This window comes from Euprymna scolopes, chromosome 45 (assembly GCF_053919585.1).
Source record: "Euprymna scolopes isolate OS-2025 chromosome 45, ASM5391958v1, whole genome shotgun sequence".
NCBI lineage: Eukaryota > Metazoa > Mollusca > Cephalopoda > Sepiida > Sepiolidae > Euprymna > Euprymna scolopes.
Genome location: NC_136526.1, coordinates 54,216,561 through 54,274,323, shown reverse-complemented (window position 1 = coordinate 54,274,323; position 57,763 = coordinate 54,216,561). Strand labels below are relative to the sequence as shown.

The 57,763-nt window shown below is 34.8% G+C and overlaps 1 protein-coding gene and 1 long non-coding RNA gene across 2 annotated transcripts; one reads left to right on the top strand and one right to left on the bottom strand.

Annotated features, from left to right (window-relative positions):
* Nucleotides 1-21,126: 21,126 nt before the first annotated feature.
* Nucleotides 21,127-28,243, top strand: LOC145269670 (uncharacterized). Its single transcript, XR_013865168.1, has 2 exons — nucleotides 21,127-21,251; nucleotides 27,634-28,243. It is a non-coding gene; the product is annotated as an uncharacterized LOC145269670 (long non-coding RNA).
* Nucleotides 28,244-47,345: 19,102 nt separating this feature from the next.
* On the bottom strand, nucleotides 47,346-52,895 carry LOC145269669 (uncharacterized). Its single transcript, XM_080125379.1, has one exon. The coding sequence runs from the start codon at nucleotides 52,353-52,355 to the stop codon at nucleotides 50,904-50,906; it is 1,452 nt and encodes a 483-aa protein (XP_079981505.1). The 5' UTR covers nucleotides 52,356-52,895; the 3' UTR covers nucleotides 47,346-50,903.
* Nucleotides 52,896-57,763: the final 4,868 nt, after the last annotated feature.

The window sequence follows — 57,763 nt, the reverse complement described above, 5'->3', positions numbered from 1 at the left end:
TAAAGAGAGAAAGAAAGAAAGTCAATCCAGTTTGGTGTGTGTGTCTCGCTGTTAGCTGGTGAGGAGGAAAGTCTATTGTAGTATAGAGAGAGAGAGAAAATGAGAAAAAGTCAATCCAGGCCATGGAGATAGAAAACGTGTAAGGTGTACGTACTGTTTGTTAGCTTTTTGCCCAACATAGTAGCGAGTGGCGTGAGGCACGCGCGTGCACGCGCCTGCCGAAAAGGCACACTGTCGGTCCGTAGACCGCCCAGCTCGGAAGCTGGTCTGAAAAGGAAGATGCTGCTTATTGCTCTTGCTTTTATACTTGTTTCCGGTGGTCTTTTGCGCATGTGCGGATTTCCTTTGAAAGGGGAAGTGACGTTGCCCATGTATGCTTACGTGTGCGCGTATGTGAGTACATGTGTGTACGTTAGCGTGTGTGTATATACATGTGAATGTGCGTGTATATACGCGAACGTGAATATATGTACGTGTGTGGACGTGCGTGCGTATGTTTGTGTGCGCGTATGTATATGACAAGTAATATAGCTTGAGATGTGAACGCGTGTTTTTGTGACTAGGAAAGGCTCCCACAAGATACTCTTCTACCTAACTGGAAAAGATTTTAATGTTTTTACTCACCTCAAAACGTTTAATTGGTTAAAAAATCATACATTATTTATCAATACATTTTAAAAAAGAAAAATGGCGGCATGCTCGCTGTTGAACACGATAAGTTTGTGAAAATGAGTTTAAACAAATAAATTATACAAAATAGTGTTAGAAACCCCATCTAATATATGTCCGCCTATGTCACGGTAATATATATTGAGTGAGTTTCTAACAGTATTTTGTATAATTTGTTTGTTTAAACTCATTTTCCCAAACTTACAGTGTTCAACAACGAGCATGCCGCCATTTTTCTTTTTTAAAATATATCGATAAACACTGTGATTTTCAAACCGATTACAAGTTTTAAAGTGAATAAAAACACTAAAAACTTTTTCAGATAGGTAGAAGAGTAACTTATCTTGCCTTTGGTAACATTTATTTGTTATATATTTGGTTTTTGACCACTTTTTCGGATCTATGTGTCTAGAAAAACAAACCCCACAAATTATATATATATATATATATATATATATGTTTATTTTTGTTTTAAATTCTGTCTGCTACAAATTGTTTAAACTTGGTTACTTTTGCTTACGTCACGTGACCCAATATGCCCAACCCAGCAGTCCAGCACACAATTTTATTGAGCTGTTTTCCGCCTTATAGGATTTGTTTTTCATGAATAATTATTTTTCTCTATCTTATCGATTTTCATAATTTTTGGATATGTTACTAATTGATATTTGCCAATTACATATTACATATTTTAATTATGCTGTACAGGTATATGTTCTTGAAGAATAATATTAGTAACATATTAGTGACAACATCAAGGGAACAGAGACATAGGTTTTAAACGAAACAAGAATTTTATTAACACTGAAAAAGAAAGTAGTTTTTACTACTAAGAAATACTGTAAGAAATTCTGCAGAAATAAGCAGGCTCCTCATTGGTCAGTTTGTCCACCCGCGATTTTGTTTGAACCTATCAGATTGTTTGTTCTTACTAACTGCCGAGGCTATTCTTGGCACTAAATTTATCTTTTTAGCCTGGCAGTTTTTACAGAGACAACAGGTCGGAATGGATGTACGAAAACTCACTGTGGGGTGAAATGTTATTATCATTTGCAAACAACAATGCCCTTAGGTTGGGCAAAATATTATATTCATCACACACTATTGTGCTCTGTGAACTTTGACTTTCATCATTACTCATAATGTCTCTCAGAGACGACATTTAGGTCAACATTTTGACCTGTCCTTTGTCTGCCATACGGGCAGTTATGCACAGTGAACTCCATGAGGACTGCTGGACTAGCAGCATTCATCTTTGGAAGACATCACTTAATTCATCGACCTGTTGCAGCTTTTCTTTGACAGCGGAGAATTGTATCCAGTTTTACGCAAAGATAAACCACGAACTACTACCCTTCCCGGGTGTTACCAGTCCTGCTCGGCAGAAAGCTAAATATGACACATCTTTTGCAGTTTGGATTTTTTTACTTTGATAAAATTTACGCTGAAGTTTAAAGGTGAGCCTGTTGTGATTTCTGATTATTTTCTTTCATTCTGCCAAGAGCAAAACCGAGGTGAGAGAATATCTCACAAAACTATGTGGCTTTGGTGGGAGGCTGCAGGCAAAGGTGATAGTGGAAGTGATCATAACCAAAGGGAAGTAACTGGTATTTACTTGATGTATACAACATCTCGAGGTTTTTATTGGAAATGAAAACTTTATTTTTATTTTCTCATTTATCACGTGCCGTAAAATGTGTTGGTGGTATTAGAAAGTAAAATCCAAAGAAAGAATTTCCAACCGTTATGCTTTCCTTCTCACAATTCTCAGTATCAAAACTTACTTCTGCCAAAGAGACACTCCCTCTCTCTCCCCCCTCTCTCTCTCTCTTCTCTCTCTCTCTCTCTTCTCTCTCTCAGTATCAAAACTTACTTCTACCAAAGAGACACTCCCCCTCCCCTCCCTCTCTCTCTCTCTTCTATCTTCTCTTTCTCTTCTCTTTCTCTCAGTATCAAAACTTACTTCTGCCAAAGAGACACCCCCTCTTCCTCTCTCCCCCTCTCACCCCCTCTCTCTCTCTTCTCTTTCTCTTCTCTCTCTCTCAGTATCAAAACTTACTTCTGCCAAAGAGACACTCCCCTTCTCTCTCTCTTCTCTCCCTTCTCTCTCTTTCTCACAATTCTCAGTATCAAAACTTACTTCTGCCAAAGGTACACTCTCCCTGTCCCCCCTCTCTCTCACTTCTCTCTCTCTTTCTTTCTCTCTCAGTATCAAAACTTACTTCTGCCAAAGAGACACTCCCCCTCTTCCTCTCTCACCCTCTCTGCAGTCACCTCGATTTTGTCCACCAGCACATCATCGATGTAAGAGCAGGTACTTCTCTTCACTGCATCATCTTTGGCCAAAAGAAATGCCATCATTATTATCAGTGAGGAATCCAGTCATAAACCTAATCTGGTCAAACAATAAACTTGACCTTTATACTCTACCAATACCAATTTATACTGCCATAACTTTTTGTCTACATGAATTTGAAGGTAGGCCGACTTTATGTCCATGATTTTAATTATCCATTTCATTCTCCTCCAGTCTCTCATGACTTCTTCACAAATGACAATTCCATCTTTTGTGCGACTAGCTACATACTTGTTTTACTCCCAGAAATCCAACACTGGCCTAACTTTCTTCTTAATAGGTTGAACCATGGCCATGAGTGGCAAAATTCCTACAACCTTCCCTGACCACGGTATCAATATTCCTTTGTCTAACCACCTTTTCAATTCCTTCTCAAACTGCGACCCTATATCTCCTGTTAGTGTGCTTATGTAGCAGCTAATCTGATTTGTCAACACAGGTGGTTCTGTGGTTCATCGTCACGCTACCGTCCATTTATCATCATTAAAGTAGGCTCAAAAGTCCTCATCCTGGCCTGGGTTTTTACAGTTGGATGGTATTGTTACTGGTTGCACTTTTTGTCATCTTTGGTGCACTCTGATCGACAAACTTCACCTGACCTTAAGCAATGATAGCTCCTCCCAATCAGTCTATCACATCCAGGCCCAGTTCAACCACCAAAGAAACTCATTATGAATTTGGGACTTGAAAAAGGGATGTAGGATAATTTGACTTACCTCCCTTTCACTGTTAAATGGTCATGAATGATAGTTTCCACAGACCCTGTACTAATCTTTGACATCTTGGGCTATTTGGCAAATAGTAATGCGCCGATCTTCGAAAATGGCAGCCTCAACTTGACGGACAGATGCCTCATCAATGCCAGGAGGGGGGCGACCAGGTCTGGGAACTGTTTCCACAGACTTCCGGCCATGTTCGAATTCACGATGCCAGCATTTTACAAGGTCATATGATGGGGCATTATCACCATAAGTTTCTTTCATTTCATCAAAAGTCTCCTGTGGTGTGCGTCCTTTCAAATACAAAAACCGGATCACTGCTCGACATTCAACAGGCTCCATTTCACGCCTGACTCAGTTCAAATACCTGTAAAACAGAAACCACAATTATTTCAGAGCTGTAATTTGCCACATAACCCGTAGGGATATAAATCATTGCACATGGAAAATTTCAGCTAGATCAGACAACTGGAAGTGGGTCAGAGGCATTACTTACTGCACGCCCCTCTTATATATATATATATATATATATATATATATATATATATATATATATATATATACACAGATATGTATATATCATAATTATTTACTATAATAATTATTAAATACCTACAGACATTAGTGTTTCATCATTTCAGGAATCATCAGTGTAGGGTGTCACGATTACTGCCAGTCAGGAAATTCGAACCCGACCATGAAGCCATCTTTGACTCCATTAGCAAGGGACTAACCACACAGCCAATCTCAACCACGATAAATATTGTTGAAATTCAAACATCTATGTTTTAAATATCATAACATCCGTCCATGGTGATCTAATGATTATAACATTATAATCTGCACATGTAAGCTTAAGTGACTGACTTTCATTTCAACTTTGAAGTGCTCAACAATAAGAACCGAGTTCTTAAAGGGGCTGACATAATTATTACTATGATTATTTTTAATACCTATAGACACTAGTGTTTCATTCTTTCGGGAATCATCAGTGCAGGGTGTCACGATTACCGCTGGTATATATATATATATATATATATATATATATATATATATATATATATATATATATATATATGATGGCAGCAAATTCGTTCTCGAATATTGCCATTACTTAATATAGAGATAGAAAAGTAAAGAATAAAGACTGCTCAGCAGTGAGGCATACGAAAGTGGCTTTTAAGCCATGTCAAACACAGCATAAATAGTGCAGACATAAGCACCACTAGTAGCATATGCTAGACGGTCACTTTTATGAACATACATATGCCGTTTCAAATCGCCTACAGTCTTGCACGTCTTCCCACAGTTGACACAAGTTAGTTCTGGCAACATAGGATTGTTTTATGGCTCATTGCGCTGATGGGCAGTCTGGTGGCTTATCAGCCCAGCTCTGCTCAGACATAATCTTCCGCACACCTCACATTCCAGACCAATTTAGCACCCTTGCCCATTCCTTTTTTGAATATCACGCTTCAGCCATTCATGCTGGGTTCGGTCAGCTTCAAACTTGCCCATATCTCCCTGCAAGGCCCTTCTCCACTCTCCATGATCCAAAGTCAGGCTCTCCCAGGTTTCCTCAGCCATCTCACATTTTTTCAAGGTGGACCTCAAACAATCCTTTACCCACGTTTTAGACTTTTGAACTAGATGCCTTTCCTCGGCAAGCTCGCTATAAAGGAGTTGTTTGGGAAGTCAGCTGTCTGGCATATATATATATATATATATATATATATATATATAAATAAAATGAACTCATTTTTTCCCGTCTGATTTTGACATTAATAGGATTAAAAATCAAGATATTTCATGCAAATATAATATGCACAAACGGCAGAACAATATCTGAGGTGTGTTATAGGCTTATTATTTCTCAAATTCCTCGATAATCTTAGATTTCTATACTTTTTCTGCTGAGAAGTCACGGCCAAAATCGGTTAAGATCAATGGAAGTGGTAAAATATTTTCTCTCTAATAAATTCCTCCTCCCCCTGCCACCACTTAACACCGTTTGGGGATCGTTCACAAGGAACAGTTGAGAAGAGAACACCGGTTTGGCTTCGTAGTTCTTTCATGTGAAGTTATTTAAAATCCCTAAACTAAGCTGCAGTGCTCTGTGGCGTAGTGGTTAGCGTGCTGGACAATTCACATTATATTTTCACGTTCGTGCCGACCTACCGTAGTCGTTTTTTTTTTTTTTTTTTTTCCTAAACAACTGGAATGGACTTTTCTTGGTGGCCGAACTGTTAACGTTGCAGATGTTTGTTTGTTTTTTTTACACTTTATTTTCCTACTTTTACTCATGACTCCGGGTTTGATCCTTCCTACTTACCTACCATAACATTTTTTAAAATTCCCACCCCCCGTCCCGGAAACAAACACTCGGGCAACGCCGGGTACCCCCACTAGTATTGTAATAAATAGTGATATTTACATCTTGAAATGTAACCTCTGACCTTCTTCAGGTGTATCTTTTTCTTTTTTTTTTTTTTTTTTTTTTTTACAATTTCCAAAAATCAAATCCCTAAGGAGGCTTTTCCTCTTCACGGTCAGAAAAAAACAAAAAAGAAAAAAATCGCTTCCCGTTTATCTTTATTCTTTTCTTTCGTTTTCTGCACTGTTCAAACAACTCTTAGCCTCTTCCGCATATCTCCTCCAAATTCCCACATGAAAATCCCAAGAAACAAAACAAACATTAACTCCAGAACTCCAGCTCCTAATGTGGACTCCTACTACTAGGTCTCTTTCTCCAACATCAGGATCTGCGTTCCAACCTTGCAGAGGTTAAAATCCAATTACAGGAGACCAAACCTATTATTCCTGTATGAAACTGGCACCAGACCGACTGTTTCTCAAGATGAGTTCGTAATTAAAGGATACTTAAACTTGACACCAAAATCTGATCTGTAAAATCACCATAGGCATGGAATATGTGCAAGCATTAGAGATGGCTTTCCATGTGGTAGTGATAAGTGGGCACTTGTACAGTTTAATCAAGACATTAAAAAATGAAAATATAAAAAAAAAAAAAAGGTTATGTTGTACGTATCTGTTTTGAGCTGAAGAGCTCGGAAAAAGAATTTCACTTCATTTGATTGAGTACGTTTTTTTTCTTTTTTTTTTTTTACAGCGGAAAAAAACATGTTTTTATGACAGCGCGTTGAAAGTAGACATCTTGGAACTTTTTGAACATGCCACGGGAGATAACTCAATCTAAAGCGCCGACACTTCCTCCACATCTTTAATACTAGCTTTTCTTCCTAAAAATCAAACCTTTTGCTCGGTATCATAACAAATTGTTTTTTTTTTTTTTTCGCTGTAAAAAAAACAAAAAAAAAACTACTTGATGAAATTAAGTGAAATTATTTTTCGGAGAAGTTCTTTCCATAACAGATACAAACATTTTAAACGTTTTTTCGATATGTTCATTTTTTAATGTCTTGATTAAACTGTACAAGTACCTGGACATCTCCAGAGAAGACCCAAAATTGCTCTATATGTGCTTCTGAGTAGCACTAGGTGTAATTTTTGTAGGAATTTTTGACACCCCTAACACGAAACTGCAAATAAAATATAAAAAAACTCGTAATTTCTCTTTTAAAGGTGGGTTGTTTATTTTCTTTATGGATTATATTTCCAACATAAACTATTAAAGCTGTTTTTTATACTTCCAAAATAAACTATTACAGTTGTATAAAAAGTAATAGAAATATTTTTTTAAAAATAGTAATGAAATTAATTGAATGTTACGAGTTCAGTATTTTTCAATTTTTAAACTTTAAAAATCTATCAAAATTTTTCTATTGATTCTATTTTACGATATTTTCAGGATCAATGTGAAATGTTATGCTCTTTCCAATAAACCGAATATAATATTTTAGACAAACGTTGTTTTTTTTTTAATTCACGCCCCCCCCCCATTTTGAAATGTCTATTAAAAAGTAAAGAATTAATTTACTCACCAAAGTTTTATATATCACAAATTGAAGATAAAAGATCAATAAATAATATATTCAAATTAAAAACAAAAAAAGTAGTGTTTTTTAGAAATTTACCTGTAAAGTCCGAAGTTTAAAACCTTTTTTTTTTTTTAAACCCACGTTGTTTGTTTTTGTGTTTGTTTTTAATGAAACCTTGGTCCTTGCTCCTTTAATTGAAAAAAAAAAAATAGTGCTTGATTCAAGCTTGAATGACATTTTTCGAGGAGTTATAAGCTTCGAAAGATGGCGGGTGGAATTATTCAATATTTTCACGAAATTTCTTACACTAGTAGCACTTGCTCATAACACTGCGTTCATATTTACCTTCTATCAACCCTACACCAACAGAGTTACTATCACTGAGAGTATCTCTGAGAAAATTGAACACGCCCTGTCTGCTCATCCCTTGGGTAACATTCATGTCTGTAGAGACTTCAATGTTCACAATATTGAATGGTTAGCCCACTTAAACAAGACAGATGTTGAGGGAAGGTTCTGTTATGATTTTTCCATTGCACATGACCTAATACAGATTGTTTATAAACAATGAGCCCAACAGCCCCACTGACGGTCAGTATGCAAGTCTTCTAGACCTTTTTCTTACAACATGTTCAAAACTGTAACTGTGCTCCTCATCCTCCATTCTGTCCCCCACTGGGATATTCCGATCACTTGGTTGTCTCAGTTAAAATAAATATAAAATACAATAAGTCTTCAGATGTGTAGAGGTGTATCAGAATTTTTGTAGGAATTTTTGACACCCCTATCATGAAACTGCAAATAAAATATAAAAAAAACTCGTAATTTCTCTTTTAAAAATGGGTTGTTTATTTTTTTTTATGGGTTATACTTCCAAAATAAACTATTACAGTTGTATAAAAAGTAATAGAACTATTTTTTTTTTAAACAGTAATAAAATTAATTGGAGGTTACGAGTTCAGTATTTTTCAATTTTTAAACTTTAAAAATCTATCAATTTTTCTATTGGTTCAATTTTTACGATATTTTCAGGGTCAATGTGAAATTTTATGCTCTTTCCAATAAACCGAATATAATATTTTAGACAAACGTTTTTTTTTTAAATTCACGCCCCCCCCCCCATTTTCAAATGTCTATTAAAAAGTAAATTAATTTATGTACCAAAGTTTTATATATCACAAATTGAAGATAAAAGATCAATAAATAATATATTCAAATTTAAAAAAAAAAAAAGTAGTGTTTTTTAGAAATTTACCTGTAAAGTCCGAAGTTTAAAACCTTTTTTTTTTCTTTTTTTAAACACGTTTGTTTTTTTGTTTTTTTATGAAACCTTGCTCCTTGCTCCTTTTAATTGAAAAAAAAAATAGGGCTTGAATTACATTTTTCGAGGAGTTATAAGCTTCGAAAGATAGCGGGTGGAATTATTCAATAGTTTTCACGAAATTTCTGACACTGCTAGTGCTGCTGCTCCATCGTACTGTACACTTATACCTTATAGCTGAGTAGAATAGCTTCTAATCATTTACATCAGATATTCTTGCGTTCTATATTTAAAATGAATGTGTTCTCTATTGTATCAGACCTGACTGATTCGTTAACTGTCAGTATAGACTGCTTCATACACTCCAAGATATTCCAGCGAAAACCTAACAGCCAGCTGTGGCTCACTCCAGAATGTACCGCTGCAATGCTGCAACTGTGCACAGAAACTACTATTTTCATTGATTTCAACGCTATAGATGTCCTAAATTTAAAGTTGCCTTTAGGACTGCCAGTAACTACTGCGAACATGTAATAAAGAACGCAAGAGAGTCATATGCTCAGTCCATCAAGTCTAAAGTAGCTAAGCTGTGGTTCAGTTCCCATAAGTTTTGAGGAATAACAAACAGGGTTCTAATCAGAAGTGTGTTCTCTATTTCAACTATAATTAAAAAACCTCAGGTAATTTTGATAGCATCTGACAAAGCCAAACTCTTTGCCAAGAACTTTGCAGCAAATTTTACCCTTTGCAATCAGGGCCGCCTACCTCTCGTATTTCCTTCTGTGACTGTAAACATGCTATGCAACATACAAATATTTGTTGCTAAAATTTTCAGAAATCGTTATTCCAGCAAAGCATCATATTGCTCCAAAAATTTCAACAGGAACTAACTCCATACTTACAAAACTTTTAAACATTGCCTTAAGGAGAAATCCTTCCAGCACTGTGGAAAAGTTTATCAGTCTGCCCCATATTTAAAAATTCTGGGAATAGGTCTTCTGCCTCTCAGTCCAGACCAATTCGTCTACTATGCATCATGAGTAAGATTTGTTGTTTATAGCGAAGACACCACAATCTATGACAAGACTTCAAAGGTCGGCAATGACTAAGATCTCTCAGATTCTCTTATTTCTGACCTTGAACACATGGTGCAATGGGGAAAAGGGTGGCTGGATAATTTTAATGCATCTAAAACCGAGCTTCTCTATTTCCATTATCCACCTGGCCTCAATGCAATTAAATGTCTCATCTTAAGAAACTTTGACAAGCTTTTAGGACTGACCCTCATTCCTGATCCGAAACATACATAAATCTGTTGCCAAGATTGATGGAAAAACGGTTGGATCATTCTACCATTTTGGTAGATATCTTACTGCCAATGCAGATATAAGAGCCAAGGATGGAGTACTCTTGCTACATCTGGCCATAACCTGCTCAGTGGGACTTATCCTGCCTTGACAGAGTTCAAAGTCATTCAAAACCTAATAGGAAATGCCCTTTTCTCTTCCCTCTAACCTCTTTCCCACGAGGTGTTACGATCCACTCTTTACTCCATCATTATTTTTATGCCAGGTGCTCGCCTGAGCTTCAATCTATGATCCCTCCTGCCAGACTTTCATAAAAGTACTCGTCTAGCTGCAGCAACTATTAACTCTCTTCTTTTTCTTGTATCATGGCATGTTCATGCTGTAGATGAAATCATGTTTATTCTTCTCCATAGGTTTTGGTCGGATTCCTCTGAAGAGATCACATGATCTTGAACTTGGCAGAATACATGAGGTGGGTTGCCATTATCTTTCCCAGTGCAATGGCGTCTGACTCGCCTGTTTGCACCTATTTATTGCCCTTAGATCATCCGCAATCGAATAACGTAACTCTTAATACCATAGAACTGTTGATTTGCTAGGGATTCATCCACCTCCACGGCCATCCAATATCCTGCTGCAAACTATTTTCTTTTATAAATGATAAAATAATATTCTACGGAAAGAATAATCGATCTAAAATATGCATTCATCATCATCGTCATCATCATCATCATCATCATCATCATCATCATCATCATCATCGTCATCGTCATCACTGTCATCATCATCATCATCATCATCATAATCATCATCATCATCATTGTCGTTGTCATCGTCATCATTATTGTTGTCATCATCATCATCATCATTGTTCTTACTACGAGTTCTCACCCAGATTGCTCACTGACAACAATCGGTGGTGTTCTCTGGTGTCTAGGTGACAACAAGTCTCCCAGATTATTCTCCGCTCTTTTGATAATCTTTGCAAATAAATTTGCATTATTGCAATAGCCGCTTTTCATTAACTTCTTGCTGGTTATCATTCAAATTTGGGTGGCAATAAGCTTCTCCAAGTTCTCAGTTCTCATAGCACTCATCTTCTGGAAGTCTGGTTGGTGCTTTCTCTCCTCCGTGTTTCCATCCTACTAGAGCATTCTCGTATGGTTTCAATTGATGATGGCGTCACACTTTTTTGACGGCTGAGGTAATTTACAATTATACAGTTTCAGTTTTCTTGGTTCTCTGTGCTGTCCATCCAATTAAGTTCAATTCCTGCTTCCGTACAGTTGTGCATTACCCTCAGCATCCAATCTTTAACCCCCCCCCGGCCTGATTTTCGCAGAAAACACTCGTCTAGCTGAAACCGCTACAAGACCACCATTCACCCATATATGGAGTACTGTTGTCACATTTGGGCTAGTGCATCTGCTACTAGTCTCTCGTTCCTGGACACAGTCCAAAAAAGAGTCGCCAACCTGATAGGTTGGGCAACTGTCATCTAAGCTTCCACCTCTCGACGAAATGTTGCATCCCTCTGCCTGTTCTACAAGTATTTTAATGATGAATGCTCCGACATACTACAAACCCTTGTACCCCTTCGACATAAATACCCCCGACAAACCCGACAATCAGCAAAATCCCACCCCTGCACAGTAGAGATCCTTAGATGTGAGAAAACTTTCTACTCCTATAGTTTCTTCCCCAGAACTGCTAAACTTTGGAACTCCTTTCCGGGTTCCTGCCTTCCCAATGAATGCTCCGACGTACTACAAACCCTTGTACCCCTTCGACATAAATACCCCCGACAAACCCGACAATCAGCAAAATCCCACCCCTGCACAGTAGAGATCCTTAGATGTGAGAAAACTTTCTACTCCTATAGTTTCTTCCCCAGAACTGCTAAACTTTGGAACTCCTTTCCGGGTTCCTGCCTTCCCAATGAATGCTCCGACGTACTACAAACCCTTGTACCCCTTCGACATAAATACCCCCGACAAACCCGACAATCAGCAAAATCCCACCCCTGCACAGTAGAGATCCTTAGATGTGAGAAAACTTTCTACTCCTATAGTTTCTTCCCCAGAACTGCTAAACTTTGGAACTCCTTTCCGGGTTCCTGCCTTCCCAATGAATGCTCCGACGTACTACAAACCCTTGTACCCCTTCGACATAAATACCCCCGACAAACCCGACAATCAGCAAAATCCCACCCCTGCACAGTAGAGATCCTTAGATGTGAGAAAACTTTCTACTCCTATAGTTTCTTCCCCAGAACTGCTAAACTTTGGAACTCCTTTCCGGGTTCCTGCCTTCCCAATGAATGCTCCGACGTACTACAAACCCTTGTACCCCTTCGACATAAATACCCCCGACAAACCCGACAATCAGCAAAATCCCACCCCTGCACAGTAGAGATCCTTAGATGTGAGAAAACTTTCTACTCCTATAGTTTCTTCCCCAGAACTGCTAAACTTTGGAACTCCTTTCCGGGTTCCTGCCTTCCCAAGGAATGCTCCGACGTACTACAAACCCTTGTACCCCTTCGACATAAATACCCCCGACAAACCCGACAATCAGCAAAATCCCACCCCTGCACAGTAGAGATCCTTAGATGTGAGAAAACTTTCTACTCCTATAGTTTCTTCCCCAGAACTGCTAAACTTTGGAACTCCTTTCCGGGTTCCTGCCTTCCCAATGAATGCTCCGACGTACTACAAACCCTTGTACCCCTTCGACATAAATACCCCCGACAAACCCGACAATCAGCAAAATCCCACCCCTGCACAGTAGAGATCCTTAGATGTGAGAAAACTTTCTACTCCTATAGTTTCTTCCCCAGAACTGCTAAACTTTGGAACTCCTTTCCGGGTTCCTGCCTTCCCAATGAATGCTCCGACGTACTACAAACCCTTGTACCCCTTCGACATAAATACCCCCGACAAACCCGACAATCAGCAAAATCCCACCCCTGCACAGTAGAGATCCTTAGATGTGAGAAAACTTTCTACTCCTATAGTTTCTTCCCCAGAACTGCTAAACTTTGGAACTCCTTTCCGGGTTCCTGCCTTCCCAATGAATGCTCCGACGTACTACAAACCCTTGTACCCCTTCGACATAAATACCCCCGACAAACCCGACAATCAGCAAAATCCCACCCCTGCACAGTAGAGATCCTTAGATGTGAGAAAACTTTCTACTCCTATAGTTTCTTCCCCAGAACTGCTAAACTTTGGAACTCCTTTCCGGGTTCCTGCCTTCCCAATGAATGCTCCGACGTACTACAAACCCTTGTACCCCTTCGACATAAATACCCCCGACAAACCCGACAATCAGCAAAATCCCACCCCTGCACAGTAGAGATCCTTAGATGTGAGAAAACTTTCTACTCCTATAGTTTCTTCCCCAGAACTGCTAAACTTTGGAACTCCTTTCCGGGTTCCTGCCTTCCCAATGAATGCTCCGACGTACTACAAACCCTTGTACCCCTTCGACATAAATACCCCCGACAAACCCGACAATCAGCAAAATCCCACCCCTGCACAGTAGAGATCCTTAGATGTGAGAAAACTTTCTACTCCTATAGTTTCTTCCCCAGAACTGCTAAACTTTGGAACTCCTTTCCGGGTTCCTGCCTTCCCAATGAATGCTCCGACATACTACAAACCCTTGTACCCCTTCGACATAAATACCCCCGACAAACCCGACAATCAGCAAAATCCCACCCCTGCACAGTAGAGATCCTTAGATGTGAGAAAACTTTCTACTCCTATAGTTTCTTCCCCAGAACTGCTAAACTTTGGAACTCCTTTCCGGGTTCCTGCCTTCCCAATGAATGCTCCGACGTACTACAAACCCTTGTACCCCTTCGACATAAATACCCCCGACAAACCCGACAATCAGCAAAATCCCACCCCTGCACAGTAGAGATCCTTAGATGTGAGAAAACTTTCTACTCCTATAGTTTCTTCCCCAGAACTGCTAAACTTTGGAACTCCTTTCCGGGTTCCTGCCTTCCCAATGAATGCTCCGACATACTACAAACCCTTGTACCCCTTCGACATAAATACCCCCGACAAACCCGACAATCAGCAAAATCCCACCCCTGCACAGTAGAGATCCTTAGATGTGAGAAAACTTTCTACTCCTATAGTTTCTTCCCCAGAACTGCTAAACTTTGGAACTCCTTTCCGGGTTCCTGCCTTCCCAATGAATGCTCCGACATACTACAAACCCTTGTACCCCTTCGACATAAATACCCCCGACAAACCCGACAATCAGCAAAATCCCACCCCTGCACAGTAGAGATCCTTAGATGTGAGAAAACTTTCTACTCCTATAGTTTCTTCCCCAGAACTGCTAAACTTTGGAACTCCTTTCCGGGTTCCTGCCTTCCCAATGAATGCTCCGACGTACTACAAACCCTTGTACCCCTTCGACATAAATACCCCCGACAAACCCGACAATCAGCAAAATCCCACCCCTGCACAGTAGAGATCCTTAGATGTGAGAAAACTTTCTACTCCTATAGTTTCTTCCCCAGAACTGCTAAACTTTGGAACTCCTTTCCGGGTTCCTGCCTTCCCAATGAATGCTCCGACGTACTACAAACCCTTGTACCCCTTCGACATAAATACCCCCGACAAACCCGACAATCAGCAAAATCCCACCCCTGCACAGTAGAGATCCTTAGATGTGAGAAAACTTTCTACTCCAATAGTTTCTTCCCCAGAACTGCTAAGCTTTGGAACTCCTTTCCGGGTTCCTGCCTTCCCAATGAATGCTCCGACGTACTACAAACCCTTGTACCCCTTCGACATAAATACCCCCGACAAACCCGACAATCAGCAAAATCCCACCCCTGCACAGTAGAGATCCTTAGATGTGAGAAAACTTTCTACTCCTATAGTTTCTTCCCCAGAACTGCTAAACTTTGGAACTCCTTTCCGGGTTCCTGCCTTCCCAATGAATGCTCCGACATACTACAAACCCTTGTACCCCTTCGACATAAATACCCCCGACAAACCCGACAATCAGCAAAATCCCACCCCTGCACAGTAGAGATCCTTAGATGTGAGAAAACTTTCTACTCCAATAGTTTCTTCCCCACAACTGCTAAACTTTGGAACTCCTTTCCGGGTTCTTGCCTTCCCAACTGTACCAACATACAGAAGTTTAAGTGTAATTTAAACAGATATCTTGCTGCTCAACTCCCTACATAGTATCCCTGCAACTTATGTCCCCTATAGTAGCCCCTTACATCAAAGTGGCACTGTGCCTTGTTTGGGGTGAAACAACTATCAATAATTTCCCCCACTCTTTATCTGTGCTGAAACCTAAACGTAGATTCCATGAACAAAGTTTGTTTCTTAAACATACAACAACTACTACAGATGTGAGAAAATAACACACAAGACATACAGCAACTGCTAAAGGTGTAAAACACAAAGGGACATCACATGGAATCATAAAAACTGAAACTGTATAATTGTTACTTACCCCCCCCCCCTCCTCATTATTTTTTGTTTTTATCTCGTGTAATCATAACTGGCACCACACCAAATAACTGAGGAGGGTCAAGGAGGATGGAAAGACCGGGAAGTGAAAGCACTAGCCAGACCTCTCCTGGTTGAGTGCAAAGAGGACTGGCTTTTTGCCACTCAAATTCCAGTGGAAACCAATGGTCGCTGCCAATGAGAAATCAATGATAAATGGCTGTTGTGATAATGCAAATTCATCTGCAAGCTTATCAAAAGAGTTGGAGGGTACTGGAAATCTGGAGAGACTTATTGTCACTCAGGTTCTAGCGAACACCACAAGTTGTTCTCAAAGAGAAATTTTGACTACTCCTAGTGAGTATCAAAGATTCTCTTTGAGAAAAACCTGTGATGTTCTCTGGAGTTTGAGTGACAACACGTCTCCCCTGATTTCAAGTACTCTCAACCTCTTTTGATAACTTTTGCAGATGAATTTGCATTATCGCAACAGCCGTTTATCATTGATTTCTCATTGGCAGCGACCATTAGTCTTCATTGGGATTTAGGTGGCAATAAGCCTCCCCAAGGTCTTAGTGCTCTTCAAACTCATCCAGTAGAGGTCTGTCTAGTGCTTTCCATCCTCCTCAACACTCTTCAGTTCTTAGGTATGGTGGCAATCTCCTCCCTCTGTTTTTTTGTTTTGACGTGGGTGGGTGGGTATTGAGTTAATTTTAAATTATAGTTTCAGTTTTCTTAATTCCATGTGATGTTTGTGTTTTACCTCTGTAGCAGTTTCTATATGTCTGCCTTACACACGTGCCTCATGTGTATCAGTTTCGTGTTCAAAGGGTTTCCTTAATATTTCAGCCATTTTCATAATTCATATCCATTGTATCTTCTCATCCCTCTGATGCCAATCTTTCCCATTCTTTTTTAAAAGTTTTGTTGGTATTGTTCCTAGTACTCCTACTATTATTGGTGTTGTCTTAACTTTCTTCATCTTCCATATCCTTTCAGTTCTCTGATCAGTTTTGCATATTTACTCCGCTTCTCTGTCTCCTTAATCTTCACTCTGTAGACTGCTGGAACGGCAAAATCTACAATCTGGCAGGACTTTTCTATATTGTTAACTATTATGACATCCGGTCTTCTTGCTTGGATGGGTTTATCCGTTTGTATATCGATGTCTCATAAGATTTTGCGATTTTCATTTTCAAGTGTTACTGCCGGTTTGTACTTGCACCATTTGTCTGAGTGTTCAAAATTCAATTATTTGCATAATTCTAAGTGTATTGCCTTCCCCACTTATTCATGTCTATTTTTATATTTTTGAGGGGCTAGTTTGCTGCATTCACTTATTATATGGTTTATTGTTTCATCTCTTTGTCCACAGAGTCTGCATTTACTGTTTTCTTGTGTCTTGTTGATCCTTGCTTTGATCTTTTGTGGCTATTGTTAGCGATTCAGTTTCTCTGTCTAGGTGTCCTTTTCATAGCCATGTCCAAGTGTTTTCGTTAGTCTCATCTTTTGTCATCCTTATGACTCGTCTGTGCAGCTGTTTCTTCTTCCATCTTTTTCTTTTCTCGTCTCATCCTTTGCTTCACTTTTTTCTGTATTGTTCGTTTTTCAGTGTCTCTTGCTGCAGAAATTAGTCTTTCAGTGTTCTGCATTTTGTATTTTTCTAAATCTTTGTGTCATTTACACAATCTTCATCTTTCCTTTTCACATAGACTCAGTCAGTATCATCGTTTGAGTTTAATGCACTGTGTATCGTCATGAGTTTCCTGGTCTTCTGGTCGAGATACCTAAGTTGTTTTTTTTGTCCAGCTTATAAACGGTCAAGAGTATCTTACTAGTTACATGTTTATTCCTGTAACTAGGTTTCTACTATAAAGTTTAGTTTTGAGGAGTTTCCTTGTTCTTCTAAGGTATTCCTTTACAATTTTCTGTTTTATTTCTATTGCTTTGATGGTGTCTGCTTTCAGAACTCCCAAATGTTTGTGGCTATCTTGGTCATCTACTACCCTCATCTCCGTTTGATTGGGTAGTTCCATTGCTTCTAGTTTTCCCCTTCTCAGGATCGTCTATGTGCACGTTTCCATACTGAATTCCATTTGGATATCCTGGCTTAAGATTCTGGTTGTGTTTATTAGCGTCTCAGGTTCCTTCTTTGTTTTTGCAAACAGTTTCAGGTCATCCATGTACATTAGGTGGTTCATTCTTTCATCTGTATTAGTGAAATTGTATCCGACTTGGCATTTCCTCCTCCTCCTCCTTCTTCTTCTTCTTCTTCTTCTTCTTCTTCTTCTTATTATTATTATTATTATTATTATTATTATTATTATTTGTACTCACTAGAAGTTTTCACACAGGTCATCATCAAAGATTGCTCACTGACAACAACCGGTGGTGTTCCCTAGAGTCTGGATGACAACAAGTCTCTCCAATTTTACAGTATTCATTGCCTCTTTTGATAAGTTTTGCATTATCACAACAGCTGCTTGTTATTGACGTATTATGTGCAATGACCATTGGTCATCACTGGAATTTAGGGAGCAATAAGCCTCCTCAAGTCCCAGTCCTCTTCGCACTCAGTCAGCGTTTGTAGCTCATCTGTACTAGTTTCCACATTCAAGGGTTTCCTTTAATATTTCAGCTTTTTTTCATTATTGTTATCCATTCAGTCATCCCCCAAAATCCAATTATTATTATTATCATTATAATTATTATTATTATAATTATTATTATTATTATAATTATTATTATTATTATTATTATTATTATTATTATTATACATCAATCATCATCATCATCATCATCATCTATATATTAATACGATAGCATGTGTGTTCTTTTGTGTGTCACGCTTACATCCGGGTCGTTTAATTGTTATGTTCTATATTTTGTTATAAATAATTTTACCAAGAATTCTTTATAAGTTTTGGTTTCGGTTTCGACTATAGCTGATGGCATTTAAATCATCTATTTTTTTTATAAATAATTTTATCGAGAATTCTTCATAAGTTTTGGTTTCGATGATTGCTGAAGGAACTCAAGTTGCTGAGGAACTCAAGTTATATATATATATATATATATATATATATATATATATATATATATATATATATATTCATAAGTTTTTATTTCGGTTTCGATTCAAGGTAATACACCCAAGTCATATGGATATATTTTTTTATTTTTTAAATCACAACTTCATAATATATAAAAATCGATAGAACATTAACTCTATAATAATATATATGAAATCTGCAAGAATAAAAATATCATATTTAAGCGTACTTTACAAACCGGGCTTTATCGGATGTTCATGCTAGCTTAGATGAATACTTTTGGAGTTTTAACAAAAAAGCTACAATAATATCAGAGCATCTTCATTTACAGTGAACATCTACAGAATGCCAGCATCAATATATTACATATGAATGAGTCCCCTATGGACTTTCCACAGGTCCCGCTAATAATAATAATAATAATTATTATTATTATTAATATTATTATTATTATTATTATTATTACTCACTAGGAGTAGTCACACAAGTAATCATCGATTGCTCTTTGAGAACAACTTGTGGTGTTCCCTGGAGTCTGAATGACAAGTCTCCTCAGATTTCCAGTACTTTTCCCCTTTTGATAACGTTTGCAAAGGAATTTACGTTATCGCAACAGTTGCTTACCATTGATTTCTCATTGCCGGCGACCATTGGCTTCCACTGGAACCTGGGTTACAATATGCCACCCAAGGTCCCAGTGCTCCTTGCACTCATCCAGTGGAAGTCTGGCTAGTGCTTTCTCTCCTCAGTCTCTCTATCCTCCTTGACCCTCATTATTTGGTGTGGTGCCTGTTTTATGGTGACACTCAAAGGAAAAAAGAGAGGGTCGATATCTTATAATCATACAGTTTCAGTTCTCATGCTTCCATGCGATTGGTCCTTTGTGCTATGCTTCGCATCTGTGGCCGTTTCTGTGTTCAGTTTGTGTGTAGTTTATGTGTGATGTTAGTCTCCACATTCAAGGGGGTTCATTAATACTTCTGCAGTTTTCATTATTGAAATTCGTTGTATCTTCTCTATCATCCCTCTAATTCCAATCTCTCCCATTTTTTTTTCCAAAGTTTTTCGGCATCGTTCCTAGCACTTCTACTATGAGTGATGTTATCTTTAGTTTCTTCATTTTCCAGATCCCTTGGAGCTTGTGGGGGTCGCCTGGCCTTTTTTTTTGGGAACTGACTTCCTCCACAAATAATAAAAATAAAAATAAGAAATCTTATGTGCAACACAAACGGAGGTTTATTTCCGGAATAGAAATAACAAATAATAACAAGTTAAAACATAGTTCTCAATATTTCAGTTCTTTTTTTTTTAGTTCATATGAAAGGTGGAGAGTCTCTTTTTTGTGTTCTTTGAATGTTCAAATATGTAACATAGACAATATTAATGTTCGTCTGTTAAAAGAGAGTATTAATGCGCGGAGCACTGAGCAGTGGAAATGACATAATTGATGTTTGCACGCGTGGTAAGTCCTAATGAGAAAGCGTTGAATGAGTCGGAAGAGTTTAAAGAGACGAAAGAATGCTCGAAAGGCTAAGAGACTAAAGAGATAGATTTTGTGTGTTGTGCATGTTTATATTTGGTTTGATTGGCTCCAAACGAGCTCTAGAAAATCAGTTTTAAAATGTGTCCTAGGAGGAATTCCATTGGACGGAAGACATCACATGGGGTGCTTTCAACTACGTACGCACCTTTGGTATATAAAGATCACGCCGGAATTTGCGTGGGTGTCATTTTTCATTTTTTTAACGCGCCGAAAACAATCAATTGCACTGCGCGCCTAAATTGTATTTAAACGATTTTAAATTTGAATATTAAACTGTGCCAACTGGCACAAGCTCTCTGGCCAGTTGTGTGTATTTGTACCGCTTTTCAGTCTATTGTATTTATTTATATTTTACCTCCGACAGTCCGTCTCATGTGCCAATGCATTGCATTAGTCTCCACATTCAAAGTTGTTTTTTTTTTTGTTTTGCTGTTGTTCTCCTTTGGCCTTGGGGTAAAGTGTAGCACCTGTTCTGATGCCACACTTCACTTTTTCTGCTCTCGGTCAGTGGATGAGAAATCCTTCATAACTGAGACAATTTTTTATTTTTGTTCCTATCCAGAGTAGTTAGTACTCCTTTTTGGGGAACTGGATTTTCCCCACATTAAAACCGACCTTGTGTCTAACTTTCCCGGCTTGGGGAGGTAAGTAAATAGGAACAACGACAGCAATAACACCGCTGTCTGTGTGCAATTTTTCAATTCATATGCGGCGGCCATGATAAAGTAGATATTTCCTATTTTATTTTTTTAATTTTCTGCGGAGCTGCTTTGCTGGTAGCCATTTTGAATTTTCGCCAATCGCTTTATTATCAAATCTGAAAGCTTATTTGCATTTATTGTTTTTAATTGGTATTATTTTTTTTTAAAGCAAAATTCTCGTCGGAAGATTAGTAAGTATAAAATTACTTGAATTTTTTTATATATATAAAGATTATTTGGTGCTAATGCACTTTGATCTGCGCTTTTTTTTTAAAAAAGTATTTTCAAGTTTAATTAAAGTTTTATAATGTCTGTTTTTATTGAATTGAAAGGTTAAAGTACAGAATAGGCAAACTGGAAGTTGCGAAAGCACCCTCCCTATGTTAAGAATGGCTTTCTAAATAATAACATTATTATTTCAGCACGGATCAATAGGTGGTGCACTAGTACGGATTGTTTTGGGTTTGTATTACTGTACACATAGATTCGAAAAAGTTATCAAAAAAACAAATATATAACAAATAAATGTTATCAAAGGCAAGATAAGTTACTTTTCTACCAAACTGGATAATTGTGGGGGGTACTAGTGCAGAGAGTGATCCGGTAGGTGTATCAGAATGTTTGTAGGAATTTTTGACACCCCTAACACGAAACTGCGAATAAAATATAAAAATCTCGTAATTTCTCTTTTAAAAGTGGGTTATTTATTTTCTTTATGGATTATACTTAAAAAAAAAAAACTATTAAAGTTGTTTTAAAAGTAATAGAAATATATATATTTTTTTAAAACAGAAATGAATTTTCCGAACTCAATATTTTTCAATTTTTAAACTTTAAAAATCTATCAAAATTTTTCTATTGATTCTATTTTTACGATATTTTCAGGGTCAATGTGAAATTTTATGTTCTTTCCAATAAACCGAATATAATATTTTAGACAAACGTTTTTTTTTAAATTCACGCCCCCCCATTTTCATCTGTCTATTAAAAAGTAAATAATTAATTTACTCACCGAAAAGTAAATAATTAATTTACTCACAAATTGAAGAGAAAAGGTCAATAGATAATATATTCAAATTTAAAACAAAAAAGTAGTGTTTTTTTTTAGAATTTTACCTGTAAAGTTTGAAGTTTAAAACCTTTTTTTTTTAAACCACGTTATTTGTTTTTTTCTTTTTTTTTATTGAAACCTTGGTCCTTGCTCCTTTTAATTGAAAAAAAAATTAGGGCTTGAATTACATTTTTCGAGGAGTTATAAGCTTGAAAAGACAGGGGGTCGAATAATTCACGCCTCCCATTTTGAAATGTCTATTAAAAAGTAAATAATTAATTTATGTACCAAAGTCTTATATATCACAAATTGAAGAGAAAAGGCCAATAAATAATATATTCAAATTTAAAACAAAAAAAAGTACTGTTTTTTTAGAAATTTACCTTTAAAAAAAAAAACACGTTGTTTTTTTGTTTTGTTTTTTTAATGAAACCTTGGTCCTTGCTCCTTTAATTGAAAAAAAAATTAGGGCTTGATTTACATTAAATTAAAGTTGACATATATTCAGTGGTTTTTTAATAGTATTTTGTCTAGTTTATTATTTATAACACCTTTTCCCAAACTTACCGTGTTAAAGAGACAGTCGGGCGCTATTTTGAATTTTCCAATACATCGGTAAACACTGCATGTTTTTCGAGCTGAATAAACATGTTACATTGAATAAAAACACAAAAAATATATCCAGTTTGGTAGAAAAGTAACTTATCTTGCCTTTGATAACATTTATTTGTTATATATTTGTTTTTTTTGACAACTTTTTCGAATCTATGTGTACAGTAATACAAACCCTCATAAAACTTTAATTAAACTTGGAAATACGATTTAAAAAATAGCACGGATCACTCTCTGCACTAGCACCGTTTTTTTGTGTTTTTATTTGATGTAACATGTTTATTCGGCTCGAAAAACATACAGTGTTTACCGATGTATTGGAAAATTTAAAATGGTGCCCGACTCTGATTGACACAGTAAGTTTGGGAAAAGGTGTTAAAAATTAAAAAAAAAAAAAATAGACAAAATACTGTTAAAAACCCACCGAATATGAAAAGAGGGGTTTACTTTTGAAAATATCAGCAAAAAAAGCGATCCTTCCTTGTAGAAAAGTGCCCAGTTGAAGGTGAAGGAATTAATGTTTTCAGCCAATTCTTCGCTATTTGTTGTCCAAGGAGTCATGCTTCAAAACGATGCCGATCTCGTGAAAATCTGTTGCCTCCGTCGACAGTTTTAGGCAGGCATACAAACATGGATTATTAGAATTTTTAATAATTTTATCTCGGGTGTTTTTTGAAGCCAAATTACATGAATTTGAACGATTTTTAAAGCAGTTTAGCCTTAAAAATCGAATTTGATCTTTTTCAAAGCGTAACATAGGAACTAATTAAGAAATAAACAATAAGAATCTTATTATTATTATTATTATTATTATTATTTATATTGTTATAAATATTATTATTATTATTATTATTATTATTTATATTATTATTATTTATATTGTTATAAATATTATTATTATTATTATTATTATTTATATTATTAGTAATATTATTATTATTTATATTATTATTATTATTATTAATATTATTATTATTTATATTATTATTAATATTATTATTATTATTGTTTATATTATTATTATTATTATTAATAATAATATTATTACTATTAATATTATTATTATTATTATTAATGTTATTATTATTAATATTTATATTAATTTAAATAATAATAATAATAATATTGATAATATTATTATTATTTATATTATTATTATTATTATTATTATTATTGTTATTATTTTTATTATTTATATTATTATTATTTATATTATTATTAATATTATTATTATTTATGTTATTATTTATATTATTATTATTGTGATTATTATTATTATTATTAATATTATTATTATTATTATTTATATTATTATTATTATTATTGTTATTATCATTATTATTAATATTATTATTATTGATATTATTATTATTGATATTATTATTATTATTATTATCAATTTTATTATTATGTATATTATTATTTTTATTAATATTATTATTATTTTTAATATTATAATCATTATTATTATTATTGTTATTAATATTATTATTAATATTATTATTAATATTATTATTATTATTATTATTATTAATATTATTATTTATATTATTATTTATATTATTATTATAATAATTAATATTATTATTATTAATATTATTTATATTATTATTATTATTTATATTATTATTATTATTTATATTATTATTATTATTATTATTATTAATATTATTTATATTATTATCACGTATATTATTATTAATAATAATATTATTATTAATATTATTTTTGTTATTAATAGTATTATAAATATTATTATTAATCATATTATTATTATTATTAATATTATTATTAGTAGTAGTATTAATATTATTATTTATATTATTATTATTTTTATTATTAATATTAATATTATTATTAATATTATAATAATTAATATTATTATTAATTTGTATTATTATTATTTATGTTAATGTTATTATTAATATTATTATTAATTATACAATTATTATTGTTATTAATATTATTATTATTAATATTAATATTATTTTTAATATTATTATTAATATTATTTTTATTGTTTATATTAATGTTATAATTATATTATTATTATTAATATTAATATTATTATCATTTATATTATTATTATTATTATTAATATTATAATTATTATTTATATTATTATTATTATTATTATTATTAATATTAATATTAATTATATTGTATTTAATAAAGAAGAGTATGTTTGAATTCAAATTTGAAAATCAAGGAAAAATTTGATCACAGATACTATTTATCAAATTATGATTTTTTTTTTCGATTATCGATTTTTGATACTTAGCAGAGACATTTCGATAAAAGTCTATTTTAGAACACTCCTAGACACATTCTTTACATTTATCGTTTTGGAGTCCAGAAGGAACAAACACGCAAAGTGTATTTTATATATCAGTAAAAATTACTAAATTATTTGAATTAATAAGAATTATCTGCTAAATTAATAAAATATACGATTTTTTTTTTACTAAAAGAAACATCTAACCATTTGGGTCATCTATCGGTTAGATTGATTGAAACAGAAAAACATAAGTGTGAAAAACCAATTAAATATATATTTAAATAAATTTAATCTCTTTATTCTGCTCTCTTTTGCCCCCTCTGTCTCTGTCTGTCTCTCTCTCTCACTTTTTCTCTACATGTTAAATAATATTTATACTATTTTGTTTAGAATGTACTATTTCAATGTTTTATTTTTTCTTTGTTATCTATTATATAAATCTCACCTGTCTGTTTGTATGTATGTACGTATGTATGTATGTTTAAAACTTTCAACAAAGGCGACGGATTTTCAGAAAATTGGTATAATTTTGAAGCTCGGCTCTTCGGATGACAAATATCGAAAAATTGTTCAAAAACATTAATTCCTTCACCCTCAACTAGGCACTTTTTTACAAGGTGGCGCCACTTTTTTCGCAAGTCATTGCCTCTTATTGATTACCTAGCCTTAATTTAAATCTGTCACTTCTGGTTTGTCAACGGACAAAACAGCAAAAATGTCACCTTTTTTTCACGTTCTTTTCCTCCTTCACGGTACAGGTTCGAGCCTGCCTGCCTAATACCACTTTTTTGTTTTTGTTTTTTTGCTCAACACACACCTTCAAACACGTGGGCAACGCCGGGTACCCAGGCTAGTCTATCAATAAAAAGTGAAGGGGAAAAAAACAGTGCATGATTTCTATGATAAATTGAATAAACTTCATTAGAGACAGGGCATGTTTCATATCTGTTAAATTTAATTTAATTTGAAAATAAAGTAATAAGCACATAATAAGCACATATTTGTAAAAATAAAATATTAAAGATACTAGCAGGCCGCTCGGCGTTGCCCAGTTGTAAAATGAGTTTCAATATTTGTGGAGATTCTGTATTGATTATTATATTGTACCCAATGTATAGAATAGACTAGAATTGAAACCGAAACATAAATCCTCCAGCCTCCTTCGTTAGTCTCTGAGCCACGCTCATATGCATATTGTTTTAAAAAATAGCGTTTTACCTATGAATGTACATTTGTGCATGCAAATAGGTTTAGTGGACTTCTTTACCAAGGTCAACTGTTTTCAATTTTGACACCTTAGCAGCAATCTTTCCTGGCTAAAAAACAAATCGAAAGTCTACTACAGTTCCATATAATCTACATATCAAATTTCAAAGATCACTTATATATATGTGTGTGTGTGCATGGTTTCATAAAAGTTAAGATGAAAATGTTCTGTGAAAACAGAAATATATTTTCTTTCTTTCTCTCTATCCCTGTATATATATATATATATATATATATATATATATATATATATATGGATAGAGAGAAAAAAAGGAAAATACATTTCTGCTTTCACAGAACGTTTTCATCCTAACTTCTACGAAACCATGCAAAATGTGAAACATAATTTAATGAAACAAACTATCTAGTAAGGAACCATAAAAACTAATAATTAATTAAAGCTCGTTTTTCAAAGGAATATGCAAATTAAATAAGCTTCATGTAGTCCCTCGCATATCCATGACTGAGTATATTCAGAAGTTTGTTTTAATAATTTTTTAATAGAAAAAAAATAGGCTTTTGATATCAATGTAAGAGCAGAAAAAACTCAACTTTCTAGGTATATATACATAAAAAAATAGATACTTAAAAAAAATAGATACTTAAAAAAATATATACATAAAAAAATATATACATAAAAAAATATATACATAAAAATAGATACATAAAAAAATAGATACATAAAAAAATAGATACATAAAAAAATATATACATAAAAAAATATATACATAAAAAATAGATACATAAAAAAATAGATACATAAAAAAGATACATAAAAAAATAGATACATAAAAAATAGATACATAAAAAAATATATAAATAAAAAATATATACTTAAAAAAATATATAAATAAAAAAATATATACATAAAAAAATATATAAATAAAAAAATATATACTTAAAAAAATATATAAATAAAAAATATATACTTAAAAAAATATATACATAAAAAAATATATACATAAAAAAATATATACATAAAAAAATATATACTTAAAAAAATATATAAATAAAAAAATATATACATAAAAAATAGATACATAAAAAAAATAGATACATAAAAAATAGATACATAAAAAAAATATATACATAAAAAAATAGATACATAAAAAAATATGTACATAAAAAAATAGATACATAAAAAAAATAGATACATAAAAAAATAGATACATAAAAAAAATATATACATAAAAAATATATACATAAAAAATATATACATAAAAATATAGATACATAAAAAAAATATATACATAAAAAAAATATATACTTAAAAAATAAAAGAATTTTCTTAATTTCTTAATCTTCTGTTTGATTTCATTTTATGTCTTATTGTATTGGTTTTTATATGCCTCTGCTTTATTTACAGATGTGAATAGGGTGATTGGACTAATTATGCGATTTCAGATAAACAATGAGTGGAAACGATAATCATCTGATGACCATATTTCAACTGAGACGAGTGAAGCGATCAGCCAGGCCGTGCATAATTTCCTACTGCCCTGGTCTATAACCATAACATGCGATCACAGCCAAGATTGAACTCATTACACAAGTTTGCAGAGTAATTCAAATCTTGTCCGTAGTTGAATACATGATGCTTCGCCAAGGCTATCAAGAGTATTTTTCATCATGACGCCATCACTAGATGGGGTGCTTACCGCAGCTTAAGAGAGTCCCATCTACCCTTGAGAGAAGTATAGACCGCACCAGTTTCCCAACCTGGTATTTTACCTTGCAGTACATACAGTGCCTCGCCTTCCCAAATGGTCACCCATCTGGTACTGGCCAGGCTAAACGTTGCTTAACTTCAGTGATTTGGTGAGAACCGGGGTGTCAGCGTGATTGTGCTGTATTACTGGTCTATTTCTGGCACACCCTACCAAGCGTCATCATAAATTGAATTCTATAATGGAAGTAAGCCTCTCTCCTGGGAAGCGTCACGATCTTGAAAAATAAAAAAAGCATGGAAGTAAAAAGTATTCTTGTAAATTTGCTTTCAATTATCAACAAATGATTTATTTTTAAAAAATACATAGATAAACAAAAAAAGAATCTTTGTCAAATTTGAGCCACATTTAATCTGAAAAAAAAAACCCATCTAAGTTTGCTCTCAATTATCAACAAATGATTTATTTTTAAAAAATACATAGATAAACAAAAAAGAATCTTTGTCAAATTTGAGCCACATTTAATCTGAATAAAAAAAACGTCTAAGTTTGCTCTGAATTATCAACAAATGATTTATTTTTTTAAAAATACATAGATAAACAAAAAAAGAATCTTTGTCAAATTTGAGCCACATTTAATCTGAATAAAAAAACCCATCTAAGTTTGCTCTCAATTATCAACAAATGATTTATTTTTTAAAAATACATAGATAAACCAAAAAAAAATCTTTGTGAAATTTGAGCCACATTTAATCTGAATAAAAAAAAACGTCTAAGTTTGCTCTCAATTATCAACAAATGATTTATTTTTAAAAAATACATAGATAAACAAAAAAAAAATCTTTGTGAAATTTGAGCCACATTTAATCTGAATAAAAAACCCATCTAAGTTTGCTCTCAATTATCAACAAATGATTTATTTTTAAAAAATACATAGATAAACAAAAAAGAATCTTGAAAAAAACAATACATTGCAGTGTAGTAAACCTACTGTTAATTTTATTATATATATATATATATAATAATAGCATGAAAGGTTAAAATGAAGAGACCTCGTACATATAAAACACAAAAAATATATATCTCTTCTATATAAATTTGAAAGATAAGATTCCAAGTCCAACGTAAGCAAGTTCTTGATGAGCCGTTCCCGTTAAGTAATCCAATTTGCCAAATTTCCACTGCTAACAATTACTACAACATTGTCCCATTGACCACTGTACGCTTATTAATCTTTATCCTCGAGTTGTCTCTAGGCCTTGATAAGTGGTAAATTTTTGTTAAAAAGACAAACGAAAAAGAACCGGGTTTCTTCCTGTTTTATATTATATATATATATATATATATATATATATATATATATATAATAGTTAGCATGAAAGGTTAAAATGCAAAAGTCAAGTATCATGCTTTCAATATGCACTAAAGAGAAACATTCATTATAGACACAATCCTTTCCTATGCAAATCTACTGTTGATATTATATGCAGGCCTTACTGATTGAGCTGTGATAATTGCTTGAATTTAAGTTAAAAATGAAAAAGTCAAGTTCAACTGGGCTTTTAAGAGAAACATATTTAATATAAAAAAAACTACTGTCGAGCATTTTGCATTGTCATATAAAACTTCTCAGATACGCTTGTAATGTTAGGTTGTGTAAGGTGTTTACTTTGGTCAAAATCGCCTGCTCCTGGATTATTTCTATTATCGATCAACTGTATAAATCAAAGACGTTCTGATATATACCTCCATGTGGAAGAAAATATAGGAGAGAACTTGATTGACTAGACACCATCCTCAAATGTGAAAAAAAATATAGGGAAAACTTGAGTGCTAACGCAACACCATCCTCTAATTTCTAAGACCTTTTTGTACAGTGATGATTATTAACAAATTATTTTAAACACAGTAAAAGTAATCTTGGGAAAACATGGAAGTAAAAACGTACTCTTGTCAAATTTGTGATTTACAATTTTCAAATGGTTCCAATCTAAAAACTCACATGCAAAAACATACAGGTGACAAACCGTTTGTCTGTAAAGTTTGTGGGGTTGCGTTTCGATTGAACTGTACATTGCGAAATCATGTCCGGACACACACTGGAGAGAAACCGTATTCTTGTGACGTGTGTGATGCAGCTTTTGCCGTGAAATGCAACTTGAATAATCACGTACGAGTTGTACATAGCGGAGAGAAACCTTACCTATGCAAAGTGTGCGGTTCAACGTTCTCGACCGATTCCAATTTTAAATATCACATGCGGAAACACACAGGCGAGAAACGATATTCTTGTCGCGTTTGCGACGTTTCTTTTTCCGAGTCTTCCACGGTTAAGATCCACATGAGAACTCATACTGGGGAAAAGCCATATCTGTGTCGGATTTGTGGAGCTGCATTCTCCGTGAATTCAAGTCTTGCGAAACATGTGCGAATACACACCGGGGAGAAGCCATATTCCTGTGAAGTTTGTGGTTCCAAATTTTCCCAGAATTCCAGCCTGAAAATCCATGTGCGAACACACACAGGAGAGAAACCATATTCTTGTGAAATATGTGGATCTTCGTTTGCACATACTGCCACATTTAAACGACATGTAAGAATACACGATGCGGATAAATCCTTTCCTTGCAAATTGTGTGGTTTGACATACAAAACAAAATCTGAATTAAAGACACACAAGCAAACCCATGCGGGAAAAAATAAAGAAGAGAATTTAAATGCTGGGTAGACACCATCCTCAAGTGTCTCTGTAATCAGGGGTTTGTCAGGAAAACCTGACAGGAGGCAATTTGCCCTTACACATTAATCCTGACTAAACATTCAAAGTATCTAAACCTAAATAAGATTCCTTTCAGTGTACATTCTGGAGAGTTTGAATTACTAGACCTTAGTAATTCAAACCCAGAAATGGAGTGGTTTTCACCACTCCATTTCTGGGGTTTTCAGGACAACCTGAACTGAGTATACTTCACTTTACAAGTAAACTCTGAAACCATATTCTTGAGAAATATGCCGATCTTTATTTACACACACTGCCACGTTTAAACAACATGTACAAATATAAACACATGCGCTATTTTCATGGAAAGTGCTCGGCTGAGTCCAATCTATGGTCCCCCCTCATCAAACTTTCACAAGAAATACCCGTCTAGCAGAAAACACTATCACTAATTTCCCCCACTCTTTACCTGTGCCTAAATCTAAACGTAGATTCCATGAGCAAAGCTTCTTTCTTAGAACTGCACGCCTATGGAATTGTCTTCTGTTTTCCTGCTTTCTGGCTGACTACAATATAGTTGTCTTCAAGTCTAATGTAAACAAGTTGTTGATGAGCCGGTCCATATAAGTTAACAAATTTACCAAATTTCCATTACTAACGATTACTTTATCGTCCAATTTCTGCTGTACACCCTTTAACCCTTATCCTCGAGTGGCCTCTTGGCCTTGAAAATGGTGACAAAAACGTTCGCAAAAACGTTACGTAACGGTGACAAAAACATGACGGTTTTTTTTTGTGGGTGTTTCAGTATCTCCGTCAGCAGTCAAGTGAACGGAGATGCGACTGATGTAGAAAGAATCTCAGCGGAATATGATGTCTATCCGTCTGTGCTTCAATAATGTTGGTAGAGTGATAGACCGTCGACCTATCACTTTAAATGACATATAAAAAGGGTGATGATTATTTTGTGATTTAATGTATTTAAAAGTCATAAAAAACATAGAAAAATTATATAAGTGGTGATGCCTATGTAAAAAAAAATCCCGCTATTTGCCTTCCTGTATGTTTGTTTGTTTTTTGTATAAAAGCGAAACTAAATCAAAAGCGAAGACATGTCAAGAAAGCAATGAGCTTTGATCACTGTGTGGAAAACCCCTCATATCAGACAATTGCTATTCATTTGGACACTCCTTTTTTTTAGGAGCTGGGAACGACCTTGTGCTGAAGAAAATAAAGCCTCTTGACCTTGATAAATGGTGATGCCTATGTAAAAAAAAAAATAAAGGAGATAATTTGAATGCTGACTAAACACCATCCTCGAGTGTCTCTCTGTACTAAGCTTTGTCAGAAAAATCTGACATCAGGATACTTGTCCCTACATGTTAGCCCTGATTGAATATTCAAAATGACACAGTATTCAATATCCAAATAAGATCTCCACACATTGGATCGTATGAAGAATGGTGCACCTTCTAGTGATGTTACCTTAATAGAACCTAGCTGGATACTACACTAGACCAGATGAATTTTTGTTCTGGAAATAAAATCGTCGAATGGCTATACATTTTCATATGAGAAATGGTGTAGCTTCTTTTAGTGATGATACCACAAATAATTATATTCCACTAGATTTGATAAATTCTGGAATCCAACAAAACCAAGAATAGACTACAATAAAAATAAACTGTAACGTAGTTAATTATATTTTTTAATACATAAAGATTTTCAGAATTAGAGAAAAATTTTTTAAAAAAATATTCAGATATAGATCTGTCATAAAAGAGATTAAATGCTACCTGCAGATAATGACCCTTTTTTCTCGGAGTGAAATCAATTAAAATAAAAACTTGTGGGTCTGAACTTAAATGAAATTCTGATTTAAAAGTTCATCTAAGAACTTTGAAGAGAGAGAATTTAAAAATTGGAACACTAAATTTCCATATATTATTTTTTTCAATTGGAATTCATTATCGGTTCCAGGTGAGAATTGTCTGAAGATCGCAGTTTCAATCCTACCCAAAGCTGGCCAGAGGCTTACTTGGCCAAAACGTGATGAGACGACAACAACTAGTAATAGCAGTAATTAATGAGAATGCAGTTAGAAGATTCAGAGTTCCTATCCTGTCGCGGTTCCCACCTGACGAAGGCCAGAGGAATAGTTGGCCAAAATGTTGCGAAACAACAACTAAGAAAGATGAGGATAAAAGTCTGCAATAAAATAAATTCCTAAATTTCCACGTCAACAAGATTCAAGATTACAGAATGTCCATGAATAGTTCTTTCTTTTTTTCTTCCCTATAGTTCTTCAATATAACATGAATTTTTTCCCCCTGGGCGACATCAAACAGCCTCAAATTCATTTTAATTCCCTTTTTTCTTATCCTCGTTTCCTTTTCATTCTTCCCCAAACAAAAAACATAAAAAAAACACAAAACATTTTTTTAAATCTTTAGCACCGATAATTCAATACTTCTTTTTAAAAAAAAACACCATCAAAACAATAAAACCTTTAAAAAATTTCAATTCACAATATCCCCCCCACAAAAAAAAACATAAGATTTCAACAAAAAATAATCAGGAATCACTTTCACAAAAAAAGTCATTCACAAAAAATTTTCAATTCACAATGTCCCCAAAAAACCCATAAGATTTCAACAAAAAACAATCAGGAATCACTTTCACAAAAAAAGTCATTCACAAAAAATTTTCAATTCACAATGTCCCCAAAAAACCCATAAGATTTCAACAAAAAACAATCAGGAATCAATTTCACAAAAAAAGTCATTCACAAAAAATTTTCAATTCACAATGTCCCCAAAAAAACATAAGATTTCAACAAAAAACAATCAGGAATCACTTTCACAAAAAAAGTCATTCACAAAAGATTTTCAATTCACAATGTCCCCAAAAAACCCATAAGATTCCAACAAAAAACAATCAGGAATCACTTTCACAAAAAAAGTCATTCACAAAAAATTTTCAATTCACAATGTCCCCAAAAAAACATAAGATTTCAACAAAAAACAATCAGGAATCACTTTCACAAAAAAAGTCATTCACAAAAAATTTTCAATTCACAATGTCCCCAAAAAACCCATAAGATTCCAACAAAAAACAATCAGGAATCACTTTCACAAAAAAAGTCATTCACAAAAAATTTTCAATTCACAATGTCCCCAAAAAAACATAAGATTTCAACAAAAAACAATCAGGAATCGCTTTCACTAAAAAAAGTCATTCATATTTCCAACATTGCAATTGTTCATTAAAAAAAACAGTTCCAAAGTTTTTTTTTAATAAGTAACAAATGATGAAAGACACTGTTCGCTGTTCTGTGAGGCACATGCACACATGTATGCCTAATGCCACCATAGCAGCCGAATGTTTAGTTTTCATCCTTTCTTTTTTTTCTTTCTTCTTTCACTCCATTTTTTTTTCATTTAGTGCATCAAAACACAATTCACAGCTAAATCAAACGATATTCTTATAACAACAAAAATTTAATCACTAATCATTTAAAAACAATTATAAATAAGATTTTTACATTCACTTTTAAATACACATTAAAAAACTCTTCAAATATTTTTTTCATGCACAAAAAATGAATACCTTTGACCTTTTCTCTTTCTTTGCTTAGAAAATACAAAAAAAACACTATTCTGAACATTTAACATTTTTTCGACACATCATGTATTCACTTTATCTTTCTTAGTTCTTTTGTGTGTGTGTTTTTTTTTTTCATTATAAATTTCTTGTGTCTATTTCTTGTGTCTGTTTTTTTTTTCTTCAAAATGCGACTCCGATGTATTTTGTTGTGTCTATTTTTTCTTTGGTTGTATGAGAGCGTGTTTGCCATTCCTCATGTGTGTGAGTGTTTTTTTTTTATTTATTTTTTTCTTTCAATAGTTCTGTGGACCGATTTACACTTTTTTTCATATATTTTTTGTGTGTTTTTCTTCTCTTGTATTGTTCCATGTGTACCCGGTTCTTTTCGTGGCTTTTTGTCACAAATGGTCATTGAAGCACCAGGTTTCATATTTTGTAATGATGTCTATTTCTTAATTATTTATCTCTTTATGTACTTCTTTTATTTAGTTTTATGGTCCGTATTTAACTATTTTTTAATAATCCATGATCATCTAGTCTCCAAGTCTCTGTCTTAATGATGTGCTTGTCTAGTGAACATTTAATATCTGAGCGTGAGTGCATGTGTGTCAGAACATTGAATAATACACATAACAACATATCTGTCTTCTGCTAGTACCTTCTGGGAGGATTCGCCGATCATCTTGGTAGAACTGGTTCTGTTTCAACAAGACGCATGCAAGACAGGAACCCAAAACGAATGGTTGTTTTAAATATATTTTTATTCATTCCCCAGGCATTTTGTCACAGCAGAAACTGGAGTGAATGACAATATTTGGTTTGGGTTTCATTTGGAAACCGTTGCTTCCCTTGTGGGGAGCCTGTTTAATACATATCTCTTCGGTGTCTTAGAACAAACTCACTAATATTAACCCAGTTTATTCAAGCCGGAACCCTTGACATGTCAGATCCGGTACCCATTTGCATACCTTCCTGTGCAACTTGATCGGTCACAGAGTTTTATTCATGTCAGAGCATGACCTTTTGATCCTTTCTGCACCTGCATCTCGCTTAACTAATCGTTTCCCACGATTCAATCTATTGTTTACTTCGCTAGATAGATAGATAAAACGATAACTGAATAAATGCTTTCTACCTGGCATTGCCCAGCGATTACATAACAGTAATAGCACTAAACTGAATACTCTGCCAGACTAGTTAAATTATTATTCTGAATCTGATAAGGCCAAGAGATCACAATAAATATATATTATGGTAAAGTTGAAAATATTTTTTATTTAGTAAATAACAAAAACAGTAAAAAAAATGACTGTGCTTTTACCTAATATGGACTGAACTAAACAGACTTTTACCAAACAATAACTAAAACTTTGAATAAAAAACAGTTCGATCTGTATTGTGTAAAGTTACTGAACCAACATGACAATAAATGTAAATACAAAATTCAATCAACACTTTTTTTTTTCGCAAACGTACAAAGCAAATAACATAAACAAACACAAACTAATAACAAATGTTTTTATAGAGAAGAAATATAGTCTCATTGTAACATTTAAAGACAACTTTATTGGTTATCTTCGTTAGTAAGAATATAGGAGAGAAACGGGTTAGTAGCTGAAAATGTTCTTTTTGTGGAAACGTACATTGATTATACAGGCCTGTTGAAATAGAGAATAGTTCAATGTACACATGTTGTATCTATCTACTATGCCTCCCCACGGGACAGAGTTAGACACCAGGGTCGTTTTTTAATGTGGAGAAAAGGTACAAAAATAAAAAATTGTCTCAGTTGTGGAGGACTGCTCCTCCACCGAAAGAGAACAAGAAATGGAAGTGCAGCATCTGAAGAACAGATGGTATTTATTTGCTCCCCCACCGAGCAAATTAGGCACAAGGCCGATTTTTAATGTGAGGAGTGAAGGGGAAATGGGGATCAACTCCCCGGGGAGTAGGGGAGCTGGATAGTGACAATTGGTATGAAGGGTTGCCCCTACATTGACCAAGGTCTTATATGTGGGATTGCTCCCACATCTGGTCTTTGCTTGCAGTATCTGCCGGAACAGATGGTATTTATTTGCTCCCCCACCGAGCAAATTAGGCACAAGGTCGATTTTTAATGAGAGGAGTGAAGGGAGGGGGAAGGGGACCAGCTGTTGAAGGAGAGAATAGTTCAATGTACACATGTTGTAGTTGGTAGTAGGAGACGGGCAGCAAAGGATTAAAAAAATCCCGTAGCAGTAGAAAGAAAGTTTGTATGGGTGCTTCTTCACAAATACACGTAGTTAACAATTGTGAGACAAACTTTTATAGACAGCATTTCTTAGAATCAAACGGATATCATATTTCTGCTAGCCTCAAACCAAAAGGGCCACATAACCTTTTTACTTATCCAAAACCCCGAAAGAACGAATATTTTACAGAGTCTTTATTTGTTTTATGGATTCCATTGTCGGAGTTTGGCATGCTGAACCTCTTTCTACAGTTTCACTGGTTTTTCCAATTCTGCTCCCAACATGGTCATCTACACGTTTGATTGCTAATGATTTTTCACCAACTCATTAGTTTGACTTCTGCAAAAATCCAACCACATGTCCAAGAATACAAAGAGATGAACTCCCACATAAGCCAAAATCTATTTACTTCCAACCAAATTTCACGACTCTAAAAATTCCTAAATCGACGTTTTCTTTCATTTTTTGTTTTTATTCTAGGCTAAACATTCCAAGCTGTAAACCAACATTTTCCAAAATTTAATTATTGTATTTTTCTAATAATAATAATTGGCTAGATTACTCGGCGTAGACCCAGCATGCTAATATGATACTAGTTGCCTAAGAGTTATTTGTAAGAAACATAAACGATTGAATTTATAAATTTTTGTAAATTTCCATGAAAATAAATCGGCACTAAATTTCACAAGGTTTCTCTTACAGTATAAAGTAGCCGTCCTCTAGCAAAACCTTATGACTGGATGTCATTCTCTCTCTTTCTCTCTACATATATATATATATATATATATATATATATATATATATATATATATATATGTATATTTGTAGTCTTCGACATACAGTACTGTTTCGTTGTATCACAACTCATCAGTGCCGCTAGTCTAGCACCTCTTCCAAGTTGAGGATTGAACCTAGAACCATCGCTTTGACAGTCGCCAGTTCTATCCATCGATCCACGGGAGCAGTGCCCGCAAATAACCTTGACAAATGTCTATTTTAAACAAACATTCGTCCACCACTTTTCTAGTGCTCAAACCGCTTATTTGCAAACAGTGAGCCTTGCATTTAAGATGTGTTTTTACGGTAATCGGGACAAAATAACACTTTTATAGTTAAAGATTTAGAGATTTATAAAGAATGAGTAATATTTTACATGGTGTTACGTTTTTTTGTCCTAGTCTAGGGATAAAAAGAAACGCTGCAAACATATTAATTAAAAATAAAAAGATTGAAAAAAAAAGATAATTTGAAAAAAGAAATTTTATTACAAAGAAAAGAAAACAAAATCAAAATAGAAAGGAAAACGAATTTCTAATAAGCTTTTTACAATCGTTAGTGCAAGGGGAATAACTCTGTTTTCTAGTTATTTCCCTTTTGATTGAAGTAATTGTTTTTTTTTAGTAATGTTTGTTTTTATCTAAATATAATTCAGGAAAATCTACATTTACCAGTTATTGATGAAGGAAATTTTTTTCTCTGTATCTTTTTATCCAGTTCATCTGTTATTTAACGACTCGAATTTTGCGTGTGCTTTCTTCGGTCGAAGTCATAAGGTCTGGTCGCCTAAGGAACATGTCCCAGTGCTGTATTATAAACGACTATAAATAGCAATCGTCTGCTATTTATAGTTGTCGCTGGAGAAGGTTGTAGAGAAAACAGGAAAGAATACTTTTCTGTTCCATCTTTTGAAAATCTCCAGAGACGCTAAAAAACGTTTTACATTCAAATTCTTAATACTTTTTATATTATTTTATATAATCTTTTATTATTTCCTTTCAATTAAGTAATTTATTATTTTTTATATTATTATATTTTAAGTATTTTTATTTTGTTATAATTATTATATTAATAATTAATCATAATAATTATTTATTATTATATTTTATTTTTATTATATGTTATTATTTGGATAATTAATATTATATTTTGTGTAATAAATCATAATTTCTTCATATCGTAAGAGAAAAATATGTCCTCTTATGACACATGGTCTTTATTCACGTTCTAGGTTTGGAAGCTGGTTTTGAACTCTATTAAAGCCGAATCGAGTATAAAATAAAGACAAGAAAAGAATTTAAAAGCAAGTTTATTGGTTATCTTCGTTTGTAAAGATATATAGGAGAGAAACGGATTAGTAACTGAAAATGTTCTTGTGTGGAATATATAATATTATAGAGGCTTGTTGAATGAGAGAATAGTTCAATGTACACGGTTCTGGATATGACCTTAAACTATATCCGATGGTGAGGCTCCAGCTTGCGAGCTTTGGGGAGTGTGGAACCACCCTTTAATTGCCATTCTCCCAGGTCCACTCTGACCCGGAGTGGTAGTACCTGTTAGAGTCCCAACTATGGGTTAAATAGAAACCGACTTGAAAAAAAAACAAATATAACCTATTAAAAATTTTTCTTCAAAATAACTGGATTTGACATTAAATAACCTGAAATAGGGTTGATATGCCGTAAAAAAAACACCCAACCAATCAGTGTACACATGTTGTAGTTGGTAGTGGGAGCATGCAAGGATGAGGACAAAAGACAGTCCTGAGACATAAATTAGACAGGCCAGTTTAATGAGAAAGAAAGAGAAAAGTGTTCATGTGTATACATGTTGTAGTTTGTAGTAGTAGCGTGCGTCCATGTATCGACGAGAGCAGTCCTGTAGCACGAAAAAGAACGTTTGTGCGGGTGCACCACATGTGGAAGTAAGTCCGTGTTTGATGATAGCCACATTGACTTGCTTGTACTCACGCTTACCTGGGGTCCAAAGTGTCCAGACGATGTCTGCTGCCAGCAAGAGCAGGGAGAAAAAGGGGGAGTCTTTTTTTTTTTTTTTTACAAAGGAGTCACCACTTATAAAGACCCGGAGGCCACTCGAGGATAAGGGTTAATAGGTATACATTAGTCAATGGAATTATAGCGTAGTAAACCTAAGTAGCGTAAATTTTGTAAATTGGATTACTTAGGGGGACGGTTCATCAAGAACTTGTTTATGTTGGACTTGAAGACAAATTTTAATCAGCTGGAAAGCAGGCAAACGGAAAAGAGTTCCACGAGCGTGCAGTTCTAAGAAAGAAACTTTGTCATGGAATCTACATTTTGATTTAAGTACAGATAAAGAGTGTGGGAAATTATTGATAGTGGTTTTGGCTAAACAAGTGTTTTTCATGAAAGTTTGGCAAGAGGGACCATAGATTGAAGCTCAGACGAGCACTTGCCATGAAAATAACGATGCCGGTTTCACGTTTTATACACTCAGTCACGTGACTGAGAGTTGGCCTCTGACTGGATAAGCCAGAAAGAAAATGAATTTCAAAAATCTCGAGTTGTAAGAATTAGCTCCTGCTTGTTGCAATTTTGTCTGCTACAAATGCCCCGTCATTTGGATTGCTTTCGGAAGAAAATCAAAAGTGTTTATAAAAATAAATATAAGTTCTTTTATGTGTGTCCGTCTGCGACAGTAAGTTGTATCTTAGAAACTGCAAAGTAGTGAGAATTTCTGTGAAAGTTGGTTGTAAAATTTGCTTTTGTTAGAACGAGGTTTGATGCTTGTGACCGTGTTCAAATTTGTTTCATAGAATTGTATAAAATTTCTTAAAATGTGAACTATTCCAATGGAATCTGAATCATTAAATTGCTGTTGCTTGTTGACAAATTGATTTGTTGACGAGTTTACTTCAGAAATTACTTCCCGTGGAAGTTGTGAAAAAAATAAATGTTTTGAGTTGCACTCCACTCTCCAGTGAAGGTTATTTTGAATGGCTTGTCGCCAGTAATACGTTTGTGTTTTGAATCGAATGTTTAGTGAACGTGGATAAACATTGTTGTTTTTCAGTGAAAAGAATTTTTTTGTCAGATAAAATTGTGAGGGGAATGTTTCTTGTCATGTTTAACTAAAATGGTAACCCGCGACTTTGTTTGATATCTTCGTTTTTCTTAAATGTTGTTACAGGTTTTTTTCCTTTAAAAAATTCGGTTTAACTCATCATAAAAAAGGAGCGTGTTTAAAAAAAAATAAATAAATAAATGGACACATTTTTTACCGAAAAGTGAAAACATTTTCAAATGTCACTAACTCATTACCAAGAAGTCAGCGAAAAGAAAAAGAAAACATTATCGTCGAACTTCAAACTTAAAAAGCTGTTATATGACCGCCAAAAAGAAAAAGTGGATTACAAGAAAAACAAACAGGAATTATGTCAAGAATGAGAGTTCAATAGAATGAGAGTTTAATAGAATGAGAGTTCAATAGAATGAGAGTTTAATAGAATGAGAGTTCAATAGAAACGTTTTAATTTGAATAGAATAAAATACGCATCAAGTGCGCTTGAAACATAAACAAATATTTTACTTGTTTGGAATTGTAGGGAAACGTGCGACTTACCTAACTAGCACGTGTGCATAATTCAACGGGTCGGTCGCGGAATGAAACGAATGAAGAAGAAAGAAACAAAAATGGCTGCCTTATCTCTTTATATGCCTGCAATGTGACCACCCGATATGCAAATGAGATGCTCCTGGTTGGAGATAAAAGCGGGTTGATTTTTTAGAGAGACGATCACTTTGAAGTTGAATTTCGAAGAAAAAAGTTGAATTAGCAGAAGTTTGTTGGGAGTTGAGAGAAGGCGTGTTACGTATACAGAAGTTGAAAGTTTGGACAACAGTGTTAACCTTACCCAGGAAATTATTGGTGTGACGGGCGGAAGAAATAACACTCAAGTTATTGAATTATAGGAATTTATCACAAATATACTTTGGAGGTAGACTCCATCTTCAGTGTGTTGTTTTGTTTTGTTTTTTTGTTTTCCTTTTCTTCTTCCTTGTCATGTTGTAAATTTGGAGAAAGAAGTCTGTTTATATAGAGCCGCACATTGTATCTGGCGGTTGTATTTTGAAATGTTTGAACTGTGTGTAGGTAATGCGAGAATAACGTCAAGAATGAGAGTTCAATGACGTTATTCTCGTGTTACCTATGAACACTTCAAACATTTCAAAATGCAACCGCCAGATACAACGCGCGGCTCTATATAAACAGACTTCTTTCTCCAAATTTACAACATGGCAAGGAAGAAGAAAAGAAACAAAATAACATACTGAAGATGGAGTATACCTCTGAAATATATTTGTGATAAATTTCAAGCAAGTAAAATAAAATATTTGTTTATTTTCTTAATATTACGTTGTGATTTGGTTTTCAAGCGCATTTGATGCATATTTTACTTTATTCAAACAGGAATTGCCCCTGCTATTCAATGAAACATATATACACACACACTCATGAGCAAAAAGAAATGGGCCAAGCGTGAAAGAAGAAAAAAATCGAATTTTCTAATATTTTTCCATGAATTTTTGTTAATTTTAACTGAAAATTTCTATTTTGCAGATCATTATTATTATAGCATATAATAATAAGTGAATAAATTAATGCTAAAACTAGTAAGACCGCATCTTGACGAGGATATAAAAAAAACTAATTGCAGGATTAAGTCAGTTAAAAATGACTTACAAGCAAGGTTTTGATATTTTAAGAAAAGAAAATGTGAAAACATCTTTTTCTGCAAATCCATCAAAGGTTTGAAGTCGAACACTTGGTAAAAGGGAAATCTGAATCTGGTCGTCCTAGAGCATCCACTTTGAAGGACGACCACAGGCTTAAATTAACTGTTTTGTAGGATCGAATGAAAACTTATGTTTCAAAACAGCGGTTTGAAATTCTCTTTCTAGATATAAAATATCTAGACAAATGAAAGAAATGGGATTTTCCTCTAAAAGGTGTGCAAAGAAGCCATTTTTATCTTAGAACATCAATGATAGAAAGATCATGTTATGGCAAGAAAGATACAGACTGGTTCAGGAATATTTTCTGGTTAGATGAATCAAGATTTTGACTTGTTAGTGATGCTCCCGATGCTCCCGAACGGTGCAATCAAAGAACTGGAGAACAATTTTCGCCAAGTTACATAAAAACAACACTTAAACACAGGAATGGAGGGATAATGGTACGGAGAACTTTTCCTACAGCAGGAGTTGTGGAACTTATTAGATGTGAAACGTCAATCAAAGCAAAGGAATACATTCGAATATTAGAAACAGAACTGTTTCTAAGTATTCAGAAGCTGGGAATATCCCAGAACATTATTTTTCAACATGATAATGCCCCTGCACACACTGCTAAAGTCATAGAAACATGGTTTCCTGATAACTCAATTGATGTGATATTTTGGCCAGGGCAAAGTTCCGATTTAAACCTAATCGAGAATATTTGGTTCATAATATTTCGTGCATTGATCGGAAGAACTTTTTTGAACAATGACAAACTGTGGGAAATTGTGCGAAGCATCTCCTCTTCACAGTGTTCCACTTTGGTTGAGAGCATGTCTAAAAGGATTGATCTTTTAAAGAAATCAAAAGGGAATGCGATTCCATCCGAAGCATTTATTAAAGTAAATGGCTTTTCTGTGTTATTAGTCTCATTTAATTTTCCTTGCTCAATTGTTCTTTGTTCAATATAGTTACCTGTTAGGATCCCAACTATGGGTTAAATAGAAACCGACTTAAAAAATATATATACTCTACTAAAAAATTGTTCTCCAAAATCACTGGAATCGGCATTAAATAACCTGAAAAGGGTTGATATGCCGTAAAACAAAAACAAACAAACAAACACATATACATTTTCAGTCCTTTTTCAATTTGTTAACACAGCAAATTTATTTATCTTTTATTTTCAAATGACTCTGATCTTTGATCAGCGACTGAAACCGCATAGCAATTATTAAATTAACATCGGTAAATGACACTCGATACTCATGCATGCTTCTGCTCAAGTTTTTTTTTCATTTAATTTTTTAAAACTTACTTTACCATTTCAACCTACTCTGATTGAAATGAAAAGCCGCTACTATCTTCCCTACGTGTCTCTAGCAGCTGAAACTTGCTACAATCATAGACAGTAGCTAGTTCTTGGAGCTCGAGATTTGAAATCCATTTTCTCTCTGGCTTATCCAATCACAAGCCAGTTCTCAATCACATGATCAAGTCCATAAAAGGCAAAATCTGAAACTCTTACTTTTCTTTCCTCCTAGCTCTGCCAGGCAGTAGACTTTACCTGGGCCTTTGGCCCCAGGCCGAACGTAAGTACAAGCAAATATGACAACTTTCTAACTCCCATTTGTTTCCATGTGCAGCACCCAAACGAACATTCTTTATCATGTTACAGAATTGCTCTTTTCGATACACAAACACGCACACCCACTACAACGCATGAATACACCGACACACACACACACACATACTACAACACGTAAACACACCGACACACACACACACACACACATACTACAACACACTGAAGACTTTGCTCTTTCTTCATCCTTTAACCAGCCTCCTTCATCCCGATGACTACTAGCAATAAACACGTGTAAATGGAACTATTCTCTCCTCATCAAGCCAGCAATATATTAAAGCTATCTTTACACAAGACCACTTCAACCTACTAATTTCTCTGTTGTACACGCTGCTAACGAAGATGACAAATAAAGTTGCTTATTAAATGTTAAAATGAAACTTCTTTTCATTGTCTTCAAGTTTGACTAAATGTCAATCATTTGCAGAAAAGCTTTTATTTTTATTATTCATTTTAGGATGAGGTAGATGTGACATAACTCGAAATACATTTTTAACCCAAACATCATACTTTCTCACATTTTCTAGCATCTGCGCTAATCCTAATAATCTGTGGATCGACTTTTCTTGCTTTTTGTCGGACGTTAAAATTTGTACTTATTTTTGCTTTAAATACTAATCACTATTACGAGGGGCGTGCAATAAGCAATGTCCCTGACCTACTTCCAAAAGCAGCAGAGCAACGAAACTTGGCACAGTTATTAGTCTTTCTCTACATAGGAACCACCCAGTGTTATGCATTTCTCCCATCGTTTGATGCAGCTCTGGAGATCGCTTTTGTAGAACACCCCAGGTTGGTCCTCCAACCATGACGTTACTTCAGAAATCAAGGCTGCATCATCTGGGAAATGCTTTCCTTACAAAAACAACTTGATGGCTGGGAAGAGGTGAAAGTCAGAGGGTGCAAAGTCAGGAGAGTAGGGAGGATGGAGTAGGATTTCATAACCACACGCCCGTGCTTCTAATTTGGCGACATGCGAGTTGTCCAGCAGGAGGATGGTACATTTGCTGATCTTGCTCCGCCTCTTGATTTTGATAGCTTCCCTTAATTTCCTCAAAAGTGAAGCATAATAAGCTCCTGTAATTGTGGTACCATTTGCCAGGAAATCTGTTATCACTACTCCGTCCTGGTCCCAGAAGACTGTGAGCATGACCTTGCCAGCGGAGGGCTCCACTCTTGCCTTCTTTGGAGGTGGTGAATCCAAGTGCTTCCACTGCATTGACTGGGCTTTGGTCTCTGGATCATAGTGATGGATCTAGGTTTCATCCTGTGTAATCAGTCTTTTGAAAAACTTTTACTCATCTTCTTGGCACATCTCCAAATTCATCCTCGAGCACTCGACGCGTTCTCGCTTCTGGAATGGTGTGAGCAACCTGGGAATCCATCTGGCAGACACCTTATGCATATGCAAATGGTCATGAATTATAGTTTCCACAGACCCTGTACTAATCTTGACATCTTGGGCTATTTGGCGAATAGTAATGCGCCGATCTTCCAAAATGGCAACCTCAACTTGACGGACAGATGCCTCATCAATGGCTGAAGGGGGTCGACCAGGCCTGGGAGCTGCTTCCACAGGCTTCCGGCCATGTTTGAATTCACGATGCCAGCGTTTTACAAGGTCGTATGATGGGGCATTATCATCATAAGTTTATTTCATTTCATCAAAAGTCTCCTGTGGTGTGCGTCCTTTCAAATACAAAAACCGGATCACTGCTCGACATTCAACAGGCTCCATTTCACACCTGACTCAGTTCAAACACCTGTAAAACAGAAACCATAATTAGTTCAGAGCTGTAATTTGCCACATAACCCGTAGGGATATAAATCATTGCACATGCAAGATTTCAGCTAGATCAGACAACTGGAAGTGGGTCAGGGGCATTACTTATTGCACGCCCCTCATAATTCGTGTGGATCGAACAGATACCATAATATTTAGTTTACTGCACCTTATAACAAAGGTACATGTAAAAGTTCAGCCAGATCGATTCTGTAGTTTCTGAGAAAAAGTGGAACGGACAGACTAAGAGAAATATAATATACTTTATATAAATTATTTCTCTAAACACTATACATTGACACACTATTATATATATTTTTTGTTGTTGTTTTTTGAAACCTATCATAAATCTATAACATCGTGTCAAAGCTATAATTATTTTGTTAAGGTAATATTTATTTCACGTCCACAATATTTTCCAATCTCGCTGTCATGTTATTTGCATCTCCTGACGTCATACTATTTGCATCTCCTGATGTCATACTATTTACATCTCCTGACGTCATACTATTTGTATCTCCTGACGTCATACTATTTGCATCTCCTGACGTCATACTATTTACATCTCCTGACGTCATACTAAGCATCAAGATATGATGCTCCATCAATGGAACAATAGATTCTTCATCAGAATTTTCCCATTGATGTTGGCATTGGAAAACCAGTATCATCTGGCACTGAATCGCTCTCCAAATCACTTGATACCTATGGAGCAGCCAGTGCAGTTTTTCTTAATGGCCTCTCTATAGTGGGGATCTCCCACTCCTCAATAGAGATGTTCTGCATGCGCTTTAGTTACAAGGCCTGTTAATTGATCCCTAATTCTATGAGAGAGATGTGTTTTTTCTATGACTACATAATACGGATTCCAGCATTCATCTAATTTTTCTCTTCTTTTGTGATTCTTGTACTAAACTAAGTCACCAATCTTGAATTCTACAGTTTTTTGTTTTTTTCTCTGAATTTATGATCATTTTGTACGATCGTCTTTTTTTCTAGCTTTTCTAATATGGTTTCTAACTAGGGTGAAGATTCAATGCATTTCTTGCAGAGCAATCTCATAGTGTTGGTCATCATAGTATACTCTACGTGGTCTCAATATATTGTCCAATGGCAGAATAGCATCTCTGCTATAGACCAAGTAATATGGTGAGAACTTTGTTGTTTCGCTCACATGGAACCTGACAGCTGCTAACATTTGATTAATAAGACATCATGCATCGTCCTATGGAATCTTTCAATTTTTCCATCACTGAGGGTGATAGAATGCTCAAGTCACATGATGTATATTAAGGTCGTCTAATTCTTTCTTCATCACTTTATTAATATTTTCAGGCCTGTTATTTGTTAACAGCTGAAGTGGTGCCCCAAATCTGGGAAAAAATCCCGTCAATTAATTAACAGATACACCACTGTTTCTGCTTTCTTATTAGGGACCTCAAAAGCCCCCAGCCAACCACTATACATATCTATGAATGTTCCTATGTACTGGTTACCCGAAAGAGTCTTTGGGGGAGGTCCCAGAAACATCTAATGCCAATTTTGTGAAAGGAAATGGAGGCAAATTGCACTCTTGCATTTGAGGTTGTTGCTTCCTCAAATTTCTGGTTTGGCACGGAATATATTTACCTATGTAAACTTGTGTCCGTGTGTGTGCACTACATGCGAGCGAGGCTGAAATAGTACTTCAACTACACGTCTTTATAATTGTCACCTTCAAATTAGCGACATATCACAAAAGATATAAAATTTGATCATGCAAATAGTATTTGGTGCTTATTCAAATTGTCACTTATGGCGGCAATTGAAGTAAAGAAAATATAGAAAAGTCTGTATGATGTATGTACTCGCTACAGAATGAAGATGGCATATTCCAAAATGCACGTAAATCGATCAAGTAGTTTTATTTAAAACCAAGAAAATCAACATTTACAATTTTTAGCAATTTTATTACTAAATTGCATGTTGAACAGTTTTATTTTTCATTTCAAAACGTCGATTTGAGTTGTCCTCCATTTTTATTTCATTGGATTTAATCATGGCCAACAAAAACATTATGATTCACTCAGTCGTCAATAATAACAACATTATGAAGAAAAAGAAAAAAAACTACACCAGACTATCCTCTCCTTGAAAAAAAAAACATGTTTTGGGGGGCGAAAATTCGGATGTAAACAACGACAAAAAAGTAAATAAAAATGACTTTATCATTTCGTAACATTTTCCGGTTTTCAAATATTCTCATTTAAATTTATTATATTTGTTTAGAGTAGCCAATTAATTTAACTTTTTTTTTTTTTATAATTTGAATTATACGTTTTTGTTTTAAAAAACCTCTTTCGTTTCATTTATTTGTGTATCCAGCCTTTTTTTACTTGTTTGCATAACCAGTTAATTTAATTTAACAATTCTTTTCAAATAATTTGAATAGTATGTTTCTGTTTGGAAAAAATCTTTGGTTTTCTTTGACGACGACTGTATATGTAATATGTACAGGACTACTGTAATAAGATGAAAGTTTAGGACTAATAGCAACAGCAATCTAAAATTAGACTCTTGATTGTAATTCCATGAAAATATATATTTTGGGGGGAATTTTGAAGGTTAACAGGTTATCAAATGCCAGAAGGGGCTGGCAAAACAGCTGCTAGGCCACTGCTATGGACAGAGGATATATGAGAGGAAAAGATAACAAAATACCAAGGTCTTATGTATGACATGAAAAGAAACTGGAATCTTAAGAAGATCTCGATCATTCCAGTTATTATGGGAGCAACTTGACGCATGAAAAAGAATATACCCTGTGAACGAAGTGCAAGAGCCATTCAAACAATTGCACTTAAAGGACAGTCAGAATCTTAAAATGATCTCTCAGCTGGAATAACTAAGTTAGCAGGTGAATGTTTGGTATCTGGTAAGATGCCCCATCTCCAGCATAAACAAATTGATAAGAAAAATGAAAAGAGAAAGAACAATAAGAACAAAGTAACTGCCATCAACCAACTTGCCATGCCAGTAATAACATACAGCTTTGGCATCATTGACTGGCCACAACAAAACATCAACATGCTAGATGTAAAGATACGGAGGATGCTTACATTATACAGAGGTCATTTTTTTTTTAAAGCAGATGCTGTTCCTTATATGGCTACTACCTTTATTCTGTCACAGCTTAATCTTGGAGGTACGACACAATCACGTTGACACACCGGTTCTCACTAGATCACCGAAGTTGAACAACGTTGAGCCTAGCCAGTACCAGATGGGTGACCATTTGGGAAGGCTTAGGGCTGTATGTACCTTCTGGAAAGGTTGGACATGGGTGCCAGCAGCCTCACCCTGTAAAAAGAACTCCTCACTACAAAAGCATCTACAAAAGATGTAGATGGCCTATGCCCCGCCCCCCCCCCCCAGGGGCTCAAGGGCTATGGATGGATTAGTCTTGGAGAGATTGTTTCTGTTTCTTAAGATTGTTTTTCATTAGGACAGTTGCTCCTATCACAACCAGCATAATATTTTTTTTCCAGAAACCATGCCTTTAAATCATTCTTGAATTCCTGATATTTTCTAATCTATTTCCGTTCAACTGTATTGACACCATGATCATTTAGAACAAGGACATCGATAATGAGTCCAATTCTTTTGGGCTTGTTCCATATTACGATGTTTGGCATGATGGCCTTGTCTCTTACGTATCTGCCCACCTGTATATCCCTGCCATAGAACACTGTCATTTTTCCATTTGATGTTATCGGTGATGATTCATGTTCCAGGATGTTCATTGACTTGTCAAGCTGCATCTTTCTATAGATTTTCCAATTGAGGTATTTACATACTTTGTTGTCATCTTCCAATATGGTTTGGCATCAAGACATAAAACAGCGCAAGTTTTCAATTGCTGAGTACATAAACCTGCTCGGACGATTTTCTTGTAGACCATTTGTGAAGCACCAGTGTGTATTTGCATTTTTGACTGGAGCGTAGCAAATGGATATTACGTTTACTTTTGGCAGCTGTATAACTCTTGCTTCCCTTATTTTGTCCTTTGGTTCTCACATTCCTGATATTTTATTATTTCAGTTTGTTCACGTTGGGGATGGAGCATCCTACTGGATGCCAAACATTCACGCGTTAACTCAGTTATTCCAACCCAGAGATCTTTTTAAGATTCTGACTGTCCTTTGCAATTGTTTGAATCTCTCTTGCGCTTGGTTCACAGGGTCTATTCCTCTGGTAGCTTTTGAAGTTCTGGTTCAGGAGTCAAGTTGCTACTATAAGTGGAAGGATAGAGATCTTAAGATTTTTTTCATGTCATACATAAGACCTTTGTATTTTGTTATCTTTTCCCTCTCAGCTCTGTTTAACCCATCATTCGCCTACTTCTTCTTTTTGTCCTATATCACTATGTCAGGTTTTAGGGTTTTGTTTTCTAGGTACATAGCTGTAGAAATGTGATAGTCGTAGTGGATGGTGGATGACTTATTAACTGTCATTTCTGGTATATGTTCCCAGGATTTGCTGCTGCATTCAATGGTCAAATATTTACATATTTGTTACAGGAAAAAGGGTCCCCTTTCCTTGTAAGTAAGAAGAACATTAGATATGTGAAAATGAGATTGGGATAGGTCGAGATTCGAGCCTGGTAAGCAAGGCTCAGAATAGATTCAGATTGGAATGTTAAATTTCGCATTGTTCAATTTCATATAAAATACTTTAGATATGTTTGTTTATGAAAAAAATTTAATTGTTCAATTCTTTTTATGAAAACTGAATTAAAATAAGGTCAGCTAGAAAATAATGAACAATGCAATTTAAATATGTTGAAAAATACGTTAGGGAAAAATAGGTTAGTGAGAATTCTTTGTTGCGGAAGTGTGTTTGGGGAACATGTTCCCCACATGAGTGGGTCACGTTTTGAACCACACATATTGACGTCATAGCAAAAAGCGAATTCTCAATATAGGAGCTAGTTTCAGGCGAGTCAGGGAGACGAAGATCGGAGGCAGTTGAGTCTGGATCAAAGTCAGCACAGTCGAAGTCAGCTGGACAGAGTTGACAGGAGGAGCGTCCCCTTAGAGGCGAAGGGGTAGAACATTAAACATGTAAAAACGACTTTGAATTCCTTGAGGTCATTCAACAGCAAAAGGTAATGTGTAATTCTTATATTAACTTTGTATAACCCATCCTAAGTAATGTGTCTCCCTCTCCATTACAAGAAATGTATCTCTCCTCTTCTGTCTTATAAGAATCTACAGAACTGCACACCTTCTCTCCCTCATCACCATCGTATATATGTACCTGTCATCTTAAAAAGATCCCAGCTATACAACATATCGTCCAATTTTTACACTATTGTACTGCAGTGTATATTAGCCGTCCTTTAGCACAACCTTAAAGTCGGATGTCTGGCGGCTCACACTCTACTTCTGCACTTGCTGTCATTAATTAGACCACTTCCCCATGTGTTTTAATATGTCTTTTTAAATGAGCATTTTGTGAAAATGCTGAGCCACACACTTCACAAGAATATGGTTTCTCTCCAGTGTGTATTCGTATATGAGTTCGTAGATGGGAATTTTCAGAGAACTCCGCGTCACAAAAGACACACGAAAAATCTTTCTCTCCTTTGTGTCTTTTCAGATGGTTTTTCAGGTAAGAATTCAGTGAAAAAGCTGCCCCACAAATTGTACAAGAATATGGCTTCTTGCCTGAGTGTATTTGGACGTGAGTATCAAGATGCGCTTTTTGTGAAAATGAAGAGCCACACACCTTGCAACAATATGGCCTCTCCCCTGTATGTGTTCGCAAATGTGTTTTTAGATTGGAATTAAACGAAAACTTTGATCCGCATATATTACATGAATACGGCTTCTTTTTCCCCATGTGTGTTTGGACATGAGTTTTAAACTCGTCATTTTTAGAAAAAGATGATCTACAAAACTTACAAAAATATGGTTTATCCGTGTGCATTCTTACATGGTTCTCAAGCTGAGAATTGCGTGAAAAAGTGCAGCCACAAGTTTCACAAGAAAATGCTTTTGAACCTGTATGGATCCGTATATGATTTTTTAAGTTAGAATTCTCTGCAAACGCAATGCCACAAAATATACAAGGATATGGTTTTATTCCAGTGTGGATTTTCATGTGATTTTTTAGGTTAGCATTCACTGAAAAAGCTGAACCGCAAAGCTTACAAATATGAGGTTTTTGTCCGGTGTGTGTTTTCATGTGGTTTTTCAGCTGGGAGTTCTGTGCAAATGCAGACTTGCAAATCTTACAGGAATATGGCTTTTCCCCAGTATGAGTTCGCATATGCGTTTTTAAATTGGAGCCAAATGAAAAAGAAGCTCCACACACTTCACAAAAATATGGTTTTTCTCCAGTGTGTGTTCGCATATGGCTTTTTAGGTTCGCCTTCAGTGAAAATACAGATCCACAAACAAGACAGGAAAATGGTTTCTCTCCGGTGTGTATTTTCTTGTGTCTTTTCAGCTGGGAATTCTGAGCAAATCTCGATGCGCAATCCATGCAAGAATATGGTTTCTCTCCATTGTGTGTCAACCTGTGGCTTTCCAAATGAGCTTTCTGCGAGAATTTAGAATCACACTTTTCACAAGAATATGGTTTCTCTCCTGTATGTGTCCGTATATGTCGCTTCAGGTGTGATTTCTGTGCAAACGTCGATTTACAAACCTGACAAAAATATGGTTTCTGCTTTGAGTGCATTTGCATGTGCGTTTGCAGATGAATATCTTCAGAAAATTCAGAATCGCAAATTTTACAATTTAGTTTCTCCTGCGTGTGTAAACACATGTGGCTTTGCAAACTGTCATCTTTGCTGAATTTCAATCCACAAACTTTACAAGAGTATGGTTGTTTTCCCATATCTATTTCCATGTGTTGGGTCAAGTATAAATTCCTTGGAATAGAGACTGCCTAACCGTTATTTCAAGAAGATATCTCAAATAGTCAATTTCTGGGTTTTCAAATAATGACCACTAATATAAGACAGAATTAGTTAGTGGTGAAAAGATTCCAGATGGAAATGTGGGAAGCCAATTAGAGTCCATTAACACAATCAGTTGACTTTTCTGTGTCATCGCACTCAGTAACGCTGATTTATCCCACAAACTGTAAATCTGGTTTAATTCAAGTTCACAAACTTTATAATAAATTGTTTTTCTCTCATGTCAAAGCAGATTTTAGAAATAATGGAGATTCATAGTTGGATTATATTTATTCGGTAGGTTCCAGATATGTTTTTATCCTTGAAGGTGTTAATCTGGGTTATAGAATGATGACCACTAAAAACAGATCAACAAACTTTTCTTTCCAATGTGTTAGATCAGAGTTGATTTTAGAGATAAGGAATATAATTTTTATATGTGTAATGTTCATTTTTGAAGAAAAGTTTATATATATATATATATATATATATATATATATATATATATATATATATATATATATATATATATTCTAATCCACAAACTTTAGATGAATATAGTTTTTCTCTTTTAGAGAATTTTATTCCAGAATCGCAGACAAGATTTTCTTGCCTGTGTATAAACACATTTGGCTTCATAAACTGTGATCTTTGATGAATTTTTATCCACTAACTTTACAAGAATACCGTTTTTCACTCATATTGATTCCCATGCGTTAGGTCAAAGCTAAGCCCTTGAAATAGAAATTGTCTAGTCATCATTGCTAGTGGATATCTCAAATTGTCAACTTCTGGGTAGTCGAATAATGACCCCTTACATAATCCAGTATTAGGGGTGAACGGATTCCAGAGCAAGTGAATGTGGTGAGGTAGTTAGAGTCTGCTTGCTGGACAGGACACAAGAACTTAACTTTTCTGGGAGTTAAAAGTCAATTGTGCCATTATGTATCTCTGGGCAAGATGGTTTAACAAACTGTAATCCTGGGTGTATTCAAGTCCACAAACTTTCCAAGAATATGAGGTTTTTCATGGTTGAAATAGATTTTAGAATAAAATTAAGATCCATTATTGTATTTCTTCAGTCGGTTCTTATATTTTATTTCTGAATGTATTAATAGCTTTCTCATAAAAAAACGTTATCAATTCAGTTTTTATTTATTTATCAAATATTAAAGCAACATCCTTTTCTATTATCTGTAAATAAAGAAAAATGAAAAAATATAAAAACAAATACAAAACCTTTTCACAGTAAAACAAATCTTATTTATTAATTAGCTACATTTTCTTTTACAGTAAAATCGTCTTTAATCTACATAGCATACAATAATTTTTTAACATTTACTTCTAGAAAATAAATTATATGAAATTATATTATTGATAAACTTGATTTTATCTTAGTGTAAAATTTTCTTAAATCTAGAAAACGGACATAGTGCTAAAGGACAAAAAAGAGAAGGAAGCAAACTTAAGACGAGATTTTTTTTATGGCGAGACCATAGATAAGAGCAGTCTCAGTTGGCATGTTGTATACTATGGCCCCCAGTAGTTGTTCTTCAGTCATATTCTTCTGAGGTACTTTCAATCGGTACATCTGATCGTCATCAGGAGCGATTGTTGTTGTTGTCATTTTCTTTATTGAGGCTGGGTGTATTTATAGTTGAGAAAAATATGGCTAAACAACTACTACTGGGCGCCATAATATACAACATGCCAGCCGAAATAAAGAAGACCACTCGCCAAATTGAAAAGTTAGCTAACAAAATATAAAAAAATGGCACATCGGAAAATATAGGCGAAAATCTCACAAAGACACAATATGTAAAGGATAAATATTTTTTAAATTTGCCAAATTAAAATGAAAATTGGATAGAAGTGTAGATCGTAGCAAATAGCCCATTGTTTCTGCACATTTGTAAACTTATTTTTTACATTAGAAAAGTTTTATTAACAAAATTCTTTACTAACAGCCTAAAAATACATTTTTGTCTTTTTATAAATCTAACCCAAAATCTAACGGATTTACCGAAAGGATGGTCAGAATATGCAAGAAAACACTACTAAAGGCACAAGAAATGAGACAAGACAGTTATCTAGCAATGATGGCATATAGAGCCACACCCATGTCTGCAGACATCGAAGCAGAATTGCTGAACGGCCAACAAGTATGGACACAAGCAGCAACTTGATGATGATCAGACAAGTACAGCACTAAGTTTTTTGTTCATCGTTGATTTTGACTGTATTTTTAACATGAATAAAAGATTTAATATCTCAAAGTGTAGTATCTGTTCCGGCACATGCTGCAAGCAAAGACCATTGCCCTTGTGGCAATCTTCTGGTCCATGTAGGGGTAACCCTACTTGGGCCAGCTGGCAAATCACTATCCAGCTCCCATTTCCCACCTCTCGGGAGCTGGTCCCCTTTTTCCCTCCCCCCCCTTCACTCCTCACATTAAATAAATACCTGGTCCATGTAGGTGCAACCCTACACACCAGTGTGCAAATCACTATCCAGCTCCCATTTCCCACCTCTCGGGAGCTGGTCCCCTTTTCTCTTCACTCCTCACATTAAAAATCGGCCTTGTGCCTAATTTGCTCGGTGGGGGAGCAAATAAATATCGTCTGTTCCGGTAGATACTGCAAGCAAAGACCATATGTGGAGGCGACCCCACATATAAGACCTTGGTCAATGTAGGGGCAACCCTTCATACCAATTGTCACTATCCAGCTACCCTACTCCCCAGGGAGTTGGTCCCCATTTCCCCTTGGCCCTTCACTCCTCACTTTAAAAATCGGCCTTGTGCCTAATTTGCTCGGTGGGGGAGCAAATAAATACCTCAAAGTGTAGTATCTGTTCTTCAGATGCTGCACTTCAATTTCTTGTTCTCTGTCAGTGGAGGAGAAATCCTTCACGACTGAGACAATTTTTATTTTTGTTCCTTTTCTCCACATTAAAAAACGACCCTAGTGACTAACTCTGTCTCGTGGGGAGGCATTGTAAATAGGAACTATTACACCAATAATACTATAAATGATAATAATAAATAAATAAATAAATCCAATAATTAGCTGAGCTCTGTTGCCAAGGTCGCTGGAAAGATGGTAGGATCCTTCTACCGCTCCAGAAGATATCTCACTACTGATGCAATTCTCTATCTATATAAAAGCCAAGTACGTCCAAGGATGGAATACTGTTGCCATATCTGGACAGAGTACAAAATAGACTTCGTGGCTTAGTGGGGGATGCTCTTTTCTCTACCCTGCAACCTCTCTCCCACAGAAGAGACGTTGTCAGCCTATCCTTGTTTTATCATTATTTCCATGGCAAGTGCTCGTCTGAACTCAAATCTCTGGCCCCCCACCTCGCCAATCTTTCACAAAAAACACCCGTCTAGCTGAATCCACTGTCAAAAATTTCCCCCACTCTATATCTGTGCCTAAATCAAAACGTGGATTCCATTAACAAAGCTTCTTTCTTAGAACTGCACGCCTGTGGAACTCTGTTCCGTCTGCCTGCTTCCCACCGGACTACAACTTGGATGTGTTCAAGTCCAATGTAAACAAATTCCTAATGAACCGCCCCCTTAAGTAAACACTTCATCAAATCTCCACACTAACGTACTGCACTTGCAATAACCCTTATCTCTGAGTGGCTTCCGGGCCTTGATAAGTGATGACCACCATGTAAAAAAAAAGAAAAAAAAGAAAGCCAAATCACAACGTAATATTAGGAAAATAAACAAATATTTTTCGTGTTTGAAATTTATAATTTAAATATATTTCGGAGTCAAACTCCATCCTCAGTATGTTGTTTTCTTTCTTTCTTTTTCTCTACTTCTTTCTTGCCATGTTGTAAAGTTGGAGAAAGAAACGTCTGTTTGTAAAAATCCGCGCGTTGTAACTCAGCGGTTGTATTTTAAAAAGGTATTTTTAAAAAAGTATTTTTCAAAAAAATTTTTAAAAAAGGTATTTTTAAAAAAGGTATTTTCAAAAAAGTATTTTTCAAGTGGCTTTTCAATTGTTGGAACTGTGATTTGGCTTTCAAGCGCACTTGATGCGTATTTTATTTTATTCAAATTGAATCAACGTTTCTATAATGGAACTCACACCCTTGACGTTATTCTAACCCTAACCCTAACACCCTTGACCTTTCAAAGCATTTTTAGACTTTAAAACAAAAATAATGTCATGTTCATTTAGTTAGCACGAAAAAAAAATGGCTGTCTCATTGGAGCCATATTGAGCCTCGATAGTCACTAAAAAATCGAAAATTGAACAAAATACCGGGAGAATTTTACATTTTCGCATGATTGGTGACATTTATTTAATGTATTCCTACAAGTATTTTGTTTAATTTTCGATTTTTAATGATTATCGAAGCTCGACACGGTTCTAATGAAACTGATATTTTTGTTCTAGCTCAACAGATTTCACACATGTTTTCAAGTAAAAATAAAACACTTTAAAATGATGTGTCCCCTCGATGTAAATACCCCCGACAAACCCAACAAGCAGCTAAATCCCACCTCTTCACAGTAGAGATCCCTAGATGTAAGAAAACCGTTATGTTACTCTGCAAGCAATATGTAAACAGTTTTAAATAAGCAGAACGTCTTTAGCAATAGAGACTGTTATGTTGGGGGGGGGGGTTAATCCGATAGGATGGTTGTGATACAGTAGTTTCTTTCCAAGAACAGATAAACTTTGGAATTCCCTGCCGGGTCCCTTCTTCCCCAACTGTACTGACATGCAGAAGTTTAAGTGCAACGTGAACCGACATCTTGCTGCCCAACTCCCTACACAGTACCCCTAATGCCCATGTCCCTGATAGTAGCCCCCCTACAACAAAGTGGCAATATGCCTTGTTTGGGGTGAAAATGTAATTAAAAAAAAAAGTTAAAACACGCGAAAAATATATATCGAAGTAAGAAAAACCGTGACTGATCCTGTTTTTTGTAACATTTATTTGTTGTATATTTATTTTTTTACCCCCCTCCCTTTTTTGTTGACAAATCGTTGTTGTTGGCATCCGTCTGAGAAAACAGCATTTTGCAGTTAAGACAACAAAACAAAAAAAAATAGTAAAATAAACAACAAATAAATGTTACCAAAGGCAAGATAATTTACTCTTTTACCTACCTGGATATTTTTTTTAAATCTTATTTTACCAAGATATTTATTGGGTGAGTTTCTATCAGTATTTTCATTAATTTTCGATTCTTAGCTGCTTATCAAGGCTCTGCAAAATGACTGTCTCGTGTTAGCCATTTTTATCTTTTTCTAACTTAAGACTCGCCACTATTTGTGTTTCGAGATAAAAAAAAAACACTTATTTTAAAGTGTTTTGTTTATGTCCAGGT

Excerpts from the sequence above, each read along its gene's own strand:
- LOC145269669 (XM_080125379.1), bottom strand. The coding sequence starts at position 52,355 with ATGGAAATAGATATGGGAAAACAACCATACTCTTGTAAAGTTTGTGGA.